The sequence below is a fragment of the Equus caballus genome, chromosome 5 (assembly GCF_041296265.1).
Source record: "Equus caballus isolate H_3958 breed thoroughbred chromosome 5, TB-T2T, whole genome shotgun sequence".
In the NCBI taxonomy this organism is placed as follows: Eukaryota; Metazoa; Chordata; class Mammalia; order Perissodactyla; family Equidae; genus Equus; species Equus caballus.
The window spans coordinates 43,520,437-43,592,122 of NC_091688.1; the positions used below are offsets into that span (position 1 = coordinate 43,520,437).

A 71,686-nucleotide genomic window follows, 5' to 3' on the forward strand; every position below is an offset into this window, starting at 1 on the left:
GATTAAGACTATACTCATTCGAAACAGCTCCTGAGATTCTGACTGAACAAAGCAAACCTCTGAAGAATGCTGATGAGATGCTGTGGAAATAACTGTTTAATAAATGATTGCTCAATTCAGTCTTTTTATCCAGGCTGGGTCAAGTCAGAAGGCCTTTCAGTGACTAAGGGCCCAATCTTGATTCAAGCCTAATAAGTATTTCTGATTGATTGAGAGCCTCCCTCCTGGTACGTCCTCTCCCTCTGGCTGACCGGAGAAATCATGCCACTGGTAAAGTGGCTAGGTGGCATTGACATACTGGTGACAATTTGTGATAGCTGCTGATCTCACTATCCTTGAACTCAAGGTTCACCATGGTATCTGAGCTGCCTGTTCCAAAATCGTTTACTTCTTCTAGATTCAGCATTTGCCTGAGCATTTTCCATCACCAATCACCCCACCTCTCTCTTGTCTGCCATTCCATGTCCCATCACTCCTTTAATTCCTCCTCCCCCAAGCCTCTCCTGACTTGCCCCAGCTGATCACACTCATTCCTGTTTGCGTTTCTCCTGCCTCTGCTTAGGCCTGGACTTGACCTGCCTTTGTGGCCAACCTCCCTCATCAAATGGGCAGTTCCTCAGAGCCAATTGTCATCTCTTTCCTCTACTTCTCTGCTTAGGATTGAACATCTCACTGCCAAAAGCAAATATATTTGTTGTGTTTTGTAATATACAAAGCAGTTATTTATTTATTTATTTTTGAGGACGATTAGCCCTGAGCTAACATCCACCACCAATCCTCTTCTTTTTGCTGAGGAAGATTGGCCCTGAGCTAATATCCGCGCCCAACTTCCTCTACTTTATATGTGGGGTACCTGCCACAGCATGGCTTGATAAGTGGTGCATAGGTGTGTGCCTGGGATCCCAACCGGCGAAACCCTGGCCGCCCAAGTGGAAAGTACAAACTTAATGGCTACACCACCGGGCCCACACAAAGCGTTTTTAACAAATTATTGTAGCCTCATTGTGACTCAGACAGGTATACATATGTTTTTAGCTGCATTTTATAGATGAAAGAACTGAGAGTCAGAGAAATTGTCTAAGCTAAGACGTCTCTTCTAGTAAGTGGTGGAGGTGGGATCAAACTCACGCCTCATGACACCTCTCCAATGCCCTTTCTATTCCTGCACGCTGGTTCATGGCTCCACACCCCTCTGGGCCCCTTTTTCCCACACACGGAACTCGGTCCTCCTCCCCTTCTTATGCTGTTTGGGATGCCTGCCCAGATCATCTCATTGCTATATTTGTTCCTATTTCAAAGAAGTTTGGATATTTTAATATGCTATGTAATTTTTAAAAATATGTGTTGGTTGTTTATTATCTGTTTTCCTCCGCTAGAATATTGACTCCTTAAGAACATGAATCTTTGCTTTTTCAACTGATATATCCCAAGCATCCAGAAGAGCGCCTGGCACATAGTAAGAACTCAATTAATATTTGAGTAAATATCTGTTGAATGCATGGATAAACAGTGCTTTCCATTTCCAAACAGTTCTGATTATTTTCTTTACTTCTCGCCAGAATCCTTCCCTTATGGTTTCCATCCACTGGATTTAAGCTCTTGAGTTTTATTTTTTCTGAAAGAAAGCCTTTCAAAGAATGGGAAATGCTACTTCTTTTAAAACACAACATTTCTCTTCCTTCCACAGGAAGGTAGACCAGTTTGGGAGCAAGATTAGCCTGGGTTTGGATTCTGGAATTAACAGGTCTTAGACGTGTGACCAGATAAATTGGTTAACCTCGCTGGATTTGTGTGTGTGTGTGTGCGACATTGTCTATCAATTGGAGCAAATAATAGCATCTTATCAAGTTGTGAGTTTGGGGAAGGATGTAGGTTTCCTCATCAGGTGGTGGCTGGTGCACAGTAAATCATCATCCTTCAGCCTCACTCCCATTTGACCCATCTTGGACACACAGCCCAGGTGTGCATTGTCTGGGCCAAGCAGGGCAGCGCTGTCATGCCTAACTATTAAGAACAAGAGTTGAACACCAAGAGCAAGAATTCATCACCATGAACAAGAGATGACACAGCCAATCTCACTCTTGGCCCATACTAAAATTTTAATCAACCAAGCTTTCTCCATATGTGCAGCTGTACATATACCCACTCATCTTCAGCAAATGCAGTTGATCTTTACCTTAAATTCAGAACTTCACATTTATCTTAATTACACTTTATCTTGTCAGATTAAGTCTATTATTCCAACCCATCTTGAATCAAATGTCTACTCTTCAATACTCTCTCATAACTTGGAGTCATCTGAAATTTAGGTCAGTTTCTTCTCAACTTTTCCTCTAAGATGTTGAGAAGTTTATTAGAGCAGGATAAGGATGGAGTCCTGGCACCTTACGCGTGTTAGGAACCAGGAATTATGATCAGGTAAGTAGGAAATACCCCTGCCTGGCTGTCTGTCATCATGTCAGTTATGCTAACAATACACCTGCTGTTGTCTCTGCCTGAAACACAATCCTCTTTCCTCCATTCATTAGGTTACTCCCACTTATCTTTCATATCTCTGATTGTAGTTGCCTCCTCTAGGCACTTGACCCACTCAAATACCCCTCCTATGGGCTTCCATGGTACCCTGTGTGTCTCAGGTCGAAGCTCTCACACACTCTATTGTCTCTCAAACTCTATGTGAACAAGGCAGTGTCTGCCTTGCTCACCATTGTATTTCTGAGACCAAGAATAGTTCCTGGCAGATAGCTGAGTCTCAATAAATATTTCTCAAATGAGTGGATACATTGATGGAAGTTGATAAGTAGTTTTCTTCCTGACAGATATAACACTAGAGAACACAGGAAAGGTGTTAACCCAGTTCAGGGTTCCTATGACAAGACGTGGTAAGGAACATGATGGATAGGTTTGGCACAGCTTGGATTAATCCTAGGCTTCCAAATACTTCTAGTTTAGTCTTCCAGGTCAGGAAGCTTCATCTTTTGGATGAATGGGTTTGATGGTCACTAATGATGGGGAAGCACATGGATCATCATGCATCACTCTCTCTTTCTAACTAGTTTCAGGCCATAGGCATGTGAATCCTCTTGGATGGCCAACGATGTCAGAAATCAGGAGTATGCAATGGCCAAGGACTAAGCCTTGTTCACCGCCTGGCTATTCTCCTACGCGTCAATGAAGTATCCACATGTGTACTGCCTGTCTTCTGATTACTACTATCTACCTTTCTATCCCATTATAAACAGGTGAGCTATTCCCTGATGCATGACAGTTCTATTTGCTTGTTCATCCAAGACTATCCTAGTCTGTAGGACAAAATATGGGATATGGAATTTCTCCCTATCAGTGTTGGGGTAATGCCTAGGTAAAGGAGAGATATACCAAAACTAGGCCTACCCTCTCCCAGTAAAAATATCTGTAACATATACCAGACAACCTCTCTCCCTCAGCAATGCACAAGATCCCCATTCTGGGTGTTTTTGGCGGCAGTAGAGTCGGGGATTTAACTGAGAGAAAAGTAGGGGCTCCTTAGTCTTGAGGTGCTTCTAGACTGAGGAGTAGAAAATTTGACTCCGTATACAGGGTAATTACATAAAACTTCCCACAAAAAAACAGTTAACAGTCAGTTCCATTTTTGCCACTATGCCCATATCCTACTCATGCTGTGGTCAGATGTGCACTTGTTTCAACCCTCCTTGTAGATATCCAGTAAGCTCATAAAGCTGGGTGTTCATATAGCAATGGTTTCTACCTCCACCTGATCAGAATAATTTTCAAATGGAAGTCCTAGATTCTCTTTCTGGAAATTCAAATTAATAGATCTGGAATGACCCTGGAACTCTGCATCTTTAAGTGTGTTCCAAGGTCATTTCATATAAGCCTAGTGCCTGTGACAAAGAGGAATTATGGATAACTCCCCTGGTCTAGAAGACACCACTGAACACAGCCAGTACATTTCCCTTATTCTACAGTGAGGATGCTAATCCCAGGGAGGGAGTTTTAGAAAGAAGAAAGACCAGAGAATTGAAGAGAGATATAAGCAGGATTCCAAGATGGGAAGCATGATCTTTAGACCTGATCTCTTTGACATTTAGTTGGACTACTAAGCCCCATCTCTGGAAGCCAGGCCCTCATTTGGTGGCAAAATGGCTGGATGTCAGGCATAGGAGCATGGTTCACCTCTGCCTCACATTGCTTGTGACTTGGCCCATGTGTTGCATTTCTGGGCAATAGTCTGCCAAAATGTGAAATGGAGACAATGCTATTGTGTATTGCCTCAGATTAGTGTGAGATTCAAAAGGGTGTCTCTCTTGCAGGTATTTGAGGACCTTTAAAGGGCTTTGTAGATGGTCCTTTTTGCTCTGGAATTCGAAATCTCAGCCCTGGTCCTAGGGACACTTTAAGTTTTGTTCAAATGGTAGCCATAGAAGGAAAGGCAGGGAGCTGGGAGGCAGGTTTTGAGTGAAAGAGTAGAGGGTGGGGAGTGGAAGGGATGACTGAGAAGGGTCGTCCAGAGCCAATGTTGAACCATGATCCCAAGGTCACAGTCTCCATTGCCAATGCATTTTTAAAGCCCCAAGCTTTTAAAGCATACAGACAGAAGCAACAGACACATAGGTACAAGCAAAGAAACATGCAAAGCCCACAAAAGGACATGCAACACATGTATTCTTGGTGCCCCTTTCCACTGGGCTGCTATAGATGAGCTGTAACTTTTCACTGTGGGCGTATCTGGGGGCTCAGGGCTGGGCATCCTGTCAGAGGAAGTGGAGGACCTTTGAGGTCAATTCAGACTACCTTCCCAGGAGGAGGGTTTGGCCCTGAGCTCCTCTGGCTACAGAGATGGCACTGAGGCTGGTTCACGCACAGTCCTGTTCTGGGAGAGAGCACCAGGCTGTCAGGGATTCCTTGGCTCAGCCCTATCCTGACTCACCCAGAGACCCCTCTATCCCACCATCATCCAGTCCCTTTCCATACCCAGGCCTAGTTATCCCGGAGACCAGAATCTATCCCTGACAGTCCAGGCCATGGGTCATTACAATAAAGAGCCTGTGTCATGACCTATAGCCTCCAGCTGGAGGGGAGGGTGGGCTTCTTAGAAGTGAGTGTCCTTTCACAGCCAAGTCTGTGCTTCTTCTGTACCTTGAGAGGATGGAATGCTCCCCACTCATCCTCCAGACAAGGGGATCCTTGTCCAGGGGTGTGTTTGAGACAACAGGGGGAGAGATCTAATGAGAATCCCCTTTCTGGAGCTTCTAAGCCTCTCCTCATTCTGCCTTCTCACGCCCACCCAGGGTCCTGGGCAATGGAAACCTAAGGATGTCCTGTGGGAGCCACTAGGCCCTGCCAGGCCCCTGGGGGCATGTGCCACAGAGCAGATGCAGTCCTAGGGCAGCCTGGATTTTAAAAGAAGGGTAAATGTGGAACTGAGGAAAATAATCTGTTTAATAAATGAGATAACTCCAAAATTGTATTAGAAAAATGACTGGTTGATACAGAAGAGATCTCTGTGACTGAGACGAAAGGTGCCATGTATAGCAGAAAAGAGTGTAGGCTTAAAATCAAGTCTGGCTGTAAATCTTAGGCAAGTCACATAAATCCTGTGTGCTTAGGTTTCCAACTCTGAGAAAGGGCAAGATACTAATGCCTGTGTGACGGGCAATTGTGGATATTAGAGGAGATATATATATAATCACAAACACACATATTCATATACATATTCATATTTTATATTTAATATTCATAAGATATTTAACTAAACTAGTAACAACCAAAGATTATCGAACATCAGAAACACCTGGAGGGCTGGTTAAAACACAGCTTTCAGGGCCTCACTCCCAGAGTCTCTGCTTCAGTGGGTCTCGGGTGATGTATTGCATTTCTCGCGAGGTCCCAGGTGATGCTGATGCTGCTGGTCCAGATACCACACTTTGAGAACGTGCTAGGATATAAGATCTCTGGGAGCAAACAAGGATTATGTCTGTCCCTTTTACCAGTGCCTTCCTAGCAGGTAAGCAATGAACATTTGTCAATAAATAAATGAATGAATGGATTTCACATAAAAAGTCTCAGTTTTCCTTTATATAACCTAGGATTTTACCTCTTGGGTCTCCACCACTGACATTGCAGGACTAGATCCCTGGGGCAGAGGAAAGACATACTTAGAGCCAGACCCTGGATCTGTGGTGTCCTACGATGGAGCTGGAGCTGCGGGACCCTCTGCAATATGGCACTGGATCAGACCTCCAGGGGCCCAGGCCAGAGCTGACCCTGCTATCCTCCCAGAAGTAGCCCTTTCAGACTCCATGGACCCTGCTTGCCTCAGGGCACTTTCTCCCTCTGGGGAAAGGCTCTCCTCAGGAACACTCATTCTCCAGCCAGATCCTGGCTATTCCGCCTCTCCAAGCCCCACCTTCATGCTGCCAAGACCACCCATGACTAACGAGATTTGGGAGCAATGAAGGAATGCAGAGTCAGCCTCAGATGCTTCTTTTCCTATTGTGTCAAAAAAAAAGTGCAAATGGTTTATTCTGAAAGAAAGAAGAGTGCATCCTGTGCAGAGTATCTCAGAGAGTCCCCACAGACTCCCTCTCCCCTCCCCTGACACCACAGAGGTCACATGGCTGTGACTACAGCCCCAGAGCTGGACCTGCCCAACCCAGGCCTGAAGACCATTATCCTTAGATTGAGGAGCAAGAGTTATCTTCCCTTCTCCTCATACTCACGCCTTTTCATTCATCCTTTCCCATCAGGGGCCGGGGACACTGACAGGAGATAGAAAACCCACAAAGTAGCACACCTGGTCTTTCTAAGGAAAGCTTAGCCACAGGTGCAATAAACCCAAGAAGAAAAATAATGAATAAAAAAATAAAAGCTCATCCCGAGAGTCAGGAAGGAGTAACACAAAGGCAGTATGCAGGACACAGGCTATAAGGGTATCATCATCTTTATTGTTGCATGGTCTCCTCTTGTGCCCAGTCCTGGGGTTGACCATCAGGACAGCTCAAGCTGCAAACTCGCAAGACTTGCGGAGCAGCTGCCTGCCCCAAGAGAAGCATGGACTTAAGGAATATTCAGGCTCCTCTCAAATGGGAGTTTACAACCTAGTTGGGAAGGTCAGACAGACACACCTGAAAAGTGAAAAAATAATTCAAGACATGTTGCAAAGCAGTTGCCAAATGGGTGGTGTGGACAAGGCAATGAGTTCTAGGAAGTCAGCACAGGCTTCTGTGGGTAGGAGCAAGCAAAAGAGGCTCCAAGGAAGAGATCTTGAAAGATGGATTGGGTTTCAGATGCTGGGAGTAGCAGAGAAGTGGTTCAGGCAGGTGGGAAAGAATGAGCAGAGGCTTGGAGGCAGAGACACCTAAGGTATGTCCTGAGGAACACCCAAGATGTGCCCGGTGGCCAGACTGGTCTGGCTAGAACTGTGTACAGAGGAGGAGTCAGACTGGAGAGGTGTCTGATATCCAGGTGTGGATCCTGAGATGACATGCAAAGGAGTTTGGACATCACCTCGGCAGCAGGGAGCCTCTGAATGTCTTTGGAGAGATGCAAACAAGCACGTATTGGAAATTGTGGCTCCTAGGAAAGGAGGAGCAACGTTTTCAGGGCAGGAGACAGGAACATCTCAGGCACGCTTCCTTTAAAAATAGGAACCCTTTGCTCCAGCAGGTGCCCCACCTTTCACTCCAGCATAAGTGCCTCTTTGGTCTCCACCACCACCCAGACCCCACGGCTCTGGAAACACATCACAAGATCCACAGCCAGCACCACTCTCTCGCCACTGATCATAACCAGCTGGGCCACAGCTGGGGGCCTCTGTGTCCAGGCGGCATGGACTGGACTCACAGCAGCCTAGGTCTTCTGGGTATGGAATTGGATTTGAGCCCAAGCACGGGCTGGGATAGCGCCTAGGCTCCACACATGGCTCTGGGCTTGGGCAGGGTGCTGGAAGGGGGACTGGCTCTGGAAGCGGGCGAGGTTCTGGGCGTTCACAGGGCTGCGGACGTGGACGTAGCTCTGGAAGCTCACACTGCCCTGGGCGATGACGTGGGGCTGGACGTGGTTCCGGACACAGATAGGGTTCTGAAAGTTGCCGTGGTGGAGGGCATGGGCGGGGCTCTGGACTTATGCATGGTTCTGGACGTGGATATGGACGTGGGACAGGAAGTGGACATCTCGGTAGTGATGGCTCTGGACATTGGTCCAGACGCCGGGGTGGACGGAAGCTTGGGAGTGGATGCGGCTCTACACGTGGCCTCAGGTCCGGGCAGGAGGTACCCCAGGAGGGTCGTGAGGCACAACTCTCAGAGCAGCGTCTTATGGGAGGAATCTGAACAGAACACTTTTGTGGGGGAACCTGCTTGGGGCAGCGCGGGGAGGAAATCTCTATTCGACACTTGGGTCCGCATCTCTGAGAGCCCCCTGAAGAAGGACCCCGAGAACAGTCACTGTTATAGATGGGCTCAGAGCGGCGGGGTGGGGTGCAGTAGTTATAGGAACCTGAAGAGCGTCTTGATGGCAGGCAGCCGCTGTAGTGGGGCTCAGAACGTCGTGGTGGGGAACAGCTGCGGTAAGAAGGCTGCAGCTGGCGAGGAGGGAGGCATCTGCCGGTGCTCTGAGAGCGACGCTGTGCGGTGAAGCTCCGGTAAGAGTCCTGGATCTGGTATTGGGGTGCGTAAGCGCTAAATGCAGCCCGGGACTGACGCTGGAGGGCGCTGCTGCTGTAGGAGCCCTGATATTGGCCCTGGGTGGAAAATCCCTCAATGTGGCACACTGGGGGACTCTCTATGTAAGTCTGGGCAGGCTGAGGAACTAGACACGGTATATAAGTCTGGATAGGGCATTCCAGATAAGTTTCTGTGTAACAAACTGGAGGACATTCTACGTAGCAGGTCTCAACAGGACATGGAGCTTCACATTGCACATAGGAAACCTCAGACTGGCATGGAGCCTGGCACTTCACTTGGGTGGTCTCAGACTGACATGGTGCCTGGGACTTCACCTGTTTGGTCTCAGATTGGCATGGTGCCTGAGACTTCACCTGTAGCGTCTTAGACTGGCATGGAGCCTGGCACTTCACCTGGGAAACTTGAGCTGGGCATGGTGCGGGGCATTCCACAATTTGCACCTCACAAGGGACTTGGACCACCAGCTGGCTCTTGGCACAGGGGGCCTGGGAAGGGCAGAAGAAGGAACCCTTCGCACAGCAGTTGGGGCGTGGCAGGCAACACTGAATCTGCTGCTGGTCACACATGGTTCTGATGCAGGCAGGTGGGCGGGACCTGAGGGTAGAAAGACCAGGGTCAGGAGGGTGAGAGTTGTTGGGGAGAAGGCGTCAGGACCTAGGGGAAGACACCCTGTTTCTTCCCTGACCTTTCCTCCTCCACCCTCAACCTTATTGAGTTAATCAAACTCAAAATTAGTCGTCTTTAGGTCACACAAATGTCACACTGAGGTCCTGACCTAAGGGAGTTTCAAAGGCACAGCCAGGGTTGCAGGTGTCCAGGGTCTCCCCTTGGAGAGTGGGCATACCAGTGTCCAGCACAAGAGGCTGCTGATGACAAGAGGATTCCCATCACTTTCCCAGGTCCTAAGTGGTGAGAGGGAGCTCTGCAGAAAGTAGAAATAACATAGTCCTCCCAAGGCCATAGCCCAAAGTGGAGACTCCACACTCACAGGAGCTTGGACATCCTCACACACGCGTGCTGGCAGCACACAGATATGTACAAACATATAAAAATGCACAGATGGGAACAAGCACTCTGGAATAGTCTGCACTTCGAGCATCTATTGGAAAGTGAAGGATCCAGTCAGTTATTGGGCAGCTCAAACCCAACATGAAACATTTGTGTCTCTATATTCAATCTTTTTGGGTGAATTTGTTTAAACAGGCCTGCATGGACATATGCAAAACATGTCAACTTTGGAAAGGCTCAGAACCAACATCACAACTTGCCCAGGGAGGTTGCTGTCATTAATAACCTGAAGTGATACAGTTGGCTAGCTCCAGAAATATTTTCCCCCTGGCCCTTCTGAGAGGCAGGGTGTGGTTATAATCCAGAAAATACAAGCTTCCTAAATTCCAAGACTGACATTCAGCCCCACGTAAAGCTCTACTCAGCAGAAACATTACAATCAGGTGGGTGCAGGCATACTAACCAACAACACACTTAGCCAGGGAGAAGCAGAGGGCAGTCCACACTCTTGCGCCCTCTCCCCAAATCTGCCTGTTCATGTACAGGCAGCCAAGAAACCAGCACAGCAGGAGGGCTGATTTGACTATTAGCTCATCCAACAAAACAGTTCTCAGTAAACTTCTGAAATGCTGAAAACGCTTCTAATAAAGGGCAAAGCCTTCCATTCTCCTTTTGTGCAGAATATCTAAATACATATGCCCTTGGGGAAAGTAACCCTCCTACACACAACTCTGGTCACAAAGTGTAAATTACGTATGCATATTTTCCAATGAGAGAGGTCCTGATGAAGGAAAATGGTACCTGAGGATGAAGCCATGTTATCAAAGGCAAATATGCTGACTTCTGTGACCCAGTTCTTCACACAAACTCCATGGATATTCTTCTTATGTCTCCAAAAGTCCGCTAGACTTTTCTCTCAGGCAGATGTACTGCTCTTCCCCTGCTCCCAGTTTCTCCCCTCACTATGCCTCACCCTTGTGAATCTGGGTACCCCTGATCATCATCCCCATCCCAATCCCAGTACCAAACGTTTAGACTCACCCTCCTCACAGGCAAGCAGTCATTCAGGCTGAGGTGTCTGGACAGAGGGCTGTCTTTATATAAATGGTTCTGGGTTTGGCTTAGACCATGAGACAATTCGTTGGCATCTGCCTGGCTCATCACCCAAATTGGCATTCCAGCAGCTGGTCCCCTCCCTATATGCTTGTCGTTGCAGTCACCTACAGAGTACAGGAGTGTCTGCCCCAGTGTTGACACTTCTGGACTATGAAGGAGGAGATTCTTGTTTTCTTCCTCTTTCTCCACCCTCTTGGTTTCTTTTACATCTCTAGCAGATCTGGTGGTGGGGATGATGAGGGGTGGCAAAGGTATCTTCTCTCCAGGCCCCTACCTTCCTCCTCGTCTCAGATTCTAATCAGATAGATACAAAAGAGGATAAGTTTCCTGACTCAAAGCAATTAAAATCACCTCAAAGAGCGAGGCAACTCTACAGAATGAAGAGAACATTAGGTCAGAGCTGAGTCTAACATTCCAGGTTGGCTATTTACAGCTGTGTTAAAACCTACCTGAGTATTAATTTACTCATCTGCAAAATGGAGAGAATTAAGTTTTCTTTCCTGAGTTGTTGTAAGGACTAAGACAATTATTTTATACAAAAGCATCCAGCCAAGAATGATATTCAAAATATCGAACATCTGCTCACAGTAAATGCTAACCACAAGCAACAGGCGCAGCTGGATCAATGGCTGGCTGTTGCCTGATGGCTTTACAGCAGGTGCTCAGCTAATGCTATGGAGTGGCCCTTGAAAACAGCGCAGTGCAGGACAGAAATAATAAACTGGCATCCTGTGAACCAGATACAGACAAGATGGGATAGCTTTTTATCTGTTGCCTACATAAATTTGTAAGTAATCTTTGGTATTTAGAAATAGAGAAATTTTACTTAAGATTCCGGATATCTAACTTTTCTTCTAAAGTCAAAATTTCTGGCTTAGGTGAGCCTACCTTCCATCAACCTGATTTACAGCTGTCCTTCTTAGATAGGAGATATACTTTTATGTTCTACAATTCTCCATCATTTTTTACTATATCTACAATGAAATGTAGTGTGAATTCCCTTTCATTATTTTACTTGTGGTCTTATTTTTCTTTGGTGAAATTAAAGGAAAGTGAAATAATCCATCCTCCTGGGTCATTTCATTTGTTTATGTAACCCTCCAGCCCCTAGAGGCATTTAAGATTCTGACCAAGCTTGTGAGCAGAGATTTCCGTTAAGACAGATCTGTGGTTTAATCTGAGCTCTAGTACTTGCTAATGAGGTGAAAGCTACTTAACCTCCATGAGCCTTGGCCTCCTTATCTATAAAATGGAAAAAAAAAATGGAAAGAAGAAGAAGAAGGAAGAGAAAGAGGAGAAGGATGAAGAATAAAGAAGAAGAGAAAGAATGAAATGAGGAAGAAGAAGAATTAGAAAAGTCATAGGATTATTGTGTGAATTAAATGAGGTAATTAATCTAAAGTGAGATAACTAATCGAAAGTACTTAGCACTTAATTCGCCATTTAGCTCTCTGGGCTTTAGTTTCCTCATATGAAGATGGCAGTGAAGATGCTTCATCAGTTTCTCACAAAGATAAAATCAGATAATGGTATGAAAGTGCTTTGTGACCTACAGAGCACATGCCAATCATGTCTACAAAATCCCTCCTATGGGGAAGTCTGCCCAGATCAACCTGACTTCAGAGTAGGAATTCTGGATCCTATCACTCATTCCAAAGGATTCTCTAGATACCATTCCAAACCTGAGTAGGATCGTAGACCTTCAGAAGATGAGAGCTACAAAGACCCCCAGGAATAGTCCGGTCCCACCCTGTCATTCTACAGAAGAGGACTCTGAATCCCAGACAAATGAACCTGTGGGGATCTAAAGCTAATGACTGCCTTGAAGAGACAAGACTCCAGGTAGCTCTGGTCCCAGACCAGGACTCTTTCCATTACAACAGAGAAATTATTCCTCTCATCACACAATTCAGCCAAGGTGCTCTGAACTTGGATAGCCCTGGGCTTGAGGTTGGCCTAGAAGATAGTCAGGAAATCAGTATAGAAGGAAAACAGAAAACATAGACCAGCTGACCCCATCAGAATACAAATTATTGAATCCTATTAGCTTTGTGTCTCCCACTCATTTCTTGATAGAATGTGTACTTCTTGAAGGGACAATCTCTATCTTGTTCATCTTTGTATCTTTAGATTCCTGACAATATGAGTCTGTTGATAAATGGATGGATAGATGAGTGGAAAAATGGCATGAAACTGGGCTTGGTTTACACATCTTCAACCACTGGAGAAGAAATGATATTGTCCACTCCAGAGACCAAAGAGCGCTGCAACCCTTGTGAATTTCTGCTTCCTGTTTTTTACAAAGAGAAGTGGGAGAAGGGTCAGAGGAGAGGGCCCAGAAAGTAATATGACAATGAGGCTAGGTGTTAGAGTTTTCAACAGTATCTATAAATATATGGGGCTATTTAGAAAACCCTGTAGGTTGAAATATACATAGCCAGAAATATAATGATATAAATCTAGGAACAAGTGACAAAAATCTAGTGATTTACAAAATTGATATAAAGCTATCAAAAGAGAGTCTAGTATATAGATATCTACAAAAAATATAAAAATTAAGATAGGTATAATGAGCTATAGAGCAAAAATAGAGATGAAGTTACAGATTTTAAAAAAATACAGAAGTGTAAAAGGTGCAAACTGGAAGTTGAATAGATTATGTGAAGGATACTTAGAGGCACAGGGATCACAGTATATACGAATGCCTTAATGAAAGAGAGGGAGGCAACTTGAAGAACACACATAAGTCTAGAGATGATTCCTTGAGCACTTTCTGCATAAATGTCACTTGGCTAAGAATTTGACATATATTAACTCTCTTGCTCTTTAAAATAGCCCTGTGGGGGAGCCGGCCCCCTCCCGAGTGGTAAAGTTCGAGTGCTCCACTTCGGTGGCCCAGGGTTTCACCAATTTGGATCCTGGGCATGGACATGGCACCGCTCATCAAGCTGTGCTGAGGCTGCATCCCACGTAGCAAAGCCAAGGACCTACAACTTGAATATATAGCTATGTACTGGGGCGGGGGCGGGGGGGTGGTTGGGGAGAAGTAGAAGAAGAAAGAAAGAAAAAAAGAAGACTGGCAACAGCTGTTAGCTCAGGTGCTAATGTTAATAAAAAAAAAAAAGAAAAGAACCCTGGGGCACATATTATTATCATTATTTTATAACCAAGAAAATAAAAGTTCAAAGAGGTAGCAATTTGTTATAGGTCCCAAGCTTGAAAATGGCAGAACCAGGATTCATAGCTCGTTGTCTAGAAATAGAAGCCTCTGGAAGTAGATATATAATGATGTGAAGTTATCTTGAGTTACAGATACTCAGAGAGGCACTCTATGTTTTACTGTACTATGAGATCCTTTTCAGGAGTTATGATCCTTTGGGGCCCTGGCTTGCTGAACCTTAAAAGGAATTTACTGGTGTCTTAGGGATGCCCTGATCCTGAGAGCTAGAACATAAATACTTGTCCTCTGTTTGCAGAGATGTATGTTTTCAACAGATTCAATAAGAGACTTCTCCTTTCATGTCATTTCACAATCTTCATTTTAGTCCCCCTCCCATCACTATAATAGTCAGAGGTCCCAGGTCTCCTCCCTGAAATGGAGACAATATTTGTCATCTGAGTTATCTTCTAATCTTTCCTGATGAATTCTTATGGTCTTGTGACCTCTACCCTCAAAAATTGAAGTAGTCACTGTTTTACCCTGTCACTAGGATACCACTGAGTTTTCCTCCTTAAGCCCAGCTTCAATAAATCAGATGCATATTTAAACCACATAATACCTATGTGTCAACTAGGGTAAAGGTAAAGGCAAAAAATAGTATCACAGATTGTCAGCACATGGCTGTTTAGCAGGTGAAGAAACAAGGACACCTAAAGACCATGTCAGAGAGAACAAAGAAAAGTTGATACTAGATAGAGCAGAAGAGCTCTCCAATTCTGTTTGCAACCACCTTTAACAGAGGCATTAAAAGATAAAAGAGAAAGCAAGCACAATAAGGATAATGATGGAGAACATTGAATGCACATGCAAGGAGATGTCAAGACACAGAGGGATACAGAGAGAGGTTGGAGTTGGAAATGCATAAATGGAAAATGTGTGGAAACAAAGGAGTGGGTATAATGACGCAAAGTAAAGCTATATATCCACTTTAACTCTTTTTACATTTTGCAAATTTGATGATGTTTCTTCAGTTAAGTAGTAATATGTGCATGTTTCATTGGCAGAATAAAAACTAGGCTAAGCAAATGGTACTTCTGCTTGTACAGAGAATTTGGGGCCTCTGAAAGGCTTGCCAGCTCTCTTACAACACATACAATAAAAATAATATTCTGAGTTTAGTGCAGAACTAAACCAACTACTTTTTTAATCATAGTAAACTCTCAGACAATTGCCACCATAGCAAATGGAGAGTCCTGCTTAAATGGATGCTCAGTCTCATAAAATGTAATCAATATAGCATCACTAGGTTATCAATTATTGGGTATTAGACAAGAGTAAAGGGGGATTATTGGTAAAGATACATCAAATGCCAATCTGTCTTCAGTTACTAAGAAGCCTTTTGCTACATCCTACTCCTCACAATTACTCTCAATATAAGCTGCTGCTTCATTTCAAATGCCTTTTCTAAGAATACTTTTCTCTTCTCAGAATGCTCTTTCCTGCTCCTCTCTCCCCACCCATCCCTAGTCCTTTTGAATTCTAAACATCTACTAATATTTCCATCGTATTTAGCTCAAACACCAATGTCTCCATCTGCCTTACCAGGCTCTATTCTCACCACCACCCCAGGTAAAAGGACCCACTTTGGGACCCCCAACAGTCGTCTTTTATAGAACCTACAAATACTGCACTTCTTGGCTGATGTGTCTGGTTTCTTCACGAGATGATGAGCATCTTGGTGGCAGAAGACTATGTCTAGCAGAAAGGCAGCTTCCTAGGAAGTGCCCGTTAAGTGTTTGTTGAATGAAAATCAGTCTAGTAATAAGTCCCAGGGGTCAATTAAAAGAGTTAGTGGTCTGATAGGATACCAGGAACAACTTCAGTAGACATAAGTTGGCTAGAAAGAAGATGAGATTTCACTTATTAAATTGAATATAAAGATACAGGTTAACTTTTTATGTTTGAATTATTTGTTCGCTGTAGGTTTCAAAGATAAACTGCCTTCCAGGTTAGAGACTTGATACCTTATTATATATATTTTTGCCTAAATTTAATATTGAGCTTAATTTATTATTGCACAATGACTTTATTCATTATAAATCTCTTTCATCAACACAAAGAAGACATTAAAAGTTGTGTGGCCTCCAGCCAAATCACTTTAATTCTCTGAATCTCAATTGGACTAGATAAATTCTGAAGTTATTTCTGATCCTAATATTAAATTCAAATTATAGAGATAGAGTTAGAAAAAAGAGAAAGAGAGATAAAACTATAGATTGTGGTAGAACAATGAAAGAAATGGATAAATAAATATAAGACTATGATGATAGACGTTGTCAGCATTAGATACGTGAGATGGAAAGATGAGAAGAGAAATTTGTACAATAAGATTATATAGATTGCTCATAAGAATATATAAGTAAACTTAAGGTTAAAGTATATGATTCTTCATACCATATACAAAAAGTAATTCAAAATAGATCGATACCTAAATATAAGACTATAAAACTATAAAACTCTTAGAAGAAAACTTAGGAGTAAATCTTCATGGTGTTGGATTAAGCAATGGTTTCCTAGATACAGCACCAAAAGCATAAGTAAGAAAAGTAAAAAATAGGTAAATTGAGCTTAATAAAAATTTAAAAACTTTTGAGCTGTAAATGATACTATTAAGAAAGTGAAAATTTGACCCACAGAATGGGAGAAAATATTTGCAAATCATCTATCTGAAAAGGGACTTGTATCTAAAATACGGAAAGAAGCCTTACAGCCCAATATTAAAAAGAAATCACAATTCAAAAGAGGACAATGGATCTGAGCAGACATTTCTCCAAACAAGATACACAAATGGCTAACAAGCGCATGAAAAGATGAGCCAAATGACAATGACATACCACTTCATACCCGTTAGCGTGACTATAAGAAAAAAATATAGGCAACGAGAAGTGTTGGGGAGAGTATAGAGAAACTGGAACTCTGAATACATTGCTGATGGGAATGTACATGGCACAGCCACTGTGGAAAACAGTTTGGCAGTTCTTCAAAAGTTAAACAGAAATTGACCATATGATCTACCAATCCCCCTCCTGGCAAAATGAAAATCCCACCAAGTAAAATGAAAACATTCACTCAAAAATTTGTACATGAATGTTTCCTAGCAACATTATTCACAATAGCCACAATGCAGAAACAACCCAACTGTCCAGCAATTGAGGAATGAATAAACACATGTGGTATATCAATACAATGGAATATGAATTGGCCATATAAAGGAATGAATTTTGATACATGGTACAACATGCATGAACCTTTAAAACATTATGCTAAGTGAAAAAAGCCAGTCACAAAAGACCACATATTCTATGACTCCATTTGTATGAAATGTCCAGAATAGACAGTTCTGTAGATACAGAAAGCAGGACTCAGGGGGATGGGATGTGACTGCTAATGGCCAGAGGATTTTGGTTTTTGGGTGATGAAAATATTCTAAAATTAGACTGTGGTGGTGATTACATAGCTCTGTGAATATACCAAAAACATTGAATTATAAATTTTAAATGGATGAACTGTATGGTATATTAATTATGTCTCAATAAAGATGATACATATGCATTTGTATGTATGTCTATGTATGTATACATACATCTTGTGATATTTGCATATATCACACACACATATGTAGGGATATATCCTTAAATCTTGGTCAAACCTAAATCACATTCATGAACCATAGAATTACAACGTCTCTGTCACACATGATACCTTTTACAACATCCCTAGGGATCAGTCTCTTCTTGAACCTCAGTCAGGCATCTTCCCTAAGCATCTTGGAATACAAATCACCCAGACTGACGTGTTCCCTGGAAGCCGACCTGTAACCCAAGGAAACAGTGTATTCCTCTTGGCGATGACTACTTGTTTACGTCTTCCCTATAAATAGTCATTATTTCAAATGCTCCACACCAAATGGATAAGACCTTAGTTCACGAAGTGGAGCTTATTAAATCCTGTTCACTCAACAGGTAATTACAGATTACCTACCAGATTCCTAGAACTGAATTAAGAACAGTCATCATCCATTCACTCAACAAACACTCTGAGGAGCTACTCACAGCCTCTTCCCTCAGGGAGCTGACAGTCTCATAAGGAAAATACATAGATAAACAGTTGCTCGTAAACAGTGCAATGAGGGCTCCAGCCCATGGAAGCACAGAGTAGGAGCATAGAAAGGAGGCACTGCCTTCCAAAGGCTTTACCTTCTCACTCAGGAGAACAAGCCACACACATAATTAGTGGGAGAATGGGACTGCGAGCCTCTAAACATGAGATTGTGTGGTGCACAGCACAAAAAGGCAAGCGTCTGGTATAGTTGCCAGACTCAGCAAATAAAAGTACAAGATGCCCAGTTGAATTTCAATTTCAGATAGACTACCAATATATTTTACTATATGTATGTCCCATGGGGCTGGAACAATTAAGAAAGATATTTCAACACTGATACAGATTGAAAGGAAGATGGTGATAAGGTTGATGATACTGACTCTTTTTTGTCCCACGCATGCATTGATTCATTCAGCTATTGGGTATTTACTGTGTAAAAAGCATTATGCTGCACCCTGTGGATACAATGGTAAGATAACAAGCAAACAAACAAGTGTTTCCCCTGTTCTTAGAGAGATTTTGGTCAAGTGGAGAGACAAATATTAATCAAAGGGCCACACAGATAAATCATCAGTGGCATCCCTGATTAGCATTTGACAGGAGAGTCCACAGAGCGATGAGAGCTGCTGAGGGCTGGGAGCTCACAGAATGAGGGAGAGCTCACCTGGCCAGGGAGACCAGCAAAGGCTTTCCTGAACAAGTGGATGTGGGGCTGAGATCTGAAGGATAAGTAGGAGCAGAAGAGTGTGAAGAGCATGCTGGAATGAGGGAGTGGCATGTGCAAAGAGAAGCACAGGGGACAGGAGGGAGTGTGGCACGTTCATAGAACTGAGAGCGGCCAGTGAGTGCAAGCAGGAGGAAGGGGCCACCGGGGGTCCACATTCTCAGATCACTGGCCACTATTTTAAGCAGAAGTGTGACCAGATCAGACTCTGGTGCCCTGTGAGGAGCGGCGCGGGAGAGCTGGGGCAGAAGCAGGGGCACAGGTGTGCAGACTGTTTGTCTTAACCCAGGAAATGGATTGTTGACCCTATGCCGGTATTAGGTCCCCTCAGCCACAATCATCACTCTATCCCATTTGATCTCAAGAAGTAAAACCAGCAATTAGGAGGCTGAGTGCCCTAGGGAAATGGTAAGTAAGCTATCTTGGGACAGACAGGCCTGGGCTTATCCTATGGCTCTCCTCCAGCCAGCTGTGGGGCAGAGCAGTCATGTACTCTCTCTGAGCCTTGGTGAGTTTCATCATATATAACATGGAAACAATTTCTGCCACACAGGTTGTTGTAAAGGCTAAATAAAAGGTGTGTGAAGAGTCAAGCCGCGAATAGGCCCTCAATAAAGGCTATTGTTGTTATTACCATCATTATATTATTATTATTACTTAATGTTACAGCTGTTTTTAGTATATCATGATGCTCACCCAATGGAAAAATATTCATTTATGAAACAGTTTGCAATGAGCCAAAATTATTCTACGTAGGAAATCATGTAGGCCTGATCACGTGACTTTAGAAATAACTTAAAAAGTAAGACACTGGAGCTTCCCGCTCTGGGCCCAGCTGTCCTTTGTACTCTATGTTGTGGCCTCTTTGAATCTCTGTATCTTCATGTATATATTCTGTCGATTGTGTTTTTCTTGCTTATTTATCAAAGAATGTTATAAAAATTAAAAATGCTCAATATTATGAACAGTCTTTGAATTAATAGAAATCATAGTCAGCATGAGAGCCACTGCCCCTACACATGTGTGGTGTTTCCAGTGCCCAACCCTGGGACTGACAGGAGGGAAGAAGGTCCATTTTCCAGATTCAAGAACAAGGTCACTGAACTTGCTCTGGGTCACCGTCCTGGGGGTTGTCTGGACAAAGCAGCTTGCTCCCTGGGATGTCTGGAACTGAATTGGGCAACTGTGCCTGGAGAAGCAGTGATCCGCATGGGTCAGGCAGGGAGGTGCTGCTGTGTGTCAGATCATCAAGGGCAAGGAGCAGAAATGCTGGAAGAAGAAACCTTATTTTTCCTGTGGTGGGATTTAGGGCTTAATGATTCCAAGGCTGGGGCGGCTGGGTTAGGGGACGGGGCGTTTGTGGGGAGCACAGGGATGAGGCCTGTGAGAAGACTTCATTTTTAGCATCTTAATCTCCAGAACAGAAGAAAGGGTGTGAGGAGAGGAAAAGTTCAGAGGAAGGATCCGTGTTACTTGGGTCGTCCCATTCCTGCTCCTTTGTGGGCAAGATCCCTGTCAGCAGCAGCCCCCAGAGCCACCGCAGCAGCCGGAGCCCCCTGAAGGCTCACACTCAGAGCAGTCGGGGCTTTGGTGCTGGTGCCTGTGGAAAAGACAACCTGTGGTGGCTCTGGGAGCTGGGGCCACAGCAGGAGGAGATGGGAGAGAGACATGGGGCTGGGCAGTGGGGCGGGCATTTAGGGGGTTATTTTGGAGGGTCCTTGGGAGGGAGCTGACACTGCTGCTGGTTCTGCTGGCAGCACATCTTGGCAAGAGTTCAGTTAGCCTGACAGAAACAAAAAGAAATCAGCGCACAATCTCAAGGATTCATTCTCATTATTTTCTTTCCCCTGGATTTCATAGAAACCGACCTTCTACAACTGACTGGTTCATGAACCAAGTCCTACAATGCAATTTGGAATCTGATCTGGAGGAAGACAAACCTTGATAAATATTCCCTCTTCTCAGTCCACTTTGATCCCCGTGACATATGCTGACCATCTCCCTATGTGGGCTCCAAAATCACTCCTACATAAACCTTCTTGTCCCCAAAGAAACAAGGTAATGCAGTCATTTTCTGACCCTTAATCTCAAAGATGTCAGATGGGGGTAGGACATATCCAAAAACATTTTTTTTCCAAAGAATAAATTAGAAGATGATACTGAGAACCAAGACCTCTGCATTTGCAGGATCCTTCACATCCTGACCCCCAATGACTCCTTCCTCTCTCCCTGCCTTCTTCTGCCCCTCCCTCCTAGCAGTCTTATGTCCCAGAACATCCTTTGCCAAGCATCCACCCAGTCAGTGGAGGAGTCATGAGCTGTCACTGTCAGGGCTGAGGACTGAGGAGTCTAGCATTGGAGCCCTTTTATCCTGGGCCTGGTGTCTTTCCAGCAGTGAGGCACAGCCTGTGTATGCAGAGCAGTCATTTTCACAACCTGGGATGAGGTGTTTCCTCACACTCCTAGACTTAGGACTCCAGGATCTCCCCACATGGGGCCAGAGGAATCCCAGAAGCCAGAGACTGCCCAGATATCTACCCCGAAGGCCTGCTGCAGGCCAGCCATTCCACTTGCATGCATTCACTCATTAAATCAATATATATGTATTGTCTGTCTTAGGGCCAGAATTTTGCAAGATGCTGTTGTCATAAATATCAGCCAGGTTTCCTTGAGGACATTCATGTATACAATGCACTATAAGTCAATTTCCTATGTGCTGTAAGAGGCCCTGTGACCCATATTGGGCTCCTAATAGCTCTTATCTTAGAACAATGACATGTCCATTTGCATGTCTCTCTGCTCTTCCAGATGGAGAATTTGGTGAGCACTGGACTTTATTCATCTCCATTTCCCCTGAAATTGCGTTTAACAGAATGGGGATAAGTATGAAGAAGAAAATAGTTAATGATACTGATTGACTAACTAATGAATGAGGTGCTGTATTTTAGCACCCAAGGTAGAAGCTTGTGACTCAGTCTCAATCCATTATTTGGGCTCTGGAAGTACCCTTATGAGAGCACACACTGGGTCAAATGGGACATGACCTTGGATGTCATCATCTGTCAATGGTCAGAATATTATCTAATGAGAGCACAGGCCGAGGGAATGAAATTCCAAAGGAGTGTGGGAATGTGTAAGCAGCCCAGGAAAGGGGTTGAAGCTCAGGTCACTGACTAGGGAAGGAGACTCAAGGGACAGCCAAGTGAAGGGCAGGAGATAGCCTAAGGGATGAATAGTCAGTGCTATAATAGGATGAAATGGAGGGCAGGGGAGGCAAAAGATAAATGACAAATGCTGCCATTTACTCATAGGAGATTCCATTGAACTTTGATTTTAAGGCCAAGTATGAGGGTAGGCAATACTTAGATATGTGAAAATACATATTTTTGCCTTATTGACTTCTGAAATTAGAGACAAGTAGACCTAATTAGGCAGATATGTGCTGTGTTCTACATTGGAATGGGCACTCTACTAAGTACTCAAAATACACGGATAAATGTCCCTGCCTTGAAGGCTGTCACAAGCCAGTGTGGAAGACAGATGAGGAAACGTGACTTCATTGTTAGACCTAAGCCCTGGGTCCTATTGGAGCTTAGGGGAGGGCATGGAACTCAGACTGGAGAGGAATATGGTACCTAGTTGATTCTACGGCAAGGATGACGTCATCACGCTCACAGGGATCAAAGAGAACTGAAGGCCCCAAGACTTCATTAAGGGATAGCAGATGAGCAAAGAGAATGGACACTGCATTGGAATAGTCAGTATTAGCCTAAGAAAGAAAAAGATTTTTAAAATGTGTGTTATTATTCAAAGAAAGAGAGAGTTCTAAGGAGAAGGCGATCATCATGCCCCAGTGAGCCCACTCCATTTGGTTGTTAGGACATCAGTAGTAATCTTAGAGAGACTGATTTCAGAGATGTGACAGCAGAAGCCCTTTTATAATCATTCTATCAAATAATGGGCTTAATAGAGTGGTAAATAATTGAGAAATGAAAGACAACTTTGTAAGAAATTAGAAAGGACAGAGATAAGAAAATCATCATTTCTTGAGCTTACAAAAACAAAAACGTAAAGTCCATTAAGACAGTACTCACTTGAGTACAGAATGTGTGGAATTGATTGCTGGAACTTTAGATATTCAGAAAGGAAGTGAATAATGTGGGCTGGGTTAGTTACCAAGTTGGTTCAAAGAACAAAGATCATTGATGGGAGTGGTCATATCATGGTGATGATGTTGATGTTAGTGATGAAGATAAGTGTGATCATGATGGTGATGGCAAAAAGTCCTCACTCTGTGGAATAAATGTATTCCTGGGGTTTTTGTGTCACCTGAGAGCAAAATGTTATTATCCTGTCCTAAGCTGTTTATTTACATGTATTAAGTCATTTAACCCTCACAACAACCTTATCACTTGCATGATTTTATTAGCCCTTTTTGACAGAGGAGTACACTAAGTAAAGAGAAGTTAATAACTCAGGGACACAAACTAGAATTTTATTGAGATAATACATATGTCTCCAATGCATACACATCAACAATGAGAGATAATTTCCAATAATGTACGAAAACACCTAAAATGACTATTTAAACTGAAATAATCATTATTTCATAAAAAAATATTCTTAGACTTTTGCCTGAGTATCATTTATTTTAATGACATTTCAGCCTGTCATTGGCCAATGAACACCCAAGAGATGGGGGAGATGGGGGTTACAAGAGAGAGAACAATCCAAGATGTTTTCAGTTTCCGAACTAGGCAGATGGTGCTATTCACTGAGTTGGAAATCAACAGAGAAGGGGTTTGACGAACGGAGGATTAGGAATGGGTTTTATTTTTTGAATTTTGAGTTTGAGGTAAGAATGGAACCCTTGATTGGTAAAATCTGAAAGACAGCCAAATGAATCAATCTAAAGTTCAGGAAACACATATGGACTTTGCATATTGACCTAGGAGCTACGTAGCCGAAGGACAGTTTTCACGCAACCACAATATTCTATTCTAGATACTGGAAAGATGACACTGGACAGGATAACAAGGTTTGCACTCTCAAAAAGTTTACGTTAAAGTGGGAAGAGAAGGGCACAAAAAAAGTAAATAAATAAGGAACAATTTGTTAGTGATAAGTAAAATGAAGAAATGAAGCAGCATGATGTGCCTGAGTGACAAGGGGTTTATTTTAGATTGAGGGGTCAATGAAGCCACTCTAGAAGGAACTTCTTAGCCATCAGCATAAGAGTGTTGACTGATGTCACAGAAGTAGATACGCTTGCCCAGGAGAGGTGAGAAGAAAGAGAAAAGAGAAGAGAGCAGAGGTGAAAGACTCAAGATACTGACAAAGGTCTGGCTTTGTTCTTACTGTGTGAACTTGGGCAAATTATTTAACTTATGTGAAACTTAATTTCCTTATTTATAAAATTAATGGGGAATCAAAATTATATATTTTAAAGAGTTGCGAGAATAAAATGAGAACATTATGTAAGTTAAGGATTGTAACACATTTTTTGGAAAAACAGGACCTTAAATGTATAGAATTGGAGAAATCAGAAGTTCTTGGACCGTGACACACTGTCATCATTGATCCATGCGTAGACCACTTAATTATTTAGTTTGTTGATTTGTCTATCTGTTCATTCACTCCCTCATTCATTTTAACAATATAGAAAGAACAGAGGACCCACCAAAATGAAAGCTAGGATGTTAACAACAACCCACCTTCAACCACATGTTCCTACCCCACACAACTACCCCAGCTCTTCCCCACCAAAGTATTTATCATTCAAAAAAATTTTGTATCCATATCTCATTTTCTATTTCATAGTCATATGCACAACAGCCAAAAAGGATATATTTTACTGTTTTTTAACTTATAAAAAGGGTATCACGCTGTCAGTAAAATTTTGGGAAGTGCTTTTTTTCACTTATTTGTGTGCTTTGTGTTGCTTTAGTCCATTCTGTGGATTACTGAATCACAGTCCGCATGTGAGTGTCTAACAACGCCTCCTCCTTCTTCCATCTGATGGGCATTTGACTTGCTTCCAGGTTGTAGTTGTTGGGTACAGTTCCAGCATTTTTTAATTCTTCACTTAATATTAGGAGTTGTCATTGTTATTATTAATAAAAAAAATATAGTAGAGGCGAAAACTCAAGTGTACCCATGGGAGGTGAACATCCTCAACTGGCAACTGAAAATTAGAGTGGTCCTCTCTGTGTGCAGGAAAGGTCAACTGATATCTTTCCAGGGACATCCTGTGAGTACACACTGACCAGTTGATCACCACTCCTGAGCCAGGTTTCTGTCCCTGGCAAGGCAGGGTGGGGACCCAGGTTGCTAACACTGACCTGTAGGGGTGCTGCTGGCAAAAATAAGCAAGAGGCAGGTAGGCTTAATGGAGAAGGCTTTATTGTTTGTAATTCATAAGAAGATGGGCCTGGAAATTTTTAGGGGAAGTGCAAAAGATTCCTTTGGAAGATTTCAGTGGATCAGGCTGCAGGACACAGAAGACAGGAAAAGAGGGAGGAAGAGCAGCAGGTTGGGGTGGGTCTTCAGTACTTTGGTCTTCCAGCTCTGCTTGTTGAAAGTCCTCATGGTGTAGGTCAGCAGCAGCCCCCAGAGCAGCAGCCAGAATCCCCCGACTCATGACAACAGCTGGAGCCCCCAGACTGCTGACCACTGCCACTGTTACAGCAGTCAGAGCTTTGCTGTCTGCGGCGGTGGGATCTTCGACGTCTGTGGTGGCTCAGGCAGCAGCCACCACCCCCAGAGCTGCAGCAGCCCCCTCCCCCAGAGCTACAGCAGCCCCCAGAGCTGGGGCCACAGCAGGAAGAGACTGGAGGTGGACATGGGGCTGGGCACTGGGGTGGGCACTTGGGGGGACATTTAGGTGTGGGACACTTGGGAGGAGGCTGGCACTGCTGCTGGCTCTGCTGGCAGAACATTTTAGGGAAGAAGTCAGTGACCCTAGGGAGAAATGTAAAAAGTCATCAGCATGCAAGTGAGAAGCAGATGTGTCCTTTACCCTGCATTTCACTAACTCCTCACCCAAGACAAGCTGCTTCATGACCAAGATCATAAACAGAATCTGGAAACTGGCGGGAAGTGCAGCTCACTGCAGTAGAGCTCGCTTTCCCCATTTCTGTTCTTTCTCAGTCCAAGATTCTGATCATCTTCCTACATGGGCCCTGAAGTCAGCCCCATGCGAGGCCTCCCAGACACTCGGAAACATCACTGGCCATAATTCAGAATCCTTCCCAGGGTGGATCAGTCATTGTTAAACATTTCGGTGGATATTTGTCATCTCTGAGCACAGTGATCGGAGGAGAATGAGAGGGAAAGACACTGATGGCTCAAATCTTAGCAGTTCAAACCTCTGCCTGCTGCTTTTTCTTCTTTCTCCTCTTCTTCCTTCCCATGGCCCACAAAGCGGGTCTTCTTGTTGCCCTTCTCTCCCTAACCTAGAATATCCCCAGCCCCATGGCTCGCTTTGCACCAGATACTTACTTGACCAAGAGAGATCAAGAGAGGATGTCCTGACAGGCTTTATAAAGAGAAGCCTGGACCAGGAGCATCTGCAAGTTACAGAATCCCTCACATGTTCCGGCTCCCACCCCCACACCCCATGGTAACCCCTCTCTCTCTCCCTCCCTTCTTCTGCCCTGCTCTCCTTGCAGTCCTGCCCCTGGAGCCTCCTTTGCCAAGCACTCACTGGGTCAGTGGAGGAGGCAGAAGCTGTCACTGTCAGCGCTGAGGACTGAGGAGTTTAGCACTGGAGCCCTTTTATCCTGGGCCTGGTGTCTTCCCAGGAATGAGGAACAGCCTGTGTATGCAGAACAGTCACTTTCACAACCTGGGATGAGGTGGCTCTCCTCAGCCTCCCAGCCCTGGGGCTCCAGGAGCTCCCTGCACGGGGCCAAGAGGAATCCCAGAAGCCAAAGACCGCCCAGATACCCGCCCCCAAGGCCTGCTGCAGGCCAGCCATTCCAGCTGCACGCATTCACTCATTCACAAATTCAATAAATATGTATTGTCTATCTCAGGCCCAGAATTTTGCAAGACATGAAAGACACGAAGATGACACAGATTGCTTTAGGAGCTGACGGTCTTGGAGGACGACTTTGTCAGCAATGACCTGGGAGTTACACGCCACATGAGCTTCAGCCTTTCTTCATGCTCCTCATAGCTCTTACCTCAGTGCAGCCTCACAGTCTTCCCTCGTGTCTAGACTCAGAACCCTTGGAAAGCAGTACATGTTTTACACATCTCTGTATTACGTGTGTGTGGTACAGCATCTGGCACAATAAATTTAAGATGCACATCAGGAAAGAGGACGGCAGTTGTTTCTGAGACACTGAGGCAGACTCAGGCAGTAGCATGCAGCCTGCTGGCTTCCAGAGTCCCTTGTAGCAAGACAGTTTCCCAGGGAAGTGTAATGGTATTTCCACTAACACAGAAAATTAGTTCCTGAGAACTATATTATTGAGAGTATAGCTCTGTGGGAATAAAACCAGGTGTGCTGAATGTGGACCAGGAGGAATCTACAGGGGTCATGAAAGTAAAGGCCTCGAGGGCCTGATGGTCCCTGGAGGGCAGTGGGTGCACGGAGCAGACTTGAGATATGAAGGAGCTTGGAAGTTCTCAGAGACTTTTGCTTCAAGGTTTTAGGTGAGGGCTGGAAGTGATTGTGAATTAGAGGAGGTGTGTTATTGAGCTATCACATTCTATAGGTGGATACTTATAGAGAAGAGAAATAAATTAAGACAGAACTGAATTTCTTTAAGTTGCCATTATTTGAATATCAACTAATTAGCAAACACAGGGTTAAACTGCTGTGAATAAGAAACCATCACTAACTTTAAGGAGCTGACATCATAGTCGGGGCGTTTTTTAGAGAACAGAGAAGTCCCCCGATAGGGGTTTGCCAGGGTTTAATATGCATGTATAGAGGGGCACTGCCTAACACGTACTGGATTGGTTCCCTGGTAATTAAATAACCACTTGAAGTTGTGCAAGTTGATAAGATCACTGTAGAAAAGCACACAGGCTGAGAAAAAAGAGAGACACACAAGACGAGATAGTACTAGGCACAGAATCTTGGGGGTATTCCAACTTTTAATGGGTTGGCAAAGGAGATGTAAAAATTTAGGAGTCTAACAAAGTTGAGATACCTAGCTGGAAAAATCAGGAGAAAACCAAGATATTTTGGAAAAATAGGAAAGAAATTTCGAAAAAGGAGAGGGTGCCCACCTTGTCAAACACTGTATAGACTGAATGCATTAGATTTGGCAAGTTTAAGGGCATTGATGACTTCAGAAATAAAAGTTTTAATGCTGAGGGCTAAAATTACTTTATAATAATTTTGGAAAGGAATAATATATATAAACAAAAATCATTATTTCAAGAAGTTTAAGAGATAAATAAGTAACAAATTAGAAAAAAACTGAATGAAGAAAGCACCATTTTAGTGTTATACATAGCAGTCAAAATAAGGTCAGGACGTCAAATTGGCTTGAGATGTGTGGTGCTGATTCAAAAAACCACAGCAGTTCAAAGAGGGGAGACCTTGATTTGCACTGGGATTTTCTTTTTTATTTTTTTGTGAGGAAGATTGGCTCTGTGCTAACATCTTTGCCAATCTTCCTCTATTTTGTATGTGGGATGCCACCACAGAATGGCTTGATGAGTAGTGTAGGTCCACACCTGCGATCTGAACCTGAGAACCCTGGGCCACTGAAGCAGAGTATGTGATCTTAACCACTACACCACTGGGCCGGCCCCTGACTGGGATTTTTATGAAAGAGTTGTTCAAAAGCCAATGACAATTAATGAAAGTGATGATGATACTGTCCTTAATCATACTTCCAGTCAAGAGAGGCTGGAGCTGACATTGGAGGAACAGAGGATTGAAAGAAAAGAAGGCACTAAGATGAATAGGAGGTATTTCAGGATATTAGTTTAAAAGGAAAGTTTTGGGGTCAAAAAGACTTAAGTTGGCATCTCTACTTTAAGCAAGTTATATTTTATAAGCTACAGTTTCATTGTCTGCAAATTAGTGATCATAGTAAATATACTATATTAGTATATATATGTGTGTATATATATATATACACACACACTATGATATATATACACAAAACACTCCTCATCTGTAAACATAAAATGAGATATTGCCTGTAAAGCACTGAGCATAGTACCACGCATTCTGGTGGGTGAATGCGGAGATCCACTTGTCTTGCGGCCACCCAAGACAAGCCTAGCATGTAAGCTCCTTTGCTTATTAAAATTGCCACCTAGCACGTGGAGTGGTCTGCCTCTTTCTTCAGTCTCTCCTTGCCCTCTGCGTTCCAGAGTTCCCAGGCCAGTTTAGATTTCACCCTGGGAACTCCCAAGTTTGGGAACCAATGTTTGGTACAGTAACTTAATCTCTAGGGCCGCTTCCCCCTCCTCCTTGATTGTCTCTTAGATTGAAACAAAACAAAAGATGAATAAGTTCCGAGGATCTACTATACAGAATGGTGACTGTAGTTAATAATATTGTATTCCTGAAATTTGCTGAGAGGGTAGATTTTACATGTTCTCACCATACACACACACACACAAAAACAGCAAATGATAACTATGTGAGGTAAAGGATATGTTAATTAGCTTGATTGTGGTAATCATTTCACAGTATATGTTTATCGAAACATCATGTTGCACACCTTAAATATATACAGTTTTTACTTGTCAATCATACCTCAAGAAAAATCTTTCCATTTGGCATACCACAAAGAAATGCAATGGCTCTTTAAGCTCCTTCAAAGATATTTTAACACTAAGAGCTGATAAAGATTGAAAATAAAGATTTCGTATAGAAAATTTTGCACAACTCCATGGCTGTATGATAGATTCATAACAGATTCCTCTATTTGGGGCTGTATCTTCAATCCTTTGAGGGGATGGGAGGAGCAAAACCATGCTCTGTCCTTGCCTCTTCCTTGGTTATATACTGGGAAAACCCAAGTTCTGTGTTGTCTGGCCCACAGGCCTGACCTCGTATGACAATTCTGATGCTTACAGCACAGTCTGTGCAACGGGAATGAAGATCAGAGCCGTTCACTGATCCTTCCCCACCCTGCAAGCAACAGTAAAATTCATCTACAGATTTCAACCACGCTTCTGATTATTAACTGTAATAACTGGTTATTTACATCAGCATCTATAGTAATTGAGGCTTACTTATGTTCTCACCTTGCTAAGTTTCCCCCTAAAAGAAGAAATGACTTAAAATAGGAAAGAACACAGCTCTACTGACACCTGCTTTGCAGAGAGACTGAGCCTGAGAGGGAGGTGGCTGGAGATCGACAGGATCAAGGGCAAAGGTAGATATTCTCAGTGACTTCTGGGCTCCTGTTCCAAGTCTGCATCCACATCTGGATCACTGGATGGAGATGACTCTTTGTTGTCTGACCCTTTCTCCTCTCAAGCTGCAGGCAAGAATAATCGCAGATAACATCTATGGGACACCTACTGTTCGCCAGGGCCTGTCTAATCACTTTACATGCTATGTCTCATCTAATCTTTACATACTAAATAATGTGCCATTATTATTCAGATTATGCAAGTGTAGATGGAGACTGAGGCAAAAAGAGGTTAAGCAGCTCGCCCAAAAAATTAGTGGTGGACCAGAGATTGAAACCCAGGCGTCCTAATTTCAGAGCCTGCACTCTTTACCATAAAGCCGTATTACATCCCAACGCTTTCCCTGCAGTCTTCCTTCCAAGTCTGGCCACAGGAAAGAATGCTAATTCACTGGACACTATTTTTCATAAACAAGCACATGGATTCTTTTCATTCTTAAGGGAAATGCAACCATCAGAGAGCGACATAAATCACACATAATGGGCAACACACAAAGATCCGGGAAATTTCTGTGGGAAGAGTTCCTCTTCTTCATGAAATCCAAATGCAGTTCTATCTGGCTTCCCCTAGCCCCATCCTTGACTCCCAATCTCAGACATCTCTGCATGCTCCCACTCTCATATAGCCTCTTTTTTAAAGTCCAGGTTATAGAGTGAAGCACAGCTCATACGTAAAGCATGCGTACATACATGCATTCATACATATGTACATACATACCAGGAGAGACACCACATCTGAGGTCGCCCCTGCAGAGCAGATGTTCCAACTTATGATGGTCATAAGGAATGGCAGGTGTAGGGAAGCAACATTTGCCTTCCCAAATTGTGCCACTTTGGTATATTGATTATTTTGAATTGAAGTTACTTAAGAAACAGCCAGTACAAGAAAGATACTCTGACCCTCCTTTGTGCCCCAGGAAGCAGTAAATAAATGCCCTATGTGAAAGTTACCCTCCCTGCGCCAGGAGGTAGCGAGACATCCTTATCGCCAGAGATGGGGAATTCAGGGCAGAGAAGGCTGTGTAAACAAACTCTGATTAGTTTCTTCACTAATTACGATCCAAGCCTAAGTTGATTTGTCTTGTCAATTCCTCAAAAATTTATCATTTCTTTCTCTAAAAAGTGTAAAAGCTGCCTGCTTTGATCATTTCTGTAGGTCCCCTATCTATGAGACCTCCCTATGTACAAATTAATTTTTTTTCCTCCTGTTAATGTCTCGTGTCAATTTAATTATTAGACTAACGAACAAAACCTATAAGGGAAGGGGGAAATTTCAACCTCTCCAACTTAGGTATAGCATGAGTATGAGAACAGAGGGCATCACCCCACAACACACAGAGGAGGAAGACCACCCCAGACTCTTGCCACTTTTAGGCTCCTCTCTAGCGATGCTGAAACTCTGAGGACCCAAGGTAACACGGTGAGGATCTTGATGGGTCTGCCTAGCCTGAATCTTGGGAGAATTTTATACTTCTCTGCTGACTGGTGACCCACTTTCATCTTTCAGTGATTACAATTTGGGACCTTCTCCAACAGCACTCTGGGGCCAATAATGAAGCACAAGCGATACAATGCGAAGTTTACCACGTGTCTGCAATCTTCAGAGACTGCTAAGGAGAATTCTCTTCCCTGGTCTTTGCTGAGTTATAAATGGAGCTCAGCTTGGTTTTGTAATACCTCCTTCATATATCCACTTTTTAATTCTTTTGCAGAAATCACCATACCATTTTTCTCTGTTCCTTTTATTCCTCGGCATTAGTGAATGTGGAAAGAATGCATCACCGGGAATCATGATCCAGGGCAGAGCCTAACCCCAAAATTACAGCCAGTTTAGGCTTTTTTTCTTCAGGAAGACAGTTAAGCTTTCTGTAAACGAGAAGGGTGTAAGAAATCATTAAGGCTCTTTTTCCAAGGCTGAAATTTTGATTCTAAAGGTCTCCTTTTCCTTCAGATGAACTCCTCTTTGCATCCCCTTCATTGCTCAGCACTCCTCTCAGCCACACTTCCCCAGTGCCCACAGGGCCAGAGGGTATGCACATGTTGTCAGGAGCTGATATCCAATCATATGTTCTGAGCAGGAGGATAATCCCATAATGATATCTCTAATCCCAGAGCAGGGTGAAAGCTCAAAAATAGCCCTTAAACTCTTTTCTTAGTCCTCCATAGCAAAATGATAATGGACTGGACCAGTTAAAAATACAACACTAATTTAAAGATGAGGGGACTTAGAAAAGGGGATGGAGGAGAAAGAGTATATAAAGTGACTGCTACTAGATAATTCTGCTCACAACAGAGCTTCCTTCTCCTCAGCTTGGGGGTCTCTCCCTCTCCCTGCACAGTATTCTACTGTGTGGCAGATGTCACCTTTCCCCACACCCGGGAACATTCTCCTACCCGTCCCCTGGAATTCTAGATGCCACAGAGAGACAGAAATGCCTACTTCAGTCTTCAAAGTTATCATTTTCTACCAGAGCATCTATTTTATCCATAAATGATTGAGACCAAGAATCTCTCTCTACTTCAGGGGGATGGTCCACCCGCCAACAACAGGACCATGGGCCGCTTATGGCACCTCCAAGACAACCACATCACAGTTCAGCCTAATTTGCCATTTCCCAAAAAAATAACACAGAAGCAATAGCAGGGAACTCATTTTATTAAAGAGCTTGGCCACCAGTCCCTTTGGTCCTAAAAAAGCTCCTTGCACAGACTTCAGGACGATGTGTCCCACCTGGGAGAGAGGGTTGCAAAGGGGAAGAAAATAAATGCCACGAATTAGATTAGAAACACAAAATGACCATCAAAGGGGGCAGATAGAGAGGAAGGGAGCGCAACTGTTGAATGTCCACAATGGCTCAGAAAGTCTACATATATTAATTTGCTTAACCCTTATAATAACACTACAAGGCTGGAAGTATTCTTTCTGTTTCACAAGTGAAGAAATTACGACTGAAAAACTTTCAGTATTTTGTCAAAGTTCACTGAACTAGTATATAGTAAAGATAAAGTTGTATTCCAGAGCCAGTTGACATCAAAGCTCATGCTCTTTCCGGTCTACCACACAGAGAGGAATTTGCAAGGTAGACTTTATATGGTATACTTTATTCTATAGAAGGATTGGTATTCAGATTGTTGGAATTTGGAGGATACCTATTACTTGCATTTTATAGGGAATTTTGAATGTCTATAATTGATTTAAATAAAAAACTCCTAGGGGGCCGGCTCCGTGGCTGAGTAGTTAAGTTCGCACGCTCCGCTGCGGCGGCCCAGGGTCCGGATCCTGGGCGTGGACATGGCACCGCTCGTCAGGCCACGTTGAAGCGGCGTCCCACATCCCACAACTAGAAGGACCTGCAACTAAGATATACAATATGTACTGGGGGGGTGTTTGGGAAATAAAGTAGGAAAAAAAGATTGGCAACAGTTGTTAGCCTAGGTGTCAATCTTTAAAAAAAAAAAAAAAAACAAACACCTAGCTAATGCCCAGCATGTAGGAGATGCTCAATGGTTTTTACCTGCATCTGTGATAAATATCAATAAATATACTCATAGCTGTTCATAAGATGACTCCATCAAACATCCAACGGCCCAGAAATACCCTGAGTATGTGAAACTGTATGATAATTCAAAGGTCATAGGCATTGGAAGTATGTAGATCCTCTTTTCTTATCTCTGTTGAGAAAGTAGCTCAGATCTTTAAAGGTGCAGTGCTGTCTGATGCCATACTCCTTAATAATGTGAAGGATGGAACTGCCGGAAACATAAATATCTGCTTTGAGAAACTACTCCATAGTCCAGGTGTTTAATGCAGCATTTCTATAAACACAGATCACAATGTCAAACAGTGACACAAGCACATACACACACACATACACACACACACAGGGTGGAGCTCTATAATCAAATTATTTTAGAAGCATGAGGTTTTATAAAGTAAAACTGCTTTCTCTGCAGGCAGACTTTTCAGACACTTATTATGTAATCACACACATGAATAGTCATGAAGATCATTACAGTGCAAAATTTGAAACAACGCACTGTTTCCTGACATATTTAAGCACACAAACCTTTCTTTATGGCAAATTTTATGGGGCTTGTGTTCTGAGGAACAGAATTTAGGATGCCCGGATCTAACCTGCAGGTTCGAGTAGTAGTGGGCCAATATTATTCAGATAAACCATCCTAATAAAAACAACTGAAATTATGAATAAAAATCTACATATTTATATTCACATATGAATATATATGTACATACATAATATATATACACACATATATAATGTATATATATACATACATATACTATATATGTACATATATATTCCTTACTCTCACATGTGTATGTATATATATATATGTGTGTGTGTGTGTGTACACACACACACACACACATAGTAGTTACAAATATGAATTACTAGGCAAAAACTAAAGAGAAAATAAGAACTAGAGTGATTAGCAGAGTAAACAAGCTGCTTTTGCCCTAAGGGTAAAATCTACCTGGTGAGAAGGACAAAAAGCAGAGCCCAGACCCCACAATGGGAGAGGTCTAAATGAGGACCCTCCTACAGTCAGTTGGGCTTTCTCAGAGTAAGGCTGAATCAAAAGGAAACCAGCTGCTCAGACTCGTTGCCCCGCTAAACCTTCATAAGCATCTTAAAAAGGAAATACCTGGGGACATAATGACTCTGGATTTGCCTCCACAGGGAGAGCCTTTCTCCTTTGGGTTAGAGTAAGTGCTAATGAGCATATGATCAGAAATCTCTCCCTAACATTAAGAGGGTTAGTCAATTCCACAGCCAAAGCAATGGCAGCCCAATAACAATCACTTAACTCATTGGCTAAAGTAGTTTTAGACAATCACACAACCTTTGATTATCCGCTTGCTGAACAAGAAGGCATTTGTGCAATAGCAAATATCATGTGGATAAACACACCTCTGGATAAGTAGAAACTCAATTACATCAGAGCAGAGAACAAGTGCAATGGTTATAACAAATTTCACCTGACTCTCCATGGTCCTTTGATTTGTTCAGTTGGCTATCTTCAGGTCCAGGTTCCTGGTTTAGAACCATCATACAAACTGGATTAATCATATTATTTTTTAATTCTGCTTTGTATAATTATGTTTTAAAGCTTGTACCTGTCGCCTGTCAAACCTCAGCAGAAATGATGCAACGAAGAGAATGATGTTGGCTCAATGCTTTGAGCTGATTGACAATGCTTAAAACATTGACAAGATTTGATCTCAAGCGTAAAAATGCCTGAGAGTTTCTCCCTTCTACTTTCCTTGTTGCTCAAATGGGACCTCCAACTGTTTTCTATCACTATGTACTTTCTCTCCGAGATGGGGCATGACATCCAGGAAAGGTCCTTCCTGGCGCCAAGGGACAAAACATAATTCTACTAAAACTGGATAACTGACTCTTGATCAGTGATACTTTCAAAGAAAGATCTTGATCAAAAAGAGGAAATGTGAAAATGAACAAAGGAAATCTAAATCAAAATGGAGTCGGAAAGCCATGAAGGGAAGACTCCAATGCACGGATCAATCACCACAGCTTGCAGGCCCAGCAGGAGGAAAGATTTCCTTCTGACCCAGAAACAAAAAGCTGCCCACCACTTGAAGCCAGTGAAAAACTGCCACAGCCTTCCCTAATTTCTTCCCAAAACCTAATAAAAGCTGACTTCCGTTTGTCGTCATGCACTTGCCTATGGTTTGCCACAGTTTGCTTGTCCTGAATTGCAATTCCTCCTCTAATCCCAAATAAACACATTTTGGCTAGCTAAAAGCCCTTGTTATTCAATTTTTAAGGTCAACAGGATATAATGGTGAATAAGATACACAAGACCCTTGCCTTCAGGATGCTTCCACTCTAGTGGGAAGGCAAAATGTTAAACAAATAACTATGTGATACAGTATTAGATAGTAAAGTGGTCTAGGAAGCAAAATGAAGCAGGGTAGGGTGAGAAGCTGGGGCAGGGCACTACCTGAGTCTGGTGGTCGGAGGTGTGGTATGTGGAATGCTTAGCGCTGACACAGGCTCAATGAAAAGTAGACGGTATTTAGCTTGACATTTTTCTGTCTAAGAAGTCCATAGAAGTTATGCTATGAGTCTTCTCTAGTGTTCCCTGGGTAATGACCAGATTCAAACAATCCAGGAACTTCCCATAGAATAGACACATAAATGAGGAAGATTTGTATCTTTATTTGACAAGGGTGTATTGAATCCCACCCTGTGCTAGGCTCTGGGGACATCAACTCAAATAGTACCAGCTCCTACAGGGTGCCGAGTCTAATAGGTTAAGAATAGGTCTCCCAGCAGAAGGCCCACGTGAGCTGAACATGAGGACTGGCCACGAGGATCTTTGACAATACTAATCACTATCTGCCTTTCTCAGCCCTTTGGAACTATGCATACAATTACACCCCCTTTCCTTCCCCCTGTGGCCCAGCCCACTCCAACACCTACCTGTCTCACACAGCCAACTTGCTAATTAGGTCATCAGCAACCATCAGCTGGGTGAAGATGCTACACCAATGATAAGGAATGACATTTGATTATGACATTTTCCCTAGCCAACTTCTGTCTGAAGACCTGGCCTAGATTCTTCCTTCTTATCAAGCACTGAGTCCAGGACAGGAGCTGTTACCGGGGTGCCCCACTCCCTATGCCCTTTTAAGGGATGTGAGTGGTTTTCCACCAAACCATTAGCCCGTTTCCATTTTCTCGTAAAGATACTTCTCTGAACTTTGAGGAAGATTCAAAAAATTAGAAGTGTGGACTGTCAGAACTACAAAAGTCCCTTAGTGATCATCTCACCCAACTTCCTCATTTCATAGAGGAGGACATTGAGACCCAACGAGGTGAAATGGCTTATCCAATGTTACAAAAAGAATTGTGACAGAGCTGGGATAAAAACAGAGGTGGGAGAAGCTGGGAGACAACAGTCATTTGTAACGTCAGGCTACACATTTTCATAATTTTATCCATAAAGAAAACCTTCTCTTGTTGCCTTTTATTTTACAACAACAAAATTTCAAACCATGAGAATCCCTAACAGTTTTCATCTGATGTGATCGTCCTTCTCTCAAATTACCTTTCAGATTTACTGACAACACTCCTCCGACCAGGAAGAGGGAAATGGCTTAATGTAACTTGGACCTAATATGTGCTGGGCACTATTTTAGGCAGTTTTATGAGACACGATCCCTCTGAGTGGAAGGACCAAATAACTTGTCTGAAGTCGTAGGGTCAGGAAATGGACGCGTAGGACTCAAAAGCCCCGATCTTACCACAACACTGGCTGTTGCTCTCCCCACACGCACCAGGCAGTTCAGATCAGTCATCTCATTGTTCAGATAAGAGAAGCATCATGTGTTAAGTGATTAGCACAGTGTCCAGCACACAGTAGACCCTCAATAAATAAAAGGCAATTCCCTCTGTCCTTCCCTGTAGGTGTCAAGAATAGATTTGAGTCATTTTTCTTATGAGTATTTAATAATATTGGCTATACATTCATATACAACATATAATTTAAGATACAAAAATCTAGATGTATATGACTATATTTTTATTTATTAATTTTGGGAAATATTATGGAGTCTCTCTGTATGTGTTAGCCTCACTTGTCGGTAATATTCGCATGGGCATTTTCCTGAAAGAGAAAACATCATTGAAAACTATCCTGTTTCTGGGAAGTGGGGCTAAGATTCTACTCAGAAGATTTTTCTATTCCAGAAAAATTTTGCTGAAGCAGAGTCATAGTAGACCCCAGGAGAGCAGCATCTCAGCCTATCCATGGAATCTTCCAGGCCTCCCAGGTGTTTGGTTCCACGTTCTGGACTTGCTGTTCTCTTTAAATCATTCATAGTTAAGTCCTCTATAAATATTGTAGAGGGACCAGGAGTCAGGAAGTCTGGATTATTTTACATGAGAAATGCCACATCAAGATTTTTTAAATTATAAACAACAAGATACGGTAGAACTTTTGATTAGCCTAAAAGTGTCCTGAAACTGAATATTCTGAACTTCTTTAACCCATCAGTTTTAGAGATAAGAGCACCAGCATTGTGCAATGTGAACATCACTGTGCCAGGAGGCAAAGCCCACCTGACATTGGCACTTGAGTGTGCTTTACTCAAGTTGACATTTTCTTTTTTTTCTTTTGTTTTTGCTGAGGAAGATTCACCCTGAGCTAACATCTGTTGCCAATCTCCTCTTTTTGTTATGTGAGCCCCCGTCACAACATGGCCATTAACAGATGAGTGGTGTGGGTCCAAGCCCAGGAATTGAACCCTGGCCGCCAAAGTGGAATGCACCTAACTTAATCACTAGGCCACTGGGGCTGGCCCCTCATGCCGACATTTGATAGCTGTGCAAACTAGACCCAGAGAGGAATAGCTACACACAGCAGGGCTAAGAGAGAACCAGGTAAGCTAATGCTAGTGGGCAATTGTTTTAGATTACCCCTAATATGCTCTAAAAATATGAATTTCTTTCTGCAGAGGACAATAAAATTTAATAGGCACAAATTATATGGTATCACTGCCTATTTGAAACCTTGCAGTGGCTCCGTTTGACTCCATGGATATCTCCACTAACACTATAGTAGCAGGACCCCACCCTCCTGCCCCTTCTGCCTCACCTTTCACTCTCTCCCATCAGCGCCTTACTCTTGTTAGACTCTCTTCTCCCACAGAGGCTCCTCCATGCTCTTGCCTCTGTCTGGAGGTCTTCCCTCACTGCTCTAGGATCAACTCCTACTCAATGTGGGGATCAAGCCGCACTTTCTGAGAGAAGTATTTTCTGATCTCCTTGACCAGGTAAAGTTTGCATATTGCGGGCTGTCAGGGCACCTGGTACCCCTCCTTCATAGCTGTGCATCTTTACACGTATTTACGGGATTATTTGATTGTTTATTCTCCCTCTGCTGTAAACTCAGTAGAGATGGTGCCTGGAACAAAACAGATGTTCGATAACCATTTATTAAATGAATGAATGAAAACCACACATAAAAGTTACTTCTAGACCTTCCATACTGGCCAAGTTAATGAGAGCTTCGCAAGTCCTGATGTCAGGCTGCTCAGTCTCCTGAGGCCTGTGTATGGGATCTCCACTGCCATGTGCTGGGGCACACTGGGCGGTGCTCCTGGGCACAAACTCTGGATGCCTCGAAAGCCTAGTTTCCATCAGCCGCTGCTTCTCTTTACATCGTCTTGTCTACATGTACACCTAACAATCGGGCAGGGCTCTTCCAAAGTTCTGGAGATACCGAAAGATATTTCTGTTCCACTCCACCTTATGCCTCCAAACTTAGCCCCCTGTTTCATGCGGATCACAGACTTTGATTTATTTGTTTCAACATGAGATTAACTGTCTGGGGTCTAGGTGGTGGTTATACAGGTGCATTCATTAAACAATACACTTATGATGTGTACTTTTCTGTAAGTGTGTTAGATTTCAATATAAAGCTTTAAAATGTCTTTAAAAAGACCTTAATAACAACTTATATAGTAACAAGAGACACACAGAGTGAGACAGAGGCAGAGAGAAAGAAAGACAGAGGGAGAAAGATGGGCAGAGAAAGAAAGAGAGAGAGAGAAAGAAATCAAAACATATCATAAAGGGCAATAAGGGGGTGGTTAAATAAATTGTTGACTAGCCTCACTATGGAAATATGAGAAAACAAACAGCAAAAAGAGCAAGATAGAATTACATGCACTAACCAAAATTGATGTCCAATGTTCAGTTATTAAATGAAAGCAGGTAATCATGGAGCAATATATATTGTGATTCTATATAATAAGGAGGGCACATCTTTAAGGTAGGCAGTCGGTGGAGATTTATCAATGTGTGTGTTTCTCCTTGCCTTTCCTTCTACTCACAGTCCCTCCCAAAGAGAATTATGTGTTTGCCTTTTAAGCTTTATAATCCCTCTGTCCTCGCTGTACAAACTCAACAGAATGGGCTAGAGGGACGGTTATAACAGCTGGAGCAAAAAGAAGAGGTTTTTGTCCCTCTGGAAGGGAGCATCCCAGTATCAAGTGAAGTATAGAGAAAACTAATAAATGAGCCAGAGAAACTCAGGCTACACAACGAAGACCAGACCTGAGTCAGGTGGGGGAAGGCAGGACAAGGGCAGGGGGAGAAGGAGCTGAAAGAAGCCACGAGGTCTGGATGTTGGACAGCATTCTGGGCGTTTAGTGACAGGCCCCTGAGCAGCTGTGCGATGCAGGAGGATTAAGACGAGAGAAAATGGGATTTCTGGAAATATGTTATAAATTATGAAGTGGATTCCCTACAATATTTTTGATACATCAACCTAGGCTTGGCTTTTTGGATGCCATTCTCTGCAGAAACTAGACCACAGGGGCTTCTGGAATTTTTTTAGCCCTATGTGGTTTATGTATACACCATACACAAAGGTCTAGATGGATATAGTCCAAACTCAGTACGATCATCCCTGGAAAAGGGTATGGAAATAGAAGTTGAAAGGTAACTTTTATTTTTATCCATAAATTTCTGTACTATTATAATTTTAACATAGTTCATGCTATTTATCTACTTTTTAAATAGTAAAGTTTAAAAAGGATTACATGCTCATTTTAATTGCAGAAAAGCAGCAATTGACATCCTACATTGTGGCTGTCACTTCGTGGTACAAAAAGAAACTGTAGTCCTGGGCAAGGCTATTCCCAGCTTTGAGCGGGTGTCCAGTAACTGGGCTGCAAGTTTGTGGGGTTTGGATGGAGGCATGGAGCACGATTTGGGGAGCCACAGGTGATTTAGATGTTCAAAGGCAGATGACTTTCTGTGAGTGTCCCAGGGTGACCCAACAGAGCTGGCTTAGAAACAAACATGAGATTCTCTGCTCTCGTTCATCCATTCGTTTGTCCATTCACCAACCATATTATCTCCTATGCCCATGCACCAGGCCTGGTGGGGTTGCTTTGAACAGTACTTATCCCTTTATCTATTTTTTTAGTGTTGGGGTTTACAGTTTCTAGTTATAACAACCCACTCCAAACCCACCAAGATTAGCAAAGCAATGCAGGAGGAAGTGCTGATGAGGAAGGGTGCCTGGCCTTGGGACACAGATGCTTATCCCAGGAGGCTCACCTTCCTCCTGGAGACTGCCCACTCACCACCAGGATGTCTCCCTGGGGCTGACACAGGGAATGTCTACCTGCCTCAGGGGAGTCCTAGCCTCCTCCCTCAGGCCTTTCCCTAGTGGCTGCAGGAAAGCAAGCCCATCCGGTGAGAAAATGTAATCCATGAAGACACCATGGGTCCAAGCCGCTCGCACAGCAGCAGGGACATCATCCCGTGATGCTCCTGAGCACATCTGATTGCACAATCCCTTCAAAAACCGGGAAGATGAACTCTGAGTTTACGCACAGCAAGCATCCTACCATGAGAGCCTCGTTGTGGCCAAACCCTCTCCTCAGACTAAGCAGAGGGCAGGAAGGAGGCATCCCTCAACTCCAAAATCTCCAGCCTCGGATCCTACTAACTTGATGGGGAAGTTTATTCACAGCATTCCAGAACACATAGGGATCCCAGGCTGGGATCTTACCGACTCAGTCTGCTTGTTCACGTCCATGCAGACGAGCTCTCATCTTGTTGAGAAGCAAGAGTAAGAGGGGAAGGCAGAAGAATTTCTGATAGAAAAGGATGAATATGGACCACACAGACAGACAGGAAATCACTGTGAATTGCATTCAGAGCTTTATTCTTGCCAAAGTTTAGGGGTTGCACTAACTCTGGCAGGCTGCCTTGATAAAGAAGCAAAGTACAGAGGTGAAGCAAGGAGGTTCTACATCATTGGGAGTACAGTACAGAGGCCAGAGGCTGGTGAAAGTTCCGGAAGGTAGAGCAGGGCAGTGAATTCTGGAGCAGGGCTGTTCTGTGTTTAACAGCAGCAGTCGTCCTCGGAATCACAGCATGCAGGACCACGGGACCTCATGGGAATAATTCCCAAACAGCAGCACCCCGAGTCGCAGCCCCCGGAGCCACAGCACCCGGAATCCTCACAGCAGCCAGATGAGCCTGAGTTGCAGTCCTGGGGCCGCTGGATCCAGCGTCTAAGAGGACTCACCCCGAAGGTCCGGGGCGCCAGGGAGCAATAGCTGGTAGAACAGGGAGCAGAGCATGGATCAGGGACACAGCACTGCCCAGCCGAGCCATTTGCAGGAGCCTGAACGTAGTAGGTCTGACAAGGAGAAGGGCGCTGGACATAGCACACCTGGGTCTGGCAGGGGGCTGGACATTTTACATAAGTTGTCTGGCAGGGAGCAGGGCACTTCACATACGTCTGACAGGGAGTTGGGCATTTCACGTGGGTTGTCTGGCACGGAGCTGGGCACTTGACATATGTCTGACAAGGAGTTGCACATTTCACATAGGTTTGCGTTGGGCCTGGAGCTGGGCATTTCACATAGGTTTGAGTCGTGCATGGAGCTTGGCATTTCACATAGGTTTGCGTTGGGCCTGGAGCTGGGCATTTCACATAGGTTTGCGTTGGGCCTGGAGCTGGGCATTTCACGTAGGTTTGAGTTACGCATGGAGCTGGGCATTTCACGTAGGTTTGCATTGGGCCTGGAGCTGGGCATTTCACGTAGGTTTGCGTCGGGCCTGGAGCTGGGCATTTCTCAGAGGTAGATTTGGTACTTTGCACAGCCCCCAATCCCAAACCTTTCACACATGATGGAGGGAACTGCAGCTGCTTCTGCTGGTCACACATCTTTCCGAGGCTTTGAGAAATCTGAAAAGAAAGGTTTCATCAGAACTAGGAAGATTTCCAGGGACACTGGCAGCATCCCCTTTGGATAGAGTGGTCTGTAAGTAGGAACCTTTCGGGAAGGCCACAGGCACCCAGAGGCTGTACAGCTGGCATTAGGGTGGACTCAGAGCCAGGGATCCTAGGCTCAGCGCCTGTGCCTTCACCTGGCTTTGCAACTTTGGACAAGCTGCCACTCACCTCTGGCCTCAGTTTCCAGAATGGGAAATGAAGGGTTTGAAAGAGTGATGTCTGCGTTTCTACCCAACTCTCTAAGTCCCCTCTCTCCTTACTCTCTTTAGTGTCTGCATTGTGAGTTCTCCTTGGGAAATTGTTTCCCAACTGATTTCTGCTTACCACCAGTTCTCCCAAGGGTGGCTTCCCTTCCTCCTGCCTGGCCTGGCAGTACTCAGGGAAGGCAAATTCATGTCAATAGACCCTGAGCCAACGTTGAGTCTCAAGCTAGGCCTGACAGAGCCTGGCAAGGCCAGATTAGAGTAAATGTCCACTATTTGCTCTTTGGATCAGCTGGACTAATAATTTACCTCATTTGCAGACCCAAGAAAGGACTGCACAACTGCATTCAGAGAGAGGTGACCCAGTTCTCTGAAAATCTCTTCTCCCACAGACCTAACAACTCAGCGTGTGCCTCTCCATCTCCTCTCATGCTCTAGGCTCCGTGCTGCCTATCAGCTATTACTTTAAGCCTTCTTCGGGGCTATTAGCAGCATCTAGCCCTGATCACCCTCCATCCCGTGGTCTCCACACCAAGCTCACGGAGACTCTCATTCATCCTATGTCACTATCCCAGGCAGAGAGACTTACCCTCTTTGCTGACAGGAGCAAGACTGGAAGAAGCCAGTGATCTGAGGGACTGGTGCTTGGGGAGACTTTTATAGCGCAGCAGTGAAGCAATTAAATGGCATCTGAATGAAACACCAGAGATTACAAGGATTTGCATTGGCAGGATTCCTCCCCCATAAGCCTGGCTCTTCAGTCAGACATACGGCATGTCTCTGCTTGACACTGAATTTTCCCCAACACGAGATAAATGATTCCTGGTGCCATCTTTAGGAAACAAGTCAACCTTCTTTCCCCAGAAGTTATGAGAGACGACTATGAGATCTGTCCCTCTGAAACTATTTCTAGGTCTCTTGAGTCTTCAAGGACTTGTCCAAGATGTGTTTAGCATCAATTTTTCATACATTGTGCCAAAAGCTACACTGAATCTTCCTAGCATAAATGGTGAGCTCTTTCTGAGGGCTTCCATGGTGGATCCTGCTGGTTTGGGTTTCTGGGCACGAGGAATTTGGCCCAGTGGTGTCTGCCTCAATATGGAAACAAGGCCCTAAAGAAATGGTTTGTTCCATAGACTGGCAAGTCATTCTAAATTTATTTGTGAAATTGAGTGACTGCTTGATGGTCTCAGACCCCAGGCCCTAAATCTAGGCTGTGTCTCCTCACTTTCTCATGTCCTGTGAGCTCCCCCATCCTCACCTCCTCATGCCCTATGAGTTCCCTCATCCTCACCTTCCTGAACTTCTCTACCAGGCCAAGATCCCCAAAAGTCCAGCACAGGGGGAATTCCAGACAAATGAACTCTGTGTGATAGCAATAATAGTAGAATCTAACATTTAATTGAATGATTTTTTATGTGCCGAACGGTCTATGAGGCATGTACACTTACAGATGGCCCTATAACTGAAGCCCTGAAAGATTAACGATGTTACCCATTGTCGCAAAGCAAGTAAGCAGAGAAGTGAGAATTTGAAACCAGCCAGTCTGCTTTCATAAGCCATGGTCTTTACCGCTACAAGATGTCACCTTTTATTTCTGAACATAGCACTGTCCTTGAATCTCTGTGTCCTTTCCTTTCCCCAGCGCAGTAGATATAGGAAGAGAGGCGGGGATAATAGATATTGAACACTTTCTATATACGGAATATCATCCTATGCCTTTATCTGTGTTATTTAATTTGATCTTCACAATAACCCTGTGAGGTAGGCTGTTAGCCGTATTTTTACAAAAGAGGAAACTAAGACCCAGAGGCCTATTTCACTAAGGTCAACCCACTGGTAGGCAACAGAGTATCATTTGAAACCAAGCCTGTCTAGTTTCAGAGCCCACACTCTTCCCACTGAACCATGTAGGGTTGCCCAATGTAGCAGGTTATCTTGATCCCGAGCCTAGCACTGGTTCCAAACAGCCACTCCCTCAGATCAGCCAGTCCAGGCCCCACCTTGGCCCCTGTGGCTTCAGGGGTAAAAGGTGCTCCTGCATTTGTCTATAAATGAATCCACAAACTCCCCAGGACCCATTAGCCTTAAGTCTCCCAAATTACCTAAATAAAGGAAGCACAAACTCCCACGACTTCACAGACACTTCTTCACTCCAAGCTAGGTCTTGCAGGGTCAGCCCCTCAACAAGGTGGAGGAAGCGAGAAGGGGAATTCTGCCCCAGGCTTGGAAATTTTCCTGCTTCCTCCTGTTGTTTGTGCCTCTGATGGGCTTGTAACACTCCATAGCTCCCTCTGGGAAGCCCACCAGTCCATCTTCCCAAGGTGGTGGTGAAGTGGGGAAGGATGTGATTTCAGACCATTCCATTAACTGCTCTCTTAAGTGTCCCACCACCGTTGATAACCAAACCTGATGTTTCATGGAGGGGAGGGAAAAGGGACAATCTTTTACTGGGGCCAGACACTCCACGTGGTATATCTCATCAAATTTAGTCCCCACAATAGCATCTAAAATAAATAAGTAAACAAACAAACTTGCCTAAGCTCACATTGCTAGAAGTGGTACATGCAGAATTTGAACCCAGGTAGATGAAACTTCAAAATGTGTTTTTCCACCACATCATGCTGCTTCCAGTGTGAAATCCATGATGCTTTAGGAACCATACCTTTCAGGTGCCTAACAGATTCAGGCAATAAGCTCTATATCTTACATGTAGGATGGGACAGCCACACTTTACAGGGAAGAAACTGCCCTAGAAGGCCAGCCATTTTAGGGCATGTCAACAAGCCAGGAGAGAAAGAGTTCAAGGCAACAACAGAACTAAGCTCTTGTCCTGATTCTGCCACCAACTCACAGTGATTCCACTGTGCCCTGCTGTCTCTAGGCCTTTCCTATTCCACTCTAAAATAGAGGGTAGATGAGGCCCTCCGGCTATGATATCCTGTAATTGTGGGGGCTTGTTCTACAAAGGAAACGTATATTTCCACATCCTGGCTGTCCATGGAGTTATTCCCACTAGACTGTAATTTCTATGCACTGGTGACCGGGGACACATTCACTCCATATCACTTGGCTCTAACACAAGACCTGGGGACCACTGACTAGAGAAATGAATGAACAAGGGAATGAATGGGGGTGCTTTACACTGACAGTACAGCCTAGACCAACCTCTTTCCTCCATGTAGTGAGGCATGGAGACATCCTGCTATTAGCCAATTTGTGCATCTTGTGCTATCTGTGAGCTCTTATTGGCTGGCTTCCTACTCTGTGGGTCAGGAGCCACTAATGGGTTTGACATCTTCAGGCAGCACTAACATCCCTGTTACATGTGACACCAAAACAGGTGGGTAGGGGTGCCCCACCCATTTTATAGGCTAGGAAGACAAGGCACAGAGAAGTGAGATGACTGGTACAAGTGCCAGGATGAGTCACAGGGTCATCCCCAAAGGCCCCATTTGTCTCTTTGGACACAAGCCCATTGAATCAGAGACTTGTGGACTCATGCAATAAGATCCCAGTAGACTCGAAGGGTCATAGGTGGAGAGAATCATGAATTCACAGAATAACAGAATCACAGATTCAGAATCATGGCATCTCCGAGGAGGAGGGAAATAAAACATGTCATGGGGTCTGACCCCTATCATAAGACAATACCTGTCTCAATATCTGTGTCATCTGGCCTAATGGGCTGTTCTTCTTAGGAAGATCTTCCAGTCTTTAAAAGCTCTCTGCAGTCCCTCTGGTTAGCTCATTTCAGGACTTACCATCTGGATAGTCAGGAACTATATTATCTCTAAGGTCCCATATAGCACCAGCATCCACAAATCCTGACATTAATCATGTGTTTAAAGTTGTTCCCTTGAGTGCTGAACTAAGATTTCAACTCAGTGTTCCCCCTAGCCCTGACCAGGAGATCAGAGGGAGAAGAATCCAAGTTGACATATTGCTCCTTGAGAGCAGAACCTGGATCTTCCCTCGTCCTGGGAGCTTTCCTTGATCAGGAACTGGGAGATGCTCTCAAGGAAGTCTGGGTCCTTCCTTTTCTGTGGAAAAGAAATGAGAGGAAGTGAGAAACCACACACCCAGGAGATGGAGGACACGGGAACGCTGGTATCCAGCGAAAAATCTCACTTCTGCATCTGAGGAGATAGTGCAGAGATCTGTGTGCATCTCTGTTCCAGGCTCAGCTCTGAGACTTGCACCAGAGATCCCCTGCACCATCATTCTAACAGCAATCCAGAGTTCCTCCTAGATTATTGGGAGATTGTATTGTAGAACCACAGAATTCAGGGCTGGCGAGGACGGCTACAAGCATAGAGCTCAGGCCCTGTATCGTAACTGAAGCCCACAGAGAAGGAAGAACCTTGCTCAAATCCACACAGCCAGGTAGGAGCAGACTAGACAGAAATTTCTGAATTCCATCCAGGGCACATTCCATTACAAGACATGGCCACTGAATAAGCTTGCTAGGGAGCACCCTCGCTTGGCCTCATCTTTGCCTCCCTCCCTGCCTCTAACCCCACCAAGACAATCACAAGAGGAGCCAACGAAAGTCTTCTAAGGGGCATCCTCTAAGGAGAGGAGCAGAGAGAGTTTTCCCGTATGTGGGAGAGGGTCACACAGTTCTCCCACTGTGTGCACATGTGGGTCATCGAAGCATGAGAACCCCAGCCCCACCTGGCTCAGAGTCCCATGGGCTGTGTCTAGGCCAGGGACACAGGGCAAGACAGCACCAGGGCCCTTTTGGTTGCAGAGGTGAGGGAAAAATGGTGCCCAAATACTCCTCCTTCTCCTGGAAAGGCCCAGTGGGGCTGGTTTCCTTGAACCTCTGCCAGCTCTTCCCTAACCCATTTATTCTCTTAGAAAACACGCTAGGTAACTAGTGCCTCACATTTACCTACCACTTTGTAGAGCTATTTAATTGCGTTTGGTCTTAATAATCATTGCCTGAAATTTTTAATAGAAAATGCTTCATCATTGCATTTCAGGATACAGAGGGATACAGGAGAGTTCCATGTTCCCCTAAGATATCCCTGCAGATAGAATCCACTGGATCATAGTCTCTCTCGGACCTCTCCCTCCCAACCACTCCATCCATCCCTCCAGTGCAAATAGCACGTTTTGTCCTATGTCTCAACCCCTCCAAGACCTCCACACCAAGGCACAGCGGCAGTCCTATGAATTTATGCCTTTCGCTGCCAGAGAGTACCTCGTTCTCATCACAGCTCTGCCAATTCCTAGTATGCGAACTTAGGTAATTTGCTGAACTTTCTGAATCTGTTTCCTCATCTGTAAAATGGAGACATTAATAGTCAGATCATGTCACTTATCTGCTGAAAACAGTCTAACAACTTCTTATTCTGTTTATGGTAAGAGCCAAGTCCTCACAAGTGCTTTCAAAAGGATGCACAGACTTGCCCGCATGACCCCACCCCCACTTCCCAGACTCCATGTCCTGCACTCCTCCGTCACTCCACCTCTGCCGCACTGGCCTCTTGGCAGCTCATCTGACACACCAGGCACACTCTTGCTTTGAGAAACTTCCCTCTTGCTTCTTTCTCTACCTAAAATTTTCTTCTCCCAGATACCCAAGTGGTTAACTTGCTCACCTCCTTCAAGTTTTTGTTCAAATATGACCTCAGGGAGGCCTTTGCTGGTGACCCTGTTTAAAATTATAATCCATACCACTGACATGCCCTGAACAAAAGAGATAAACATTTTCCCCTCATTGAACTTATTCTAATAAGGAAGACAGAGGACAAACAAAATAAATAAGAAAAAATACGCTATTTGCACATCCAACAGGTGTGTTTTGAGTTCACCAAGCATTTGACTAAGGCATCGTGGATGGAACGGTGAACAAGAGATGAGGTTCTTACCTGATAGAGTTGACGTTCTGATGGGAGAAAACAGAAAATATATACATATGTAATATGTGTAACGTGTTGGGTGGTTATAAACTCTATGGAGAAAAACAAAGCTTGGAGGAGGGACAGTCCTGAGCAAAGAGACTGAAGGCAATGCACAGGGTGAGAAATAGGGGCTTTCTTTTAATTCAGATGAATTGCATCCCAGAAGGCTGTGACCTTATCGCAACAGCCCCTTGGCCATGCCAGCCACCTTTTCCTAGTCCCACTGCATCATTCTGGAAAGCACAGGACCACAATTTCAAATCACGGCCTTCTATGAAGGTGGATCGAGGAGTATTGTATTTCCGGTGCCCTCCCGAGCAGCCATGGCTATTTGGCAAGTTCTGGGGCTGCAGGTCTGCCCTGCCCCTGATGCTTGCACGTCTCCTAGTACCCCTTTTACTTCTTCAGCCCCTCCAAGACTTTTATAACAAATTCCCTGCATTAGGTCCCTCCCTGCTTCAAATAGCCAGAGTGGTCTTTGCTTTCACGACTGGACACTGACATCCTGAAGCTTGCACAATAGAAATTATAGAGTACAATCTTCTCCAGGGATAAGGTGAGAAACGTTTAACAAATGAAAAGAAATAAATATGTAATTTCAAATTATTCAGTAAGTGCAAGAATGACAACAAACCAGGTTTATTTCAACAGGGGTTTCTCGGAAGGCCTGAGGGAGCCATGCTCTTCAGTGTTTCCTCTCAGTGAATTCATTTAAGCTCCCTGCATGACCACAAGGCTAAGATGGGTCTGCAATATCTAACCTGACACATCCAAGGCTTCTGCCTCAGAGGGAGCCCCATATCAGCAGAGCTCTCTAACAAGGGGAGAGAGAAGGAATGTACTTCATTGGATTCCAATCCTGACGGCTGGGTGCCTGTAAACAGTCATTTGAAAAAAAATTAAAAGTCTGGCTTTCAATAGTACTTTATTTAACCAGACTTCTGTACGTGCACTGCACAACTAAAGACAACACTTACAAAGATAAGTAAGCTTTCTTGATCACCTCCCAGAAGGAGCTGGGGCTATTCTGTTATCTCAATTCTCTTAAACACAGCAAAAGAGAGAGAGGGAGAATATTGCCTTAAAGATGGATGTATGAAGCAATAAGTGCATTTTTACTTAAATAAGTAGGATCTTCTGTCCAAACCACTTCATGGCTATTTTTCTTTTTTTTTTTTTTCCTTAAAGATTGGCACCTAAGCTAACCACTGTTGCCAATCTTCCTTTTTTCTTTTTTCTTTTTTTTTTTTTTTTAGTGATTGGCACCTGGGCTAACAACTATTGCCAATCTTTTTTGTTTTTTTTCTGCTTTATTTCCCAAACCCCTCCGCCCCCGATACATAGTTGTATATCTTAGTTGCAGGTCCTTCTAGTTATGGGATGTGGGACGCCGCTTCAACGTGGCCTGACGAGCGGTGCCATGTCCACGCCCAGGATCCGAACCCTAGGCCGCGCAGCGGAGGACGCGAACTTAACCACTCAGCCCCGGAGCTGGCCCCTTCATGGCTATTTTTCATCACTAATATTTTTTCCAGATGTTTTGAGATATAACTGACATGTAACACTGTGTAAGTTTAAATTTTATGACTAGTTGATTTAATGCACTTATATATTGCAATATGATCACCACTGTAGTGTTAGCCAACCCCTCCCTCATGTCATGTAATTACCATTTCTTTTTTGTGATGAGGACATTTAAGATCTACTCTCTTATCAACTTTCAAGTACACAGTGGAGTGTTATTGATGGTCACTCTGCTGTGCATTAGATCCCCAGAACTTATTAATCTTCTAAGGGTTTCTAAAATCTACTGAAAGTTTCTACTCTGTGACCAGCATCTCCCCATTTCCCCCACCCTCTGATAATATTTCTTTTAAAGTTAGACCCATCTACTAATTCTAGTTAACCCTTATTTTTTGGCTTCACACAAATACTGTAGAATTTTAGATTTTCTTGAAAATATGCTTACAATAAAAATTAATTGATTAAATTTTAATTCATAGATTTTTCTCCAGTCCAGTAAAAGCTGTAAGTCTATCCTCCTATCCAGGGAGCAGGATTGAGATATGGTAAAAGAGAAGAAAAGTGGGATAAAAATCACCAATCAAATCAGGACTGGAAAGTAAATCTATAGTTGCAAAGCACATTCTTTAGAATATTTTTCAACAATCTGAGAAATATAGATATTGACCTGAGGCCAAAAGAAAGCAAATCCAAGGCACTGAGTTGGGGCTTCTGAAAATCAAAGCTTGCATGTTTATTCAATTGATTGGGACCCAGAAGGGGAAGACACGAGAGAGGGAGTAAAACGCCAGGCTGGAGTGCGTCCTTTGTGCTGTGACTCTTCCAACACTGCTCCTCAGTGCTCCTCAGGGTCAAGGTCAGCAGCAGCCCCCAGAATAGCAGCCGGAGCCCCCAGGCTGCTGACCACTGCCACTGCCACAGCAGTCAGAGCTCTGGTGTCTGCGGCGGTGGGCTCTCTGGTGTCTGTGGTGGCTCAGGCAGCAGCCGCCACCCCCAGAGCTGCAGCAGCCCCCCGAGCTGGGGCCACAGCAGGAGGAGACTGGAGGGGGACATGAGGGTGGGCACTTGGGGGGACATTTAGGGGCAGGACACTTTGGGAGGCACTTGGGAGGGGGTTGGCACTGCTGCTGGTTCTGCTGACAGGACATCTTGGTGGAATTTCAGTAAACCTGAATGACAAAATAGAAACATAGCCAGAAACTCAATATCCAGAGCCCTTAAATTTTTCTCTATTTTGAAATCTTTCCCCAAGTTTGCGGAGGGCTATCTAAAATATGTGCATAGACGGAAACCTACTTGAGACAATGAGTACGTCGTCTTTACTTTTGTTCCTCTAGAGTCATCCACAGCTTTGATTCTCAAGTGGTTAATAAATGCCTGCTAAACTAGTAAATCAAGCAATATTTGAAGTACTAGAATGGATATCTCATTCGTTTCAAAAGCATGTTAAGTTCATTGCAATTCTACCTACTTGAACCTATCTAGAAATATTTTTCAGAAATTGGTGGAAGAGCCGTCATCTCCTGACATATATGCACGATATAAATTTCAGAGCTGCGCAGTCACGGAAAAGCTTCTTTCAGAGTAATGGGCTCAGTGCTAGCAAGCCAGTCATTGCAGGACTGCAGCATTTCTAGGTCACTTATCATCTCCCTGTCTGACCACAGGGACAGCCTTTCCCAGGTGGGTCCCGCTTTGTCCAGAGCAACCATTAGTCCTGACCTTCTGTCCTTGTCCCCTGTTTTGTCCTCTTCTTCCACACTCCACTCCGCCCCTTTCCCAGAGTGACTCTCCAGACTCTCGATCCTGCTCAGCAGCCCCCCTGGATTCCATAGAAACACTCACCTTGGTCTCAGACAGCCACAGACACAACCCGAGGAGGCTGAGTGGATGAGGTGCCAGCAGCAGCGACACACTTTATATGGGCTCCAGGGCTGGGCTTCAGGTGAGCCATGCTTCTGGAAGGAGCAGGACATGGCTGTTGCACAGGTAGGTCACGTGCAGGTTATTCCTCACATACTCTTACCTCTTTGTTCTTTCCACACTGAGCTGGCAGTGGGACTCCCAGCATGCCTACTTAGAGTCAGGGCTTTGGGGGAGCTGTTCTATATGTGGAATTCTGTAAATAATACTTTTTCCCTCAGCTATGGCCTGAGTTTTGGGGAACCCATGGCCTCTCAATAAAAGATTCCAGTACTGTGGCGTCTGGAATTCTTTTTCTTTGAATGTTGTGAATGCCCTTCTTTCCAACCTCTGTCTTGAACTCACTCTTGTCTATCCTTGAGAAAGAGCCTTTTGCCCACATGGGGTTTAGATCCACTTCTGCTTTGGGCTCCAAAAGCTTTGAGACAAGGTTTTACTAGGTGCCATGAGGTTTACCTTCCCAACAGGTCCAGTCATGTTTGGTTTGGTGTCCCAAGTCCAGTGATGAGCTGGACAGCCAATTTTGTGCATCTCTTCCCAACTCTGCGTTCTGTGTCATCAATTTGGTAGCTTGAAATCTGCCACGGTGGGAATGTTTACACCACTGAAATTGACAACAATTCATGTCTCTTTTTTCCACAGAAATCCCATTATTAAACATTTACCAGCCTCTCACTTTCCAGGTCTCAGTTCATTTCCTTGGAGTAAATATTGCCTTTACTTTTAGTTAGGTCAAGTTGATGTACTTATGTATGGGAATAGATTCCCTCCATCAGTGCACCAAAGTCTTCTACAGAGCTGCTCCTGTAAGAAGCCCTCAGACTGGATCTCAAAGGCTAGCACATTTGTACTTGTACTTGGGTTAACCTATGGAGATGAGGATATAAAACAGTCTTATGTGTGGGAGCGTGTTGACTTTTGTTAAGCTTTGTCCTATGACTCTGCCCTGTCTCATGGCATTCACAATGAGAGGCCTAGTAGCACCATCTATGCTTTTACTAACTTGTAACGTTTCTTAGAAAGTCTCTCTCCCTCCCCTCTCCCCACACCATCTTTCTCCCTCCCCGCTTCTCCCTCAATATGTCTCTCTCTTATGCATATGCATGCACACACACACACGCACACACACACACTCACACAGAGACACAGGCACACAAACACTGTGGTAACCATTAAGAAAACAAATGAGTTTTCTTAATATCCAAGAAAATGAGTGTCCAGAAGGAATTCTCCCCATAATTAAAAAAATAAAACCAAAACAACAAAACAAGCGCAAAAAAAAAAAAAAAAAAACCACAAAAACAAAACTTTCCCTTCTATCCCAGACCATAGGCACCTAAGATGAGACAATTTAGTGTTGAATGTTTCCACTTATGGAAAGTTCCCTTTGGTAGCCAACTCTTTTCATATATTTTCATAAGTTACATTTATTTATGTATTGTCTCAAAATGCACTTCTAGAAACATCTACTATGGAAACTAGATGCCTAATGATGATGAAGTTGATCCTGGTGTTGATGATGAACTTGATAACAAGGACAAAAGGTGACTAAACTCCAAGCTTGCATTTCCTCCCTCCAAGGACCAGGAACTAAGTGTTTTTGCAGTAACTTCTGCTACCATCTCAGAATGCATGTGTCAAAGTAGGGAGGGAAAAGAGTTTCCTGGCAAGTATCTCTCTAAGAATGTCCTCCTGTAACCCCATCTCTCTCTCCACTAATTCAATGCCCCAATCTGATGGCATTCAAAACTCAGAGGAGAGTCTCATGGAAATAGAGATGAAATCATGGGATACAAGGAACAGTTATCATAACAAACAACCTTAACCACATCTGGGCCTTTACTCTGTCACCAACACTGCCCCAGTCCTGGGAAAAACACTGACAAATCAGCCTCAGCTCCTGCCCTCATGGAGCTCACAGTAAATTGGAGAGAGAAGCAGAGACACCTGAGAAGTTGGAATGTAACGCTGACCTCAATACAAGAGAAACCAGTAGACAAGGCATGACCGAAGGCAAAATCAAGCCTCTACGCCAGTGTTTCTCAGCATGCAGCCTTTGAAAATGATGCCAGGACTCCACAGTAGAGAATAGAGCTCCACATCAGTATTTTTAAAAAGATAACCAGTCAATTATAATGTTTAGCCAGAGATAAAAGCCATCGATCATTCTAGACACCAAGGAAGACATCCATGTTAGGTGAAGAAATCTTTTAAGACTTCATGGAAGAGGCAAGGCAGCCACTGCATATTGAAGGAGGTACAAGAATGAGAGTAATGGTTGTCATACTATGTTCCTGTAGGAGACTAGCATCATAGAGTTATAAAGAAGAGTTCCATTTTTTAAGAAAATGAACACATAGCAGTCTTTTTTCAATTCACAAAAAATTAATGTTCAGCATATTATCAGTTATGTGTAAATATATTTTCATTTAAACCTTTGGCATTTCCTAATGACTACACAAGTAAGCATCATAAACAAAATAATGAATAAAAAGGAAAAAAATAGGAAAACTCAAGACTGTGATAACTTGCACACATGATTGTTCCAGATGTTGCACAATGTTAAACAGTGAGAGACTCTTGGGAAAGAAGTAGCGTCGGGAGGCAGAGTCTCCTAACAGGATGAACTGAGGGACAACAACGAGATCTCTGAGATAGCTTCTGTTGAGGTTTTCAATGGGCAAGATGAGGAAGGCAAGATTGAGAAGGTATAACGTGGACAAAGACATAATTAACTCAGAGCTCAATAATTTTGAGTAAGTTTGCCTTCCTTCTACATGCAGTCGGGAGCCATAGTTCTGAGTGTGGGGGTGGAGTCCCAGTCCCAACCTTACCACTGCCTTCACTCATGACTTTGTGTCACTGATATCACCTCTCTGCACATCAGTTTCTTTAGCTGTGCTCCTTTCAAACTCAAAGACTCTACCTTTTAAAGACTTTGAATGTCAGTCAGAAAAGTATATACATAACTGTTCCCATAAATTCTGAAAAAGTATTTTAATAAAATTCAATATTGGACCTCAACATAAAGATCTTAGGAAATTTAGAGTAAATGGATTATCTATGAGATGATGAACATAATTTATATTATAAATTAGCTCTGTGCTGAAATTCTAACAGATGAAATAATACAGATATGGGTGTGTTTGTTTTAGAAAGGACGACGCTGAACTATCATCATTTGCAAGTAACAATTATAGACTTAGGGGGCTGGCTCCGTGGCCAAGTGGTTAAGTTTACGCGCTCCGCTGTGGCAGCCCAGGGTTCGGATCATGGGTGCGGACACGGCACCGCTCGTCAGGCCACGTTGAGGCAGCGTCCCACATCCCACAACTAGAAGGACCTGCAACTAAGATATACAACTGTGTGTGGGGGGGGAGGGGGGCAGGGTTGGGGAGATAAAACAGAAAAAAATTGGCAACAGTTGTTAGCCCAGGTGCCAATCTTAAAAAAAAATTATAGACTTAGAAAGTAAAAGAATAGTAATAATAATTGATCTGAAAATGGTTAGAATTAGTAAGAAAATTTTTTGATCGACCACACACTATATATAAGCAAACTCCCTGTTGAATTTATGAGTAGAAATGGTCCTTTATGTAAGAGACAGTAAACATGAAATATTTAGAAATCACCTGAATAAAAATTATTCAGGACCCATATGAATGAAACTATAAGATGACCTGCAGAAAAGCTAAATTATGAAGAGTCACACCATCTATTTCAAAGAGAAGAAAAATTTACATAGTTAACAAAACAGCAAACACAAATTGTAGAATTTGTTGTGGACATAAATGACTAAATTACTTGAGTTAATGACTTTCAAAATCTTATATGATCAATAAGAAAATACTAAAAGCTTAGAGATAAATTGGCAATCACTACCAAAAAAAGGGAAAATTCACAAAAGAGAAATTTCAAAGGAGCAATAAATACTTGGAAACAAAGAAATACAAATGAAAATAATAAAGCACAATTTTATATTTATTACCAATTCTGTATTAGATGAATTAAAACAACCCTCATGTATTTTTGTTGCAACAGTTTTACGATCAATTCTAAATCTGGAAATTGACTTTTAGATAATAGATGATTTTAGATAATAACACAATTTTGTGTTATTTACAATCATAAACACATACAGACAAACTCTAGAAACAAATATTGCACAATAAAATGTTGATTAAAGAAGTATGTTGTAAGTCTGCAGTATTATTTCCACTGGGAAGTGGTCATTATATAGAAAGTAATTTCTAAGAGATTTGTAGTGGCTCCCTTCTGTCCCTACGTGTCTGGGACTACACACTAATTAAGTCTACCCTCTGCCCTGACAGATGGAGCCCTATCCTACTTTTTCTACCATCATCTGAAGCGGCTCTGACTTGAAGATGGAACTGAGTTTTCATTTGCTCCACACCACAATGGAAGAGGTCCACCAAATTAAAGGTCTCGTTGTAAGTAGACTCTAAGGATTCTAGCTCTGAGAAGGGGCTTAAATAAAATGCAATGACACACAACTCAGTCATAAAATTTGAACTTTATTTCTAAATAGATTTCAAAGAACAAGAGCAAAGCTGGATCCAAGTAAACTTTTGGGATTGGAAATAGCTGAGAATTTTAGTTAGGAAATCTTCTGAGTCTACATAAAGCATGATGAAACCACAAGGTAGAGGACAAAAGGTCTTGGAAGAGAAAAAAGGATCAGACTGGGATGGTCCCTGACATTTGTTTTCTCTAAGGTTACTCTCTCTGGTCTTTAGGGCCCGGGTCAGCAGAAGCCCCCAGAGCATCCGGAGTCCCCCGTACCTCGAGGGCTCACACTCAAAGATGTTGGGGCTCTGGTGCTGGCTCTGGTAGAAAAGATGGCGTCTATGGTGGCTCAGGCAGCAGTTGCCACCCTCAGAGCTGCAGCAGCCCCCAGAGCTATAGCAGCCCCTGGAGCTGGGGCCGCAACAGGAAGAGACTGAAGGGAACATGGAGCTGGGCACCAGGATGAGCATTTTGGAGGGCAATTTGGGGTGTACTTGGAGAAGGTTGTCACTGCTACTTGTTCTCCTGACAGGACATCTTGGCAGAAGATCAACAGAGCTGAGAGAGAAGATAAAATATTTTCACATGTGTTAAACTTTAAGTAGTGTCACTCCCAACTCACTTTTGCATCTTTCCTCATGGAAATAAGGAGTTGACCTTAGAAAAGATTTAAGAAGTCATTTTGCAATTTTAATGAGCTTTGTGTTGATCTAGCTAAAACAAACAAACGAAAAAAAACGGTATTTCATTCCACTTCCCGGGTGAATTTTATTTCTGCAGGGAATTCGGAAGTGGGAATGATGTCAACCCTTCCAGGCTCCCATGGGAACTGCGTGCCCAGGTACAAAAGGGCACTCTTCAGAGACAAGGCTTTAGGAAGCCAGGGCCTGGGGCAATGTTGACATGGACTCAAGAACACCTGCTCTTATCATCTGGTAAAAGTGCCAGTTCCAGGTGAGGCTGTTGACAAACGTCACCTAGAAACACTGCACTTCTACCTTCCTTTGTCAAGAAGTTAATTTTACTTCAGATCCAAATAAAACAAATCAATTTTTCACATTCCTTCTTCAAATATCACGCTTCTGGTGGTTCCCTGATTCTTCCTCCTATGCCTCCTGTGAAAACTCACGAGCTCTACCTCCACCCATGCTCAGAGACTGCCCTGGGCTCCCCAAAACACTCACCCGGTTACAGACCCCAACACGGACAAGTGGACAGGTGTCAGGACAGTCAGAGCGAATGAGGACCCAGTTCCGGGAACATCTCATATGAGAGACCCCGGTCTGGGCTCTATGGTGAGCCACGGCCCTGGAAGGGGGAGGTGGCAGCATCGCACAACCAGAGTATGTGCTGGGTCATTCCTGACATCCACCTGCCTCCTTGTTGTGTCTCTACTACAGTCCTTCATCCAGCTGCCTGGAGGCCATGGGATCTCCAGCTGCCCTCTGCTGGAGTCAGGGTTTGTGACTGGGCATTTCTCAGGATAGAGTCCTATCGACCAAGCCCTGGGACCAGGATCTTTTTGCTCAGGTCACTGTGATCCTGTGCCTGGTGTCACATAGCATGGTATGTAACTGGAAATTCTGATCTGGGTCATCAGAGGACATGAAGTAGATGTATAACTGGCAGGGACAAAGTATTATATCAAGAGAACACAGAGTCATCATTCTGAGCGGATTATTGTTAGATTAAGGGTCAAAACTATCGTAAGATAATTGACCATAATATATATGTGCTGGCTAAAGGATGAAATTCAGTGACTGACTTGAGGGGCACCCAATGATGAAAATACAGCAGCAGATGTTCTGAGAAAACAGGAAAAGGCTAAAGGAAGTTAAATTTAGACCCCTGAAACTTTCAGGATGAGTCCTCCACTCATCGCCTTCAGCCTGATACTGTGAATGGTGCTTCCTTCCCCCTGAGGGGCTGGTCAGGGCCTCCCTCCTGTTTGGTTGATTGGTGCAGGGCAGGGATGAAGAGAGCAGTAACCCTGAGCCCTCCACTGTCACAGTTTTCCCTTACCAATAGGCCAAGTCAGGGTGTCTGCCTCCAGAGGTGCCACAGCATACTGAAATGCCATTGTGAGTCAACTTTTCATGATTGCCTTCAGCCTGGATGCCAAGCCCTCCTTGCCCCCAGATTTGCCTCAGACCACTTGGTCTTTGCTGTTGTTAGAGCCCGTGAAGGTGGTATAGTGGGTACAAATGTACGATTTTTTTGTGTTAAAAGTCAACCTTGTGACTCTTTCAAGTGTACTGGAGCACAGCTGGTGAGGCTGTAGTTCTGTTTTGAGATACCCAGGAATCCAACCATCTTTTCTAGAAAGCCACACTTTAGAAGAGAAAGAGACAACAGAAAACAGTGGTTAGGTAACTGGACCTTGGCCAGACTGCTTGAGTTTGATTCCCTACCATGTAGTAGCTGTGTGACCTTGAGCCAGTTACTTAACTTCTCTGCTCCTCAGTTTCTCCATCTCTAAAATGGAGATTATAATAGTACCTTTCCAAAAGACTGTTATGGAAATAAAATGAATTAATATTTAAAAATTACTTAGAAAATTACCTGCCACATAGTGGTACAAAAGCATTTGATACATACACAAATGGAATTATCAGTCTCCAACTTCATATATTTTTTCTCTAACATGCAGAACCCTTGCATTTCTCTTGGTTAGCAATATGCTCAGCTAAAGAACTGTATATCACAGATCCTTTTGTCTACAGGGATAAGTAAAGAGATAAAAGTAGAAGTCGTTAAGTGAGGCTTTGGAAAGGCCCTTTAAAAAGGTCCTGTCCTGTCTGCCTCCTACTTTTTCCAGATGTAATAGTTGAACCTCAACCAGCTGTTTTGTCTTTGCCTCATGGAGCAGACAGTACTAAGGACGGTAGAGGCAGAAAGATAGAAGGAGCCAGAATTCCTGATGACATCACGGGGCTGCTTTGCCTGTGCTGGACTGCTTACCTCCAGATTTCATATTTGGGAGAGACTGCCCCTCCCAGGGCTAGCTACTTCCTAGAGACAGTAAAACAACTTGTTGGTGAGCCCACATTTCATATACAAACCAACCAATCCCAAGTCCATACCCCACCTCCTTCATCTAACTCTCATTCACCAGGCCAACATTTCCCCCGCCCTTAATCAACCCAGGGCCAGGTACCAGGCAAGCAGAGACAGCCCCTGTTCCCCAAAGCCTGCTGGAATTGTTCAAACTAGCCAACCCCTGCCCTGTCTTTCTTTCTCCGTGGAAAACACAGTAAAGCCTACAGCCTATGCTTTCCTGTCACTCCTGCTGCTGCCTCCTAACCAAAACCTGACGCTTCCCCAAGTGACCCTGCATGACATGATGTGCCTCCTTCTCTTAGGAAATGTAAGTAATAAATTCTTCCAGTTACATTGACTTCTCCATGTTGTCATCTTTATAAATTAAGACTCAGCACAGATCAACTTTAGCTCCATGTTGACAGCAAGAATCTGTCTCATGTCAGGTCCTTAGTAAAAACATGTTTCCTGAGTTAATGCATGACTTTTAGGAAAACATCACTACATTGATTCCTACTGAAGATAACTTTAATGCTGCTAGTGCTAGTGACAATGAAGAGGATGATGATGCTAACAGTAATGACAATGATTGATGACCAATTTCTGGATCATTTTCTGAACCCTCATGAAAACAAGTAACTGCATGGCCTTGCTCACATCGATCACTATCATCTAAGGATGCTGTAATGGAGAAGAATGGTGAGAATTGCTTATTAGACATCATAGCCTTGACCATGTCCCCCAACCCCCGCTCCCCATTCTTTCTCTCTTTCCCTCTCTTCTTTTCCTAATGCATGACATTTAGTACAATAGTTTATTTATGCATCTCCTTTCCCTATAAGATTGTCACCAACTGTCTTATATAAAGAGAAATCCACAGGTACATGTGCAAGTATGTTTCTAGGGAAGATAACAAAAGTGAAACTGTTGGGACATAGGGTATTAACTTTCAGTTTTAATTGAATATGCAAATTGAGCACTAAATGACCATACCAATCGTCTCCCACAAATAGTCTGAGGAAATAATATTTTCCCCATCCTGATCTACACTTATCACCATTCATTCTAAAGTTTTGCCAAGTGGATGTATAAAAGGGTTGCCATATTATAGGTTTATTTGCATTTTTCTGATGATCAATGAGAATGAGAATTGTTTTGTTAACATGTTTTGGTTCTTGTTCATATTTTGCAATGTTTCTTTGTAATAGATTCCTAAAAGTGGGTTTGCTAGGTCAAAGGATAAAAGCATTTCTCTTTCTATGAATTTTCTATTCATACTTGATGCCATTTTCCTTCATGTTCTTGTTCTTTTCCTTCCCTGTTTTAAGAGCTCTTCCTATATTAAGGTCACCAACTATTTTTGTAATTCAACCGCAATTGGTTCCCCAGTTTGTCGTTTGTCCTTTTACTTAGTTACATATGTTATCTTGCCTGAAATTTAAAAATACATTTTTATATAGTTGAATTTATCAATTGTGGTATAATAAATATATTTGTCCCTGGTCCTGGCACAGAGCTCCTAAAACACTTGGAATTTCCTGAGTGATGGGACTGTTTTTTGTTACTAATAAGGAGCCCCTTTTTAAGCACACCTGCATTTGTGCTAATAAGGTGACTTAGAGTGGGACCCTTAGATACCCTCAGGATGGGGCTGGTCACCAGAAAGACCAAGTGATCAGAGGGTTAGAACTTTGTGGGGCGGGGATGCTGGAGATTAAGCTCTATAAAAACTCTTGAACAACAAAGTTTGATGAGTTTCCAGGTTGATGAACATTTCCACATACCCGGAGGGTGGCACACCCCAGACCACAGGGACACAAGCTCCTGTGCTTGGGACCCTTCCAGACCTCACCCTATGTACCTCTTCATCTGGCTTTTCTTCTGTATCCTTTGTATTATCCTTTACAATAAACTGGTAACGGTAAGTAGGTGTTTCTCTGAGCTCTGTGAGCTCTCTAGCAAATTAATCCAATCTGAGGAGGAGTCATGGGAACCTCTGGTTTACAGCCAGTCAATCAGAGGCACAGGTGACAACCTAGTTTGGGATTGGTGTCTGAAGTCTTATGGGACTGAGCCTTTAACCTGTAGGATCTGATCCTATCGTCAGGTAAATAATGTTATAAATGAGTTAAATTTATAACATACCCAGTCAGTGCCGGCTGAGGACTGGTGAATTACTTGGTGGTGTTGGAAAACACACATCAGATTACTATTTTCGTTTTTTGCATCTAGAGTTTGAATCATAAATAGGAAAGTTTCCTCTACTCTTAGTTTATAAAAAATTAAACCTAGTGGGGCTGGCCCCGTGGCCGAGTGGTTAAGTTCGCGCGCTCCGCTGCAGGCGGCCCAGTGTTTCGTTAGTTCGAATCCTGGGCGCGGACATGGCACTGCTCATCAGACCACGCTGAGGCAGCGTCCCACATGCCACAACTAGAAGAACCCACAACGAAGAATACACAACTATGTACCGGGGGGCTTTGGGGAGAAAAAGGAAAAAATAAAATCTTTAAAAAAAAAATAAAAAAATAAAAAATAAAAAAAAAAAATTAAACCTAGTACCTGTATGGTTTTACTTTTACATTTGTGTCTCTGATGTATTTGGAATTCATCTTGGGGCATGGCATAAGGCATAGATTCAGATTTTATCTTTTCCCACTTAGCTAATCAATTATCTCAACACCACTTATTGAAACAACCACATTTCCCCCACTTATTTCTTTATTAAATACTGTATTTCATATGCAATTGGACCAATTTCTGGATTTTCTTCTTTTCCTTTGGTCTGTCTATTCGTGCACCAATAGCACATTATTTTAATTTTATAAGCTTTATAATATGTGTTAATATCTGGTAAGGCTCACATCCCTCTCCATTGTTATTTTTTCCAGGGTTGTCTTATCTACTCTTTACTGTTTGTTCTTCAAAATCAACTTTTTATAATCAATTTACCTAGCTCCAGGGAGAATAAACCTGATGATATCTTTATTGGAATTGGAATTGTGTTAAATTAGAAATTAGAGAGGCTGGCCCAATGGCCTAGTAGTTAAATTCAGTATGCTCCAATGTGCTTACAGTTTTCCTCATATAGGTTTTGGATATCTCTTATTGAGTTTACACATGTGCATTTTTTCCTACCATAAAAAGATTTTCACTTTTTCTACCGTTTCTACCTTGTTTTTCTTTGCATGAAGGCTATTCATTTCTATGGTGAATTCAGAAACTGCCATTTTGCTAACTCCTCATACTGTTTGTAGTCGTTCCGTTGACTTTTTAGGGTTTTCTAGATATACCATTATATCATTTTGCAAACAGTTAATTTTATCTATTTCTTTCAAATTTTTATATCTCTAATTGTTTTCTCTTGTCTAATTTCGTTGGCTAATATCTTAAATACAATGTTAAAAAACACTGGAGATAGTGGACATATTTGTCTTTTTTTCTGAATTTAATGGAAAGCCTCTAGCTCTCCCCCAATTCCAATCCAGATTTTAGCCCGATCTATGCGTATTTAAGGCACAGATTTTTTTTTAAACTTACAAGTGGAAGGATTCTGAAGTTTTCTTATTTTTCTAAATAATCTCTGATTTATTTCATTGTAATCAGAGAATGTTATCCTTATTCTTTGTACTATGGGATTTTTTAAGGTGATCTTTGTGGACGTATAATAGTCATTTTTTGGTGAGAGTTTCACAGATATTTAAAAATTAGGTGTATTCTCAATTGTCAGCATATGCATTTGGTGTATATATATATTAGATCCACCCTATTGATTATAATGTTTAGATTCTCTATATCCTATTTTTAGTGTGCTTCTCTTTATTTCTCCTCACGTATCCTATAATTTATGCTTTATAAAAGTTTGTTATACTAACTGGTGCATATAGTTAGCATATTTTTTATGTTAACTATTTCCCCTAGCAAAATAAAGTGTCTTTGTCTTTTAAACTCTTTGAAGCTTGAATTATACCTTGTCCCATAGTCAGATAACATCACTCACTTTCTTATTGTTTACATTTACCTGGTGTACATTTATCTAGCCCTTTATGTTTCACTTTGTGAATTACTTGGTTTTAGATGCATTTCCTGAATACAGCATAGAGCTGAATTTTTCTTTGTGAGCTGATCTAAATTGTTAAATTATTTTTCAGGCAGATTCATTTGCATTTACTCTTATGACATGGTGACTGTTGATCCTAGGTTGGTCACATTATTTTATGAAAATCCTTATTTTTTGATGCTATTACCCCCACCTTTCACTGAGTCTTCAATCTATTACAGCTCACCCCAGGCCATTTGCTGAAGCTTCCCCTGGCATTATCCAATGGACTAGAGGCCATTTCCTTAGGAAGAGCTCCTCAAGCCAAAATCACTGAGCTCTCGCAAGTTTAGAACTGTTGTCTGTTGTCTGTCTAGTTGAAGGATAGCTGGACTGAATCAAATCCTTGGTTCACACTTCCATCCCTGAAACATCTTGTAGGTATTACTTCATCACCTTCTGACATTGAATGTTGCTGTGGAGAAACCCCATTTTCTTTCCCTTGCCGTGACTTGATGTTTTTGTCTGCACAACCAAAGAATTCTTTGTTCATTTTCAAAGAGTAAGAGTTACACCAGGATATGCCTCACCAGCTTAACACGATGTGCTCATTCAAAACAGGAATGCAAATCCTCTCGTACCGCAGAACAAATATTCTGAATTGTATTTTAAGTATTTATTCTCTTTCAATTTTTAGCTTACTTCCTTGGAGACTCTAATTACATATATGATAGATTTCCGTTGTTTGTCTTCTCTATCATTTCTCCATAATCTTTTCTGTAATTTTTACATTTCTTGTTTCTTTTTTCGTTTCTCGCCTCAATGTCCCTTATTGTGCTGTCTGTTATTTTGACCTTCCTTTGTGTCCTTTGTCATCTTCCCTTTATTTCTGAAATGGTTTTGTCTTTTCTTCCTTTCTTCTTTTCTTTCCCTATGCTGATCCTGAGTCCTATCAATTTCTGTTTCTACTCCCTGGACATATCCTTCCTAAGTTGTTGTTGTTGCTACCATTATTCTTCTTCTTTGTGGCCTTTCTTCACAGCTTCAATTGTTTCATGAACATTTTAACATTCATGTCCAAATAGTTCAAATTCTTTTCATCTTCCTTGCTGTGACATTTGTCTCCTGTGTGTTTTTGTAAGAATGGAGCTCCAGTGCACTTTTTCACAATATTTTTATATCTTATGCCTTTAAGGCCAGTGTATGACTTCTTTCTTACACATACCTGCAAAACTGGATTTTCCTGGGCCACCTTTTAGCAGGAGGTTTCTGTGGAAGGAGTAGAAGCGGGGAAGAACCTGGTAGGTAGTCTTCCAGGTTTCTCTGCTCAAGGACTCCCCCTTCTGTTGCTACAGTGAAGGACTCGTAGCCATATTCCCTGGAGTCTCATTATCTGACAGCGTTCAGGAGGAGCCTGAAGCCAGCCCTGAGGCCCCGCCCACCCTCAGCTCCATATTTCACTGACCACTGCGACCATGGGACCCACCTCTCCACTCCAAGGAGGTCTACTCCTTTTGCTAAGATGCTGCTTCCTGAGATCTTCTGCCCTAGGCTGCCCTGAGCAATTGCAGTGCCTCAGAGACACCCGCAATTCCATCTCTCTCCTGTTCATAGATGCTCCCACTCAGGGCGGAGCCCTCTCCTGGGAGTGAGTACTCGCAGGTGATTCCCGAGAACTGTGTTGCTAAGCCCCTCTGCCCTTGCTGTTCTCCGTGGCCCCCATCATGGCTGCCCATGCAGGACAGGACATGTGGGATCTGTCACCTTGCCCACACCCACACCTCATTCAGAGTCTGCAGGTTTCTCTGTGTCTGAGATTCACTGAAGTAGTGCGTGCGTCTGTCTGTGTGTGCATCTATCTGTGTGTATGTGTCTCATGCTCCTTTTTGCTTTGTATAGCTTCCCGGAGGAAAATTGGTTAAGATTTGAAACTAAGCTTCTATCATATTTTACAGGAATAAAAATTGCTGCTTATGTAAAATCAGTGAACGGAGCAAAATAAAATATTTCATTTATCTTATAATCACAGCTATGCAGAAATACAAATAGAAGGGAACAAATACAAGGGGAAGCCCCTAGAGTTAACAGTGGCTAGGAATTTCTGATTATTTGTATTTTCTAGTCTGCATATTTTCCAGGTTTCTACAAAAGGTACATTTCCTTTTAATAATAAGACAAAATGAACATTTACATTTTAAACATATGCGCGCGCGCACGCACACACACACACGCACGCACTCAGGAGGCTACCTTGATGGGGAACAGGATGAGTTAGAGGAAGAATGCCTGCAGGAGTGAGGCCAGTCTGTTGGCTGTCCCTCATCTAGGTGGGAGAAGCGAGATCACTCCTTAGCAACGTGATTCCTCTGTCCTTAGAGTTCTTTCTGAGCTTCCTCAGTCTAAATCCTAATCCTCTACATAAGAACTCAGTTTTGCCTCAGCCAGGCTTTCCATGGGCCCTGCCTTTATCTGGAAGGACTATCCTCCCCCTCCTCACCTGTCCTCCCAGTTCCCTTGGCTCCCCTATGCCTGGCTGGTAGTCCCTTCCCAGCCCTCGTGCTGCGCTTGTTCCTCTCACCTTGCCTGGGTCACAGCTCCTGAAATTCTTCCTTCCCTGGCTCTCCCAACTGGCCCACCTTAGTGCTTTTCTCTCACTCTCCGGCCATAGGTTTTCTTATCCATTGTGAGCTCCCACTTCCTTTCTCATTTCGTATTTTTGGAACAATTATCTGGTGGATTTTTTTAAAAAGCTTTATATTTAAGTGTAATTTACATACTATATGATTCACCCATTTAAGCATACAGTTGCATGTTTTTAGTAAATTTACTGGTTGCACAATCATCACCACAATCCAATTTTGGAAGGTTTCCATCACCCCAAAAAAACTCCTTGTGCCCATTTTTAGTCAATCCCCACTCCCACCTCCATCCTCAGGTGAGCACCAATCTGCTTCCCATCTCCACAGATTTGCCTTTTATGGACATTTTATATAAATGGAATTATATGATATATAGTCTGTTTTTTGTTCTTTGACTTCTTTCACTTAGCATAATATTTGTGAAGTTCATCCATGTTTGTAGCATATATCAGTAGTTCATTCCTCTTACTGATGAATAGTGTTACATTGCATGGATACACCACTTTTGGTTTTTCCCACTCACCAGTTAACAGACATTTGTAAGGTTTCCACTTTTTGGCCTTTTTGAATAATGTCGCTTTGAACGTTCATGCACAAGTCTTTCTGTGGACACATGTTCTTTTTTCTCTTGAGTAGATATCTATGAGCCAAATTACTAGGTTGTTAAACATAAATTTATGTTTAACTTTTTAAGAAACTGCCAAGCTGTTTTCTAAAGTGAGTAGATCATTTTACATTCCTATCAGCAATGTGTGTGGATTTCAATTTCTTCACATCCTTTCCCATGGTTTTTATTGCCTGTTTTTTTGATTATAGCCATCCTAGTGGCCTTGAAGTGACATCTCCTTGTGCTTCTAAATTGCGTTTTCCTAATGACTAATGACATTGAGCTTCTTTTTATTTATTTATTTATTATTGAAGTTATGGTGGTTTACAACATTTGAAATTTCAGTTGTACATTATTATTTGTCAGTCACCGTATAGGTGCACCCCGTCACCTTTTGTGCCCACCCCTCACCCTCCTTCTCCCTGGTAACCACTAAATAGTTCTGTTTGTCCATGTGTTTGTTTATCTTCCAAATACGAGCAGAATCATACAGTGTTTGTCCTTCTCTATCTGGCTTATTTCGCTTAACATAATACCCTCAAGGTCCATCCATGTTGGTGGATTTTTTAAGGCAATGGTGGAGAGAAAAGCTTTGAATTTCAACTAGTAGAAAAATATAAATCAAACCCTAAAAATGGCCATAGATGACATTAATATACATGGAAGCAAGCTCATTTTCAGCTACAATTCATATAAAACACCAATATGTTTTATAGCCAACTTACCTCAAGCCAATTTGATAAGCAAAAATTTTGTTTTTGGAAAATTGGCATTAAGTGACTTTATTTTTTTAAAAATGCAGAGGCCCACAGTGAGGTTGAGGGAGGCATTTATAGTGTCTTAAGTTTTCATCACAAAACTTTAATTTAGGCCTCTTAAATTTCCTCAGTAGCAGATAGTTTCAACTCAAGGCTCGTTAGAGACAGACCATAAAGTCTAACAGGGGCTCCCTCCTTCTTCAAGACGTGTCCTTCTTCCTTACCTTCCCCCTCCCTAATTACCCAAGAACTGGTTAGAAATGGGATGAGGGAGGGGAAATTACCTATAAGGTCTTCATTATCCAACAGAAATGAAGAAGCTTCTCTGCGAGTGACAGGACAGGTGCAGAGCAGCTCTGGTCCTCTAGGCAGATGGTGGACGGAGGCACAAAGAAGTCTGACAATGGGTCCATGGGGAGGCTAAGGTGGGGCGTGATACCTACAAGCATGCACGATGGTCCCATATGACAGCTCCTTCTCCCGGGGAGGGAGACTCTCATGTGCTAGCAGGACATCACTGTTGAGATTTAGTCAACTTACAACATAGTACAAATGTTTTCCGGGGACATCCAGCCTATGCTACTGTCTCTCTGTAATTTTTTTAAACTAGTTCACATGGAAATATTAAATAAAGTCTAAAAGAATATTTGAGCAAGTATTTCTTCTGTTTTTGGAATTTGATGTAAAAGGAATACTCCTATTCCATCCTCTTGTGCAGCTGTACATATTTAAACCCTGACATGCGTGCACAGAGAGTTAAGAAGGGGGAGAGAGGGTGTGTCACCTGACTTGTAAGGGACTTGGTGCACAGATGTGGAGAAAAAACCCCAGGGGCCTGGACAGCCCTTCCTCAGGGGCCAGGCTGCAGACAGGTTATAGATCCCTTTAAAAATGTCAATTTTCCCTTGCCCGGAAAAGATGACAAGCACACAGCAGACACTCGAAAGTGTTTGTAAATGTAAATAATTCAGTGGGGCACCATGTTGCTATTGAGTTTCTTTCTGGAGGTGCTGGGTTTCCTTTCAGAGACAATTTGAACAAACCTAATTTACAACAGTATTTTTTTCTTCATATGCTGATCTTCTCCCTCTGGGCCCCACAGCCTTTCTCCACTGGTGCCTATCCAGCCCCCGCCTCCTCCTGCTCAGAGCCTCCTGCTCATTCCCACAATGCCTTCACTCCTCACCACAAACTTGTCTTTGAGGAGTTGACCTGAATGACAAGACAGTTCTGGGCATGCCTCCAACGGATGCAGGGATCCCCGGGTGAGCCATTAGGGCTCTGACAGCAGCAGGACATGGCCCTTGCACAACAGATGCGTGCCAGGTCATTGTCGGCATTCCCCTGCCACCTTGCTATCTCCACTGAGGAGGCCATGGGAATGACCGGAATTCCTCTCAGACCAGCATTGTAGGTTGAGCTTTGGAAAGTCATCTGTTTCCTCAGGTCAGAGTCCCATGGGCCAGTCAGGAGATTCCTAGATCCTGGGAACAGGAGCTTTTGCTCAGATCACTATTATACTAAGAAATCAAAGGTGCTCTGGCCCCTTACCTTGCTCCTGGGGCGATGTCTCTCTGTCTACCCAAATGCCCAGCCCAGTCCATGCTTTGGGCCCCCACACTTCCAGATTATTCTACCTCTCAGCTCCTCCCCTGCCCCGACTCTGCTCAGCTCCTCCCCTAGGGCTCTAAGACTCTGCTTCCCTCTTCCGCAGACCCTGGGAGGCTGCCAGGGACATGCATTCCTATACCTGGTAGCAGTGAGAGGTAGAGGAACGGGGAGAAAGGAAGAGTAATGCTGAGGGTTGCATCTTCAAGTGTGCCTCCTCCCCATGCTGGGCTTATGACTGTTGTTCATAATCTAGAGGTTTTACAATAAAGAAAAAGGAGAGAATGAATATTGGGGGGGACTAGCAGTTTTGATCACAGTATGACTTTCTTAAAAAATGGCTGGCCCGCTGGATATCTATCTAGAAGCAGCATATCCTGCATGTGCTGCATTATATCTGACAGAATCACACCTGTGACCTTCATCACAAAAAGTAGGGAAACTCATACCTATGATGCCACCTCCGTGGATCCAGACTTGAGGACATGCCAATGTCCTGGGGTAAGGGTGGAAAAGTTGATTTGGTGATCACCCTGGGAATTTCCAAAGGTGTGGATCTGAAAGGGGTGTGCACTACATGTTGGGGATGCCGTGGGGCCCTCCCCGGGGAGGAACCCATTGACTTGGCCTTATCTATACTAGAGGAAAACTATTAAAATGTCTAAAGGTGGAGCTTTTAAAAGCTCAGTGAAGGGGCTCAGTGAACTGCGGATACCTTTTGCCATGCCTCTTTTCTTCATTCTGCCTGAGTTCCAGACACCATGGTTAGAACCCAGTACCCTGTTGCTCTGGCACTTTTATGGCTGGAAGCCAGGACTAAGGATGGAGGAGGAGCAAAGGAAAAGGAGCCCAGGTCTTTGATGACATCATGGAGCTACCGAATAGCCCTGAACTACATCATTCCAGATGTTCAGCATGTGAAATAAAATTAATCTTCTAGTTTATTTAAGTGCTCTTAACTTAAGTTTCCCTTACTAGAAACCAAACTGAATTTCTAACTCAGACACATACACAAACACAAAAACAAGGTATAGTACAAATACAGACACGCCAGAGCTTACACTACGTGTGGAAGAGGCGAGAGAAGAGGCAGGCTACTCTCACTTAGGAAAAAAGTCCCTGTAAGTGGACCTGGGTATCCGATGCCTTTTAGACCTTCCCTGACCTCAGACTAACTTAGAGGCCTCGTGAAATGCTTTTAGACACAATCCTTACTGGAACTATTTAATATTCTGTCTCTTCCTCTGGTCTAAAAGCTACACATTCAATGCACAACGCCTGTCTCCTCTGAGGTCTCCCGTGAACGCTTAGTTAACAGATAGATAATAAAAGAAAGGAAGAGCTTTTTATCGTGATTACAGGAAGAGCATTTTTAGAAAGCAAGGTATGCAATTTAGGTGTTAATTGAGGATAAGTTTGTCAAGGCTGTGGCTACTGCTGATGATGACCATGATGTTGGTGATAGCAGTGACCAAGTCTCTTAGTCAGCCTCTGCCTGCCCGTGCTTCCCTGTGGGTTGTCATCACTTGGTGGTAAAGGGCCTGTTCATTGAACGTCATGGCCTTGGCAATGACACCTTCTCTTTGTCCTTCCCTTACCTCATATTCCTTGAATAACATATCAGTGTTTATGCATCTATTCTTTCAAACTTGGACGTTTAGATTGTAACAGATTTTTCCTTAACTATAAATGTTGCTGTCAACCCACTTAAATGAGTGTCCTTGTGCGCATATACAAGTGTTTCACTAGTTAAGATTCCAAAACTTTAAATTGTTGAGACAGAGAATATGTTGTTATGTATTGTAATAGTTACAGAAAATTTAACTCCAGTGACTATGCCAATTG

At 43.3% G+C, this 71,686-nt stretch overlaps 4 protein-coding genes and 1 pseudogene across 5 annotated transcripts; all 5 read right to left on the reverse strand.

Annotated features, from left to right (window-relative positions):
• Positions 1 to 6,927: 6,927 nt before the first annotated feature.
• Positions 6,928 to 10,787, reverse strand: KPRP (keratinocyte proline rich protein). Its single transcript, XM_014739974.2, has 2 exons — positions 10,737 to 10,787; positions 6,928 to 9,281 (listed from the first exon to the last, which is right to left on the reverse strand). The coding sequence occupies exon 2, from the start codon at positions 9,251 to 9,253 to the stop codon at positions 7,640 to 7,642; it is 1,614 nt and encodes a 537-aa protein (XP_014595460.1). The 5' UTR covers positions 9,254 to 9,281; positions 10,737 to 10,787; the 3' UTR covers positions 6,928 to 7,639.
• A 9,584-nt stretch (positions 10,788 to 20,371) lies between these two features.
• On the reverse strand, positions 20,372 to 20,618 carry LOC138924368 (late cornified envelope protein 2A-like; annotated as a pseudogene).
• A 4,618-nt stretch (positions 20,619 to 25,236) lies between these two features.
• Positions 25,237 to 26,701, reverse strand: LOC100630324 (late cornified envelope protein 2A-like). 2 transcript variants are annotated; one of them, XM_070269018.1, is made up of 2 exons: positions 26,562 to 26,701; positions 25,237 to 25,816 (listed from the first exon to the last, which is right to left on the reverse strand). In XM_070269018.1, the coding sequence occupies exon 2, from the start codon at positions 25,792 to 25,794 to the stop codon at positions 25,453 to 25,455; it is 342 nt and encodes a 113-aa protein (XP_070125119.1). In that variant the 5' UTR covers positions 25,795 to 25,816; positions 26,562 to 26,701; the 3' UTR covers positions 25,237 to 25,452. The 2 variants fall into 2 exon arrangements, with proteins under 2 accessions (XP_070125119.1, XP_070125120.1); XM_070269019.1 differs by lacking the exon at positions 26,562 to 26,701 and adding an exon at positions 26,357 to 26,463.
• Positions 26,702 to 41,958: 15,257 nt separating this feature from the next.
• On the reverse strand, positions 41,959 to 43,894 carry KPLCE (KPRP N-terminal and LCE C-terminal like protein). The gene is made up of 2 exons (XM_014739769.2): positions 43,858 to 43,894; positions 41,959 to 43,017 (listed from the first exon to the last, which is right to left on the reverse strand). The coding sequence occupies exon 2, from the start codon at positions 42,994 to 42,996 to the stop codon at positions 42,166 to 42,168; it is 831 nt and encodes a 276-aa protein (XP_014595255.1). The 5' UTR covers positions 42,997 to 43,017; positions 43,858 to 43,894; the 3' UTR covers positions 41,959 to 42,165.
• Positions 43,895 to 51,414: 7,520 nt separating this feature from the next.
• LOC138924369 (late cornified envelope protein 5A-like) lies at positions 51,415 to 52,587 on the reverse strand. Its single transcript, XM_070269020.1, has 2 exons — positions 52,550 to 52,587; positions 51,415 to 51,873 (listed from the first exon to the last, which is right to left on the reverse strand). Exon 2 carries the CDS (start codon positions 51,850 to 51,852, stop codon positions 51,562 to 51,564), a length of 291 nt encoding a protein of 96 aa, XP_070125121.1. The 5' UTR covers positions 51,853 to 51,873; positions 52,550 to 52,587; the 3' UTR covers positions 51,415 to 51,561.
• Between the last annotated feature and the right edge of the window lie 19,099 nt (positions 52,588 to 71,686).

Bases quoted from the DNA above. Each gene is read 5' to 3' on its own strand.
- KPRP (XM_014739974.2), bottom strand. From the start codon at position 9,253: ATGTGTGACCAGCAGCAGATTCAGTGTTGCCTGCCACGCCCCAACTGC.
- LOC100630324 (XM_070269018.1), bottom strand. From the start codon at position 25,794: ATGTTCTGCCAGCAGAGCCAGCAGCAGTGCCAGCCTCCTCCCAAGTGT.
- KPLCE (XM_014739769.2), bottom strand. From the start codon at position 42,996: ATGTGTGACCAGCAGAAGCAGCTGCAGTTCCCTCCATCATGTGTGAAA.
- LOC138924369 (XM_070269020.1), bottom strand. From the start codon at position 51,852: ATGTCCTGTCAGCAGAACCAGCAGCAGTGCCAACCCCCTCCCAAGTGC.